This window comes from Athalia rosae, chromosome 3 (genome assembly GCF_917208135.1).
Source record: "Athalia rosae chromosome 3, iyAthRosa1.1, whole genome shotgun sequence".
Lineage (NCBI taxonomy): Eukaryota > Metazoa > Arthropoda > Insecta > Hymenoptera > Athaliidae > Athalia > Athalia rosae.
This window is the reverse complement of record NC_064028.1, coordinates 20,889,244-20,961,332: the sequence shown is the minus strand read 5'-3', so window position 1 is coordinate 20,961,332 and position 72,089 is coordinate 20,889,244. Positions and strand designations below refer to the sequence as shown.

At 45.1% G+C, this 72,089-nt stretch overlaps 1 protein-coding gene across 2 annotated transcripts; it reads left to right on the top strand.

The window, feature by feature from the left end:
- The first annotated feature begins 13,305 nt into the window (after positions 1 to 13,305).
- On the top strand, positions 13,306 to 62,243 carry LOC105689312 (hemicentin-2-like). Of its 2 annotated transcripts, none has more exons than XM_048651606.1 (12): positions 13,306 to 13,428; positions 46,399 to 46,531; positions 47,749 to 47,960; positions 48,326 to 48,643; positions 50,054 to 50,202; positions 51,896 to 52,171; positions 52,282 to 52,441; positions 54,278 to 54,612; positions 54,736 to 55,102; positions 59,526 to 59,774; positions 59,874 to 60,151; positions 60,656 to 62,243. In XM_048651606.1, the coding sequence occupies exons 2-12, from the start codon at positions 46,488 to 46,490 to the stop codon at positions 60,809 to 60,811; spliced, it is 2,544 nt and encodes an 847-aa protein (XP_048507563.1). In that variant the 5' UTR covers positions 13,306 to 13,428; positions 46,399 to 46,487; the 3' UTR covers positions 60,812 to 62,243. The 2 variants fall into 2 exon arrangements, with proteins under 2 accessions (XP_048507563.1, XP_012261653.2); XM_012406230.3 differs by lacking the exon at positions 13,306 to 13,428 and adding an exon at positions 15,031 to 16,378.
- Positions 62,244 to 72,089: the final 9,846 nt, after the last annotated feature.

The window sequence follows — 72,089 nt, the reverse complement described above, 5'->3', positions numbered from 1 at the left end:
CCGCCGTTGCAGGTGCGTAGAGCGACGATCTCGTGTACCGAAAAATAAAAAAGGGAGGGAAAAGAAAGAAAAAAAACAACCAAAACTGAAATAAATAAAAAGGGAACAGGCGCGCTTGTGCCGGGCAGTCTCGTTGCCGCTATTGAAATGAGATAAGACTTCATTTGTTACATGTACATTCGACTCCACGACCGGGTGGAAAAAAACGGAAGGGCGACGGGCGCGCACCCATAACACGGTAATTTATTCACCCTGACTGATCTGCTTGGGTACATATTACAAGTACCACGGATCAGATTTGTCCGATAAAAGGAAATTTAACGTCGCTAGCGTTGAGGTAAAACATACGCGGGCACCCCGGTTGTATAATTATACCAGGTGAGCGAAGCGAGGAGGGGTGAAAGAGGAAGGGAGAAGAGGAAAGCGTAGAAAAAAAATTACACGGAACGGAGAGAACCTTTGTAAGTTTTTCGGTTATCAGGTTTAGATTATATTACGTAATTTCAAATATTCAAGAAGCTCGGCTCTCTTTTATACGTACGTATACGCGAGCTGGAAGAATCTCCTCGATTCTTCAATAACATCTACCTCGGTCCCTTTTCGTTTGTCATGCAGAGTTTCCTCGGGAAGAGTCTGAATAAATTATTTACACGCCTCAAGATCAACCCGGCTAATTAGGATCCGAGAGTTCAACGGAGCCGTGTTTCGTTTCACTTTGGCGCTGGTTGTACGTTGCGTACGGAGCCCCTTGCGAAACATCGGCAATTTTCATCGGGATATTTTGAGGAGGTCTATTTGGAAAATTTTTTTTTTCTTACTCTCGTCTCGGTTAGTCCGTACTCCGCGGTATTATAATGTGATCACGATGTTTGTATCGATCCCGGTAATATCTTACTTACTTCTTTCCATAGGTGTACGAGGCGTGCGGTGCGCTCGGATATTATATACGAGCCGTGCGGCAGAAAATTCTTATCGAATTTTTCATCATAGGCTCCGCGGAAACTGCGGTGGATTATTATTAGACGTTTATAGCGCGAGAGCCGGGGCGGGGTGGGGTGTAGAGTACGTAAATCGCGTGACTCTATCGCTCTAGGTTAACGCGAAAAATAGTAAAACGGGGAGAACGGAGGAGGGAAAAAGTCGTGGAAAAATATAATACATCTTACCCTCAAAGGTAAATCTATGCGGTACGAGATTCTGCAATGAAATCGAATCGCTCGCCCGTATTTATAATGCAACGCGGGGTGACGGTGTTAGCAAACGGTAGCTGACCACCTCGCGACTCGGACAAAATTATTGACGAGACACCGTTCGTCTTTTCGCGTTTACCCATTTTCCGACATCACGAAACACTGAAGCGCGCGACGGTCAAATTATTTATTGAAAACGATCGGACGTGCGTATAGGTATAAAGTAGATACCGGTGCGTATAAATCGATTAGACTCGGGTTGAAAAAGAGAAAAATAAAAAAAAAAAAAAAAAACAACAGGTGAGTATATAGCGCGAAAAATAAAAGAGGGAAAAGGTCGCGGAGAATTAAGTCGCGGGGCGGCGGATCCGATCCACTATAAATCTGTCAGAATACAGGGAAAGAACGGATAAATACATTAGCTCCGAATCGGATAAGCTCAAGCCCTCTTCTCGATGTAAGAAGAAATAAATAAATAAATGAACGAAAATAAAATCAAGGAAAATCGCAAGAGGGAATAATAAATAATCGGCAACGTGATATTTCGAAATTGCGGAATAACGTTGAATTTTCAGCGTCCTTGCGCCTTGATATTTTTATTTTATTTTTTTTCACTCTTCCTTCAACGTGGAACTTGTAGCTCGAGGCTAACTTCGCACTTCTCCTTCTCCTTCTTTTTCTTTCCTCTTCTTCTTTTTTTGATTTTTTTTTTTTCTTCTTTCAGATCGCACCTGCATGACTTTGTCCGCTTCTGTAGCTTGCATTCTTGTACAGATATACGTTCTTCCCTTTCTCTTTCAAGCCTCCGAAGCGAATAAAAAGAAGACAGCTACAGAGCCCAGCAGAAACAGCAGCAGCCAGCAGCAGCAGTAACATCGGCAGCACAAACACCCCTGTATAGTCGGTACAAAGGGACGTCGCGTCGTCGCGTTGACAACGCACACGAATCTCGTCCTCCCCTTCTCTCTACTCTTCTGGCTTTCTACCTGCTGCACCTCGAGCTAAATTCGCACTTCCTTTATTTGTCCTTTTTTTCCCTTCAACTTTTTCTCCTCTTTTTATCACTACCTAGTGTTTCTACCATCAGCCTGCAGAGCTACAGAAACGGATTAACCCCCGAAGGCTCGTGAAAGAAAGAAGGAAAAATAGTAATAAAATGAAGGGGAAAAAAAAAAAACGATAAAAAATGAATATGAAAAAGGCGGCCATCTTACTCCTCATCCTCACCTCTGCAGTTTGTTCAAATTTTCTCCTCACTTTTTTTCTCTTGTTTACAGAGCAACGCTGTAACCTGTGATTCCTTTTCTCTTTTTCTTTCTTCTTCGCGAACAATTATTTTCAAGGGCGCTCTTTCTCCAAATTTTTTCTCATCTATTTCTCCTCTCAACAATGAAAAAACAAAAAGCCAAGGAGAATCACGTGTCCTTTTTTCCTATCGTATTTTTTCAGTTTTCAACGGCTAGGTGAGGTGAAAAAAAAAAAAAAAAAAAAACAACAGAAATACTGGAAGCGTGCGTCTCCGGGAAGAGGCACACAGTTTGCAAGCTCGCGGTGAGCATCCCTTGACTAAGTTGCGGAGAGGGTGGCGGTTAGACGTAAAGAAAGACAGACGTGCGGACAGACAGACAGACAGACGAGCAGACAGACAGACAGACGGAGGGAGGGAGACGGACGGAGGTTGGGTGTCTTCCCGTTTGGGGTAGGAGGTCTCGGAACGGAACCGCACAATTACCATTTTCCGATTCAGTAGCTAGCAGACTCCTCTCAGCTGCTGATCGCGGTTAAGGTGGGGATCGTATCATTCGATCAATTGAGATTTAATGGCTGAGAGAACGTAGCGAAAATCTGGCAGGCAGGCAGGCAGGCAGACAACCAACCAACCAACTCGCGTCTCAAGCTCCGCTCTCCGTTATAGGAGCAGCTCAGTTTTCCGATGCGCTCTCTTCTACTACCGAGCTTTTACTTATCTCAAGATGATCTTTTTCGGCTCAATGCGTTCAGATATAGGCGGGTTACCTAAGTCCCCCCGTCTTTCTCCTGTATATCGGCTCTAACCAAATCAGGGCACGCGAAAACGAACGTCTGGAAAACTTAAGATATTCCCTACCGCGAAATCTGCACCGCGGGGCGAAAAAGACAGGTGCGTTGATTTATGTCCAACCCTCGTGTATTTCGAAGGTTGAAAATAAAAAGAGAATAGCGGGGGCCGGAGGAGAGAAAGGATATAGGAAAAAAAAAAAAAAAAAAACAAGAAAAGAAAAAAATTAAGAGAAATGCAGAGGTTATTTTAAGGGTGAGCGAGGACGAGGTTTTTTTCCCGTTTTGGGTGATCCCACCGAGTGGAATTGTTCCCTGTGGTGTTATAGACCTTAAAACGGGGTAGGATTGAACTCGCCTTACGAGGCGCCTCTCAAGGTTTTCAGCTTTCGTTCTCATCTTCGTTAATTTCGCGTTGCTTTTAATAGCGTCACGCGTCAAGACGTCGCGAGATTAACTCAGTCAGTTTCGCATGTAAACTCACGTTAATTTTATTCGATTATATGTGAAATCGTTCTATATCATCGCAATGTGATTCGACGATGATTATCTGGAAGGGCGTGAGAAAATATTGTCGTTTTACAAGGACGCGCGAACGGCAGATGAGGTGATGTTTTTGGCCTTAATTCGAGCCGGAGAAACGATCGCGATGTCGGATCTCAATACTTTGATATCGAAAACAGCGTAAACGAAAACCTATCGATTACAATCGAACGACGTAAGTTACGCTATTCCTGCCTCGTTGGTAATTCATACCGAAAGGTTTTATTAAACCGGTTGGCATCCGATACCTTTCATTAATATAAAAGACGTGTGCGAGCCGAGAGCGGCGCACCGTGCGGCGCAACGTTTGAAAATAAAATAACAAAAAGAATAAATAAATAAATAAATAAATAAATAAATAAAAATCGAGAGGAAGAGGGACGCGGAGATTGAGTGGAGTGAAATGTAAAAGGATAAAAAAAAAAGATTTCGAAAAAAATTAAATTGTAACCCATATCCCACGTGCGAGGAGTCGTGTATATACGGGTGTGTACGTATAACTCTACCTGTAATATAAGCACGCTTCTGAGAAATATCATTTCCCAAAAGAGAAACTCGAGGAATTCAAGGCTACTAATAAATGATACCCGACATCTCGAGAACTCCTCTCTCCGAAGACCAGGTTTTAGATCGACGTTCTCGCCGCCGCCGCTCCGTTCGAGTTGTTTCATTTTTATCTCGATAATCTGAGATGATCCGTCGCAAAATTTTTATAACATTTATTCGGTTACGCTGCACCAAGATATTCATTTAATTAGCTTTTAGCGATTTCTATTAGCTCGAGAAGCCATCTTCGTTTTCCTAATTATTATTTCAACTCGATTATTATTCCATATTTTGACTTCCAGCCGAAACACCCGCTGTTTTACAGTGACGTGTCGGACTCGGAATACAAATTGGTAAGTCATAAATGGAATTATTCATATTCAGTTTTTTTTTTTCTCTTTTTTCCTCTCTTCTTTCCTTTTTACATGTAGGTGATGTATTACGAGACAAATGATCGTTTACCCAAATTTTCTAAAACCCTCATTGATTGATCATTCTCATCGGATCCGGGGTGAGGGAATCCGATCGATCATCCATCGGCGTCCCGAGTGAGCTGTCAAAACTATCCGATTGATTTTTACCAACGGAGTTGTAAATATGTAGCGTTTTAAAAATCATCTATCCATACCGTGTCTAAATTTCGGTACTGCTCATCACGTCAGTAATCCATCTCCGCTTCTTTGACGCATTTGTCAAAGACGAGGAAAGAAAAAAAAAAAACTGGCCAGCCTAAGGCGTTAAGTAATGTCTTGGTACCCAGCGGAAAGAAAATAGAAAAAAAAAAAAATAAAGAAATGACGAAGAGAAAAAAAACCACAGATGTGCGATCGATGGGGAGGTAACGTCGGGGGTTGAGTGAAGAAGAATGAAAAAAAGAAAAAAAAGAACAAAAAAAAAACGAAGAAAAGTCATAACGCGTAATATGTATAATTTAATTGGCTGAGAAGTAACAAATGATGATTATTATTACCAGCGAGCAGAATCCAATTTTCACTTCCCATAGAATATCACGAGCTAAACTCACAGGTCGGAGTAACCCTTTGTTGAAAGCTCATTTTCTTTATTTCTCTTCGTCCTCGTCTTATTATCATTAGTAGAGCGTACAGTCGTTTTATTACACGTTTGTATTCCTGTCAGAATTATTAACGACCCGCATCAAGATTTGAGATAATAAAGTATTATAATGTACGTACGTTACACGCTGTGGCAATTCACGTCTTCAACTCGTATGCCCACGAACGTGCGAGTGTTTGGCTTTTTTTCTCCGTTCCTCAACATTCCGCAAGGTATCGGGATTCCGTTCAACATTATTTCGTTGCATGATAATTTTCGTCGGAAGTTGTTTGATTTTTCATTCAACTTTTCAATCGGCACGTATTAACCCCCGGACATTATTTCCGTACACGCTGGAGACCGAGGTTTTTGAAAAGGGTTGTGAATCAAAGTGATGAAAAGCTAACGAACCGATTTGCATGAAAACCTCGATTTGAATGAGATTTAATTAGCGAAGCTTTCATCGCGATACCAAAAATCGAACACGCCCACCTTGTCGGAACACGTTGCCGCAATCGAAATCCTTAACCGGGCGCCGTCTGCAGGACCCGAAGCGCTGATCAACGCGCATTCTTCTTAAAATTCCCTCGCTCGCTGTCCCCCGACAAAAAAAAAAACAAAAAAAGGAATAAAATAAAAAAGTTACACCCAACAAAATCGAAAACCAAAGGAAATCCAACCCCCACCCCGCCCCGCCCAGCACCCGGGCTCACAGAATTTCGGATAATTCTTTTTACGATTTTACCGACAACCCGGGTACCCGGTTTACGGCTCTCGGTCTCCCAACGTCCATTCCGGTTCTCGAATCAAAAGAGATCAAACTCTCGATCTTTGCCTACGATCCGCCTCTTCCCCGCCGTACAATCTCGTCTAATTTCAGTGTTTTTCTCTCTTCTCGGTTCCCATGTTTATTTTACCGTTCGAGACAGACTGCGAAGGAAAAAGCAAATAAAATAAAGTGTCAAATTAGCGATACTTAAAATACAGCGGGAGGCGTGTAGCCGGGCAAAGGCCCCCATAAGTCCCGGTGGGACCGGACCGGACCGCCGCGGCGGTTACGGGGACTCGGAGGATCGTCATTACCCGCTCGATTATCACACGTTCGCGCTCGCCACCTTTTCTGCCTGAAAAAATGAAATTATATATTCTCGGATCCCGGCCGCGTACGGGGCCATGCGGTCTAAGCCTCGCGGCCACCCCCCAAGGCCACCAGTTTTCGTCCGGTGTAATCGCTCCTGCGTGTCCTGCATAACTACCTTGGCGTCAGCAGGTGGCTCGTAAGATGCACGATGAAATACGCCGGCCCGTGGAAACGGTTTACCGCGAAACGTAGCGGTTTTTTCATTAAAAGGAAAAAGAAAAATTTCCCGGCGTTCTTGTCTCCACAAAAAATGGAGTGTTATTCAGCGATCGATGGCGAGAATTTTATCGTCCGATTTGAAAATTGGGAGGCGGATAAGAGGTATTAATATCGTAATTAGATTTCTGGAAATAAATCATTTCGCGATGTCGGTGTACGTGAGTCGAAACGGTATGCGGCAGGTGCAGTTTATAATAAGGCAAAAAGCGAGTGTATGTATGTATATATATACGTATGCCGGAGAAGATGAGTAAAAAAGAAAGGGGAAAGGTGGCAGAGAAAACCAGTTTGGTACAGTTTGCGTTAAAGTCGCATAGGAAAGAAATTGGAGATATATAACCCGATGTATAGTACCACATTTATTCGAGTCCGCTAATTAAGGGAATTAAATTACGAAGAAGCTTGCACACCGGAATAATTATAAGACTCCACCGCGGAGACATATGAGACAAAGTCGGGAAAAAATTGGAAGAAAAAGAAGACGGAGTAACGAGTAGAAAAAAATATATATCTGAAAACCACGTCGCGACGTTACTACTTATATATATATATATATACATATATATATATGTATTTTATTTTCATTTTCCACTTCGGAATTTCTATAGCCGCGAGCCGGACACATGCGGTTAACGTTAATTTCAGGACGAGCTCATTAAGATCGGAGAATAATATGCCGCCAATTAATTGCATCGGCGAGAAACTTAAACGTTATTTGCGTTTCACGGATGATATATATCTCAGCATCCAGATATGCAACGATCAGGTTTGAAAAATTGATACTTTGCCATAAACGCCCGGGTGATCATAAATCCTATTCCGTATACGTAAATACCGCGCGCTATATATCCACTACGCTAACCTATTCGTAATATAATAAATTATCATACTATTATGGGCACTCGTTGCATAAATTGATGGAATTAAACACGCAGGTGATTAGTTTTGATAACGACGACTGGCGGCGTTTTTATTAAAATTATATTAACTTCGCGCCGTACGACGTTGGATATACTAATTATATTATCACCGTGTACCTTGTTCGCTCAAGGTTCTACCTCGTAGCGCGCAATTCCGCTTGAAAATTCCCAAATTCCTTCTCAGAACCGGCCGAAAGGATTCGCGGTGGACACCGGGCCGGAAAAAAAACAAAACCGAAAAAATGTCGCAAAAAAAAATAATTAATAGAAAAGCGATACAATCGGCCCGAAGGGGTTGAATTTCGGGCGACTGAAGCGCAAAACTTACGCAGTTCACACCAATGTCCGTATACGGTATAACGCGTGAAACGGGCGGTGCGGAATCTTCCATTAACTGGCGGCAGACGATCCGAGCGCGATAAACCGAGGAGGATAAAAAAGATGAAATGGATAAAAAAAAATGAGAAGAAGAAAAAACTAAAAAAAAAAAGACGGAGCGGTATAAGTGTTGCAGTGGGAGTAAAGGAGCATCTTCAAGTTGGTCGTAATAACAATCAGATAAAGGTTTAGTATGGAGAGAGGCAATAAGATTAGGAGGCATTAGCGTTTCTGGCCTGTCTAAACTTAACCCGTGTGCGATCCACGCGAGTGTTTCGGGTCGATCCCTGAAACGTACGTACCTACGTGTCTACTTACCTACCTACGTACGTGGGTAGGTGTATACAATATTATCCAAACATCGATTAATCCGTGCCTTTCAACCAAAAACGACATTACGCGCAGCATCCTCGACGTTGTATCAGCGTACGTAATATTTCAACTGCGATTGTACGTCGAAGAGGCAAACGGTGAACCGTGGTGAGATATTCAAACCGCGATTAGTTACGGGACTCTTTCGTACCGCGTCGTTTTCTGAAAAAAAACTATTCAACCGTTACAACTGCAGAAACTATTCAAGGTGTACAACGGGCGCCGAAGCAAACCGAATTTTAAACGACCCCGACACTTCTAGGCTCAATTTTTTTTCATTTACAATTTCTTAATCTCCACGATTTTCAGCTCCGTTTTATGAAGTTTCGTCCGATCGGGCGCGTGCCGCACGATTCGTTTTTAGGCTGTACGGTATAGAAATGTACGTACACGTGAACGGACGCGCGCGTGCAGATCGCGAAAGTCGATCGACCGGGGGATTAATTGAAAAAATAGAATCAATCGGAAAAAAAAAACGCCGAGCGAACGAATCGACGAAGAAAACGAATCCGCGGCGGTGATTTTAACGCGTGCATCGTTTCGTTTGTGTTTGTGTTTTTTTTTTTTCATTTTCATTTTTCTTTCGCTCCTCTTCTTTGTTCGACGCGACGTTCGCTCCGACGAGGGGGAGCCGGTGCATCTCCGCAGTTCGCTCATGATTGCGTTTAATGTACACCGTTTCTCACGTACGATACGAAGTTAGACTTACATTAGGTAAAGCTGCAGTTGGTCGGCGTGCGCTACCAGCTGCCGCTGATGCTGCCGAATAATTGATACATAAACATCCCATTCCCGTTCTCGTTAAGAGGTATATAACTACCCTCCCATTTACAAGTGGATATTCGAGGTATGTACGTACGTCGCGTACGTGTGGGAAACAATATAGGTACCTGCTTCCGTCGATTACTATCAACTCTACGGTAGGTTTTCGATCGAACGAATCGAAAGAGTTCGTAATGAAACGTAAAAACGGACGGATCGTGGATCGTCTCTTGTTTTATTTATTTATTTATTTTTTTTCTCTCCGTTCGAAGGGGCCGGTGTAAATCTTTGAAAATCGTATATAACGATCGCTGATTACGGGACATTAATTGCATAATGTCGGGTGATGCTATGGCGAGTCGGGAAATCGAATTCTGGTAGGAGAATAAGACGATGATGATGACGACGATGAAAAAGAGTCTTATGGGGCGTAACGATAAACTCAGTTCTTATTTACGATTGGGGATATTTTAACTACCGATCACGATCTTTTAGTGATCAGGAGGTATACGTTATATAGCCGCGGTTGTAACGTTACAGGGTACGTATACGAAAGTAAAGTTTTCTCCTTCTTTTTTTCCATTTACAATTTTCAAATACCGCCACGAGATAATACGCAATTTTATAGAAAACAGGAGTTTTAATCAGCGGGTTTATATTCGTAGCGTATAATAATATTTTAATTAACAGGGACGATCGGTGTGAAGCGATTGAAAATTTATTATTATTTAAGAATAATCGGTAGCCGGATCAAATCTGCTTTCCTAATAATCGTTGTGACCCGATATCGCGTGGCGAGGTACCGCCGGAGACTTTGAATTTTTCTACAACGGATTACCGTCGGTAATTCGCGATAATCGGGAAATCAGTTTACGCCGTCTGTAATAAAGTCGGTGAAAATTTCTACCCGTAAACGGGCGTCGCGAGATCTGAGATCCCGAGATTCTCGGGCGATACGCGGTTTTGCGGTTCACGTGACCCGCCGATTCGGACGAGATCGATCGCCGCGAATTGTACGATCGATCGATCCGATCCGATCGCTCGCGATGTAAAACCGGCGATACAACCGAGGGACAAAGAGAGTTACGTCACCCCAATTTACCTTCACCCATTTTCGCTCGACGATTATTTCTTTCCAACGATAGAAATTAAACAACGACACTTGCCACGGTTCGAACGACACGCGCCCCTTGATAATATCGACGTTGCGTATCTCTCCCTCCCGTCTCACCCGCGGTTCACGTTCAACGCTCTTCACACGTCATCCTCACCAGAGTTCCTCGACTCGAACGTAGCGCAGCAGTCGATGTTAATAATCACACAGAGGCCACTGATCCGTCTGCAAAAATATACAAATCTACCTTAAAAGAGACTGAGAATTAGAGACTTTCCGACGATGCATTCCTTCACAAATGTGTATATGTATACAAGAGAGAACTTCGAGCGCATAATGCGCGTCTATTTCAGGAACCGGTATTGATGCGTTTCAGCTCGTATAGTTTCCCTGATAATTCTTTCTTTCTTTTTTTTTTTTTCTTTTTTTTTATTTTTCTCCATCCCCTTCGAACGCCGCGATATAGAAATATCATCGGCGCTCTTCGAGGAGGACGTAAATTTCTCGGACACCTCGTAGTAGCTCATCGTCTTCTTCCCTCCCTCGCCGGAACATCGATCACCGAAATCAGAGAGCGTAATTTTTGTTTTTAATTAAAGCTTTTCCACCGCGCGCACGAACGATCGTCGTTATTTCCTTGCGCGTCGAAGAACGAGAGGGACGGGGGGTGGGGGGGGGGGGGGGTGGTTTAGGTGGATGTTTCGGGGGTGTCCGCGGGTGGTGGTAAATTGTAAAACGTGACGGAGATCACGCGGAAATAGCGCGTGCAGTGGAATAATAATAAATTATTATCGAGGGTATAGCGCGCGGCCGCCGGTCGGCAGGGAGTCGAACATTGACCGCCCCCTCAGGTGCCCCTCCGTATTCCTGGTGGTCGCGTTTTACGCGCTTCCATACGTATAAAATACACACGCGTACATCCAAAGCCCTCCTCGCCCCACAGCGCAACCAATTTCAACCCCTAAATACACGCGTGTGTCGGGGGCGCCGCGCCGTACGTAGCCGGCAACGAAATCACTGTGCAGCTGGTTCGCTATGTGTGTGTACGGGTGGAAAATTCAGTTTTCCTCCGTACGTGTCCCCGCGTACACGCGGCTTGCGCACGAGTGTGCGATCGCGCGGGTACAGGTATACGCTCCGGCGGCGCGCTATATGTCACAAAATTATGTATGCGCTATAAATTTCTATATATCGCGTAAAGCGTAGCGATAAAATTTTACCCTTTCACTCCGTCCTCATCCATATATCCCCGGTTTAAAATATAATATCGAAAGAGCGACGTTGCAGCGGGAGCGGGAGCGCTGCACCACCGGGGCAACGCTACCACCCATCATTTGTAGATTGAATTGTAGATATTTACTAAAAATTAATTAAGCTCCGCGATCGCGGATGTGCTTGTGTATATACAGAGATACCTGTGTGTATGCGTTGGATTTATAACATCACGTTTCGGTACGATGTAATAACTTTGCCTTCGCGTGTATAGCCGTGTACTTGCTGCAGCAATGTCCCGATAATATAGTGCTGACGCTGTGATTTAGATTCGACGCTGATTTTCAAAAATACGTTGACTAATTTTTTGTCGCCTTTTTTTTTTTTTTTTTTTTTTTTGTCATTCGTTGATCTTTTTTTTTTCGTACAATTTTTCGACGACGCGTCAAGTACGCGAGGGACGAGCCACGTTCGAAATTCGATGCCTACCGAGTTTGTTTTAACCATTCGAAATGAAATATTACGGCCGATAGCCGGGCGTCGTACGCCTCTGAAAACAGGCATCTTCGTCATTTTTTTTTTTTCTTTTGCCTCTTGCTTTCGGTCGGACCGAAAGAACGAAACGTCCGAACCGAATAATCTGCGATCCCGATGCTGCTGCCGTTCGTCTCGACCGAATAATTCACGGAACTTCGGATCAGATATAATCTACTTTTTTGAACTCGCGTTCTACAATGACCGCCGGATTTAACGAGCCGCGATCGCCGATCTGCAGTTCGTACGAACGGACGGAAATATTTAAATATACATATAAATAAATGAGTACGCGCACGAATTTCGTACGGACAGAGGTATACAAATATTCATACGGATGTTACGTACCTACAGCCGTTATTATATCCGCTCAAGCTACTTATGCTATACGTGAAATTTCTTTCATTTTTTTTCCCTTATCCCTCAACGGAATCTCTGGTAGAGCTGCTTCCGAACTTGCAGCGGAGGGCGTCGAGTTCCTTTGGGCGTTCCTTTTTCGCCGGGGTAGTTGAATGTAAATTTCGGCTCGTCCCCGTACCCCCGAATTTTCGTATGTTTGATCCCCCGGTTTCTCCGGGGTTCGAGTTCGCGACGGGTATAACGGCCGGAGAAACGATACGCGAACCTGTACATTTTATTTTCATTTCTCTCTCTCGGTTTTTTTTTTTTCTATTTCGGTTTTTCGGTTTTATTTTTCCACTTCTCCTCTCTCGCTCTCCGCGAGCTGAAAACGTTTCAAAACGTACGTAGTCGAGCGCCCCGTGCACGCCACCGTACCACATACCTACACACACTGTACGTATACATATACCCCACGGAATTGGATTTCCGTGGATGTGTATAAAAACGTTAAAAAGAACGCGGATCTATACGGGTATTTCTTTGTCAACGATTCGGAAACCTCCCCTTCCACCTCTCCTTATCTCCTCGTCATCCTCCGCCACATTTTATCGGCGATTCCCCGAATAAAGGTATGTCGGATTTTTATTCGATTCCAAGGATTACCGAATCAATTACAGGGGGCACGAGGAGAGGGTGAATTTGAAGAAAACAAAAAAAACACACACACACGCACCTATGATTCGAGGGAGAACATAGTTTTCGGTGATTTTTGCCCCGGTCACCTTTTAATTCGATCGAAATCTCGCGTTGATATACATCACCGCGAAGGTACGTAAGGTACGTAAAAATGCCTCGACCGAGGGAGGGAGGGAGAGAGGGAGGGAGGGAGGGGGTGGTCTTTGGAGATGCTTTATTGAAAATGAATCTGTTGGTTGGCTGCAGATGGAAGCCATTGAAGAATATTGAGAAACCTCCGCTGGGGCGGTGAAAAACCTGAGGGGGAAAAAGAATCTCATCGCAGACGCTGTCCGCGAGGACCTTCGCGAGAGAGAGAAAGCGCGACGCGTAAGTTCCCTCGTAAGAGGCTTATTTATATTAAAGTATGTACATATATTACATGTATAATAAAATCCGCGTACACTTAATGCGGGAAATGAGAGTGAACATTATTTATCGGCGGAGAGTAAAATAATGTGGAAAATTATCGCCGATCCCGGTCGCGAGAGAAGAAAAAAAAAAAAGGTAAGATAAAAACCGGCGAACGCTATTCGACCGATCGGTGTTGCCGATACAAGATCCCCCGTGCAAAAGGTGAAAAGGTAAAAGGTGAAAGGTTGAGGTACGAGTTGACTTCTTATACCTACCGACCGTCGAGTGCATCGGGTCCAACGGGCAAAAATTTATCAGAAACGGAACCCCAAAGTTCTCGGAGTCGCGAACCCCCGGGCGCTATCCTTTCCAAGGATCTCGCAGGATCGATGCACCCACTTTCAGCGGTAACGAGTATTCGCTCCTCTTCTCACTCACGTTTTTACTTCGCGTTTTTTTCTCGAATTTTTCATCCCCTCTCCGTCTTTGCCAAATTTTCGGTGTGACCGAAAAATTCTCGAATTTATCCTTTCCTTTGAAATTAATTATTTCGGTTTTCTTGCTTTTCTCTCTATTTATCTCGCAAACAAAATTTCAATCCCGCGCATTAACTGTATACGGTATACGTACTTGTATCGAAATGATAAAAAAAAAAAAGAAAAAAAAGAAAAAGCGAATCAAAAAGAAGCTGGATATCGCCTGAGATACTTCCTCTTCAAGATAATATATATGTTTCTGAACAGCAGCCCGTATAATATACAAGTGTCGCTCTTCGTATATTTTTTATCCCTCAAAGTCGTCGTTTTTTTTTGTCGGTCCTGATCTTTTTTTACTCGGGTTTTTTTTCCCCGACTTTTTTGTTTCGATTTATTTATGAATCGATCGATCACACGACGCAGCGGAGTCCGAAATACGACCGAACGAAATTTTCTTGCTTGGAAATCGATTAAAATTCTATTGTAATTTAAATATATATGTATGGAAATCGTGTACCTTTATTTATTGTAAAACGCGGGGTAGGTATTGTGAATCAATCGACTTCGAACCCCTCTTTGTGTTTGAAGTTTTTTTGTATTATTTTATTCTTTTTTTTTATTCTTTTTTTTTTTTTTTGTCTCGCGTCGATGTAAGAATTATGTCGTTTTCGAACGAGGTTTTTTTTCTCCTCCGTGTGTAGCACCCTCGGGATAATATGATAGCTGAAAAATGAGATCCGTAGAAAAAAAAAAAAAAAAAATGAGAGAAGACGGAGACGGAGATACGGGAATAATTGTCGGAATTCCTTTCTTCTTTTCCCCCTGGCTTCTTTTTCCAAGTAATTTCGGAGGGATGCGATTTGAGCTCAGGTGATTAGGGGCCCCTCATTAAGGTGAGCTAGTAAATCATAGGGATTTGTTTGACCTCTCGCCCCGTACGTCCGACGATCGCCGACTCCGGCCGAAACTGGACCATTACGAAAACGTACTATACACGCGTTCCATACAGCTATATCGTACGGGCGTCGTATCGTATCATCGCCGCGACGGTGCAGGCGTCGGAGGCGCACGCGAGCGTCGCGCGGTCGCTGCGGATTATCAATGGCTTCAGACTTCAGTACCGAGCCGCGCTGGGTCAGGACTCGACGTGGATATTCATTGCTCGTTCGAAGGCCGCGTTAAATGTATGGGAAATAAAACGGCCGCATGGAATTTCGCCGATAACGACGGAGGACGATTCGCTTGCGAAATCGATGCATAAAAATCAAAAAAAGAAAAGAAAAAAAAGACTAAAAAAAGAGGGAAAAACAATTATCCCAATCGAACGGGGTGACGATAGAAGAATGAAACGATCGTTGTTGTAAAAAAATAAAGAAAATTATTTCGTCGCATTTTTGATTAGATTTTTATTTTATTGTTTTTTTTGTCTTTTAATCGACCGAATCCGCAGTGCGATAATTGACAAGGTGCGAGAGCAATCGTTACTCGAAGTGCGGAATTTAACGAATTTGAAAACCGGTTCGGATTCACCTGTGAATTATCACGAGACAGCCGATGACCATGGATTTTGAAGAGTAAATTTTTTCGTCGCGATGGACCGATTGATTCCGTCCCGTGAAGATATGAGAATTTGAAATTCCCGGTCGATTTGTGCGGCGCGGGCATTTAAATCCTCCCGAGGTGAAATTTTGCGACGAAAATTTCTTTTTCTTTCCATCGAAATCCGGGTGTAAACTGACGTGAACGAAGTCGATCGTTTGCGGGGGTGTGTGAAAATTTGATCGAAGATAAAATCGAACGTTCGAATCTACGGTGAATCAACGTGCGGTGATGACCGAGGGTAAAGTTATCCGCAACGAGGCGAATCACGAGATGATTTCGAATCCAATTGTTTTACGTGCCTGCAGAATCGATAGCTGAGAGTCGTACCGTTTGACAAAGAGTACAACAGGTGTATCGAAACTACGGAAATGCAAATGGACGTAAAATTAACAGGGGAAATAAATGCGAGTCAACGATCGAGATGATTTTTATCGATAAATCAATAACGATCAGGATCATCGTCGGGGTTCGTTCGAATCAATCGCATCGGCGAACGCCACTGGCTGCGTGATGATAGCGCGACGGACAAATAAATGTTGATAAATTAACGGAGTGTGTTTTAACGAATCTACGTGCACGGTAATATTATGTGTAAATAACGACGAATCGGGTCATCGAAATAACAGAGCGTGTACGCTGCGAGGGATATGGGTAAAATTGTTCCCATCGTTCGCCGATGATTGAATATCAGTTATCATTCCGATTTGTGGTACGGTGCAGGTGCTGCGGTTAATTAAGGTTCGACAAAATGTGGTTGTGCATAATAACGACGATTATACTTTTTCTGAGATCGGCGGACCTCCAGGTTTACGAACAGGATGATATTATATCCGATCTGGATAAGCCGAGTGAGTACACACACGTATCCGAGCAATAAAATTTGAAATAAGCGGATGATGATAAAAAAAAATAAAACAAAATAAAAATAAAAAAAAAAAACCACGCAAACTATTGTGAAACGAAGAAAAGTTTCCAACGGCTCACAGTTCGCCGGCACCCGCGGGGTGGATTACGCCGGTTTTACTGCATCCCCCACGATATTATTATATCCTCGGCGTTCGACACTTTGGATATACATATAGGACGCGCGTCTCTCCGTGAGAAAAAAAAATTTACGATTACTACTCCTCAAGCCTTTGGAGTTTCCGCGCGTTATATCCGAACCCTCATCGATCACGGTTATATACACGTGTAGATATATCCTTACGCCGTCTACGTTCACCCCTAAAGATATGTAGAGTAGACGCGTCGACAGCGTTCGCTTCGTATGCAGGAAACCGACTATTAATTGCTCGTTAACGCGTCTTCGCTAGGTCGCGGGTTTCACCTCGGTACAAACGAAAATACCGTCGAAGAAATATTTGTGGGTAAGACTCGCTTTGCCCGGAAACGGGGGAAAAAAAATGCAATAAAATCACGCAACGATATGCGACCATTTCCATCTGGACCAGACGAACTTTCGGCAGGAATGAAAAGTGTGAAATAAAATTACCTTCACCTGCCCCGAAAACTTTACCGGTGTAAAAGCAAATGAGGGCAAAAAAAAGAAAAGAGAGAGCAAAAAACGAGGGGAGGGAAAAAAAAAATTCGAAAAACAAAAAGAACGCTACCGAGAAGATTCATCTCCGCGAATAAGCTTGCGAGAGCTTTCCAGCCGCGCACCAGAGTGGAGTTTGCGGATGAGTTTGGGTAAACATCGTAGTTGCGAAAGACTCACAATCACTGTCAGATTTTTATCGGTCTTTACCTTTCCCTTTTTTTTCTTTTTTTTTTTTTTTTCTTTTTTACTCTTATTCTCTTCATCCATTCTACTCCTCGCGGTATATGTATTCTTTTTTTACCTCTCTTCTTTCGCACGCTATACACTTTCTACCCGTTTTCTCTCCATTTTGGATCGAGGAGATCCGGAGATCCAGGATTTCGTCGATATCCGAGAAAACGGTGGAAGGTCGAGGGGGTTCGGGGCTGACCAGATTGTCGCGGTCGGTAGGGTTGGTGGTAAATTTCGATCAGTGACGCTTATATACGTGTACAGGGTGAAAATCGTTCCTTCTCATTTTTTTTTCGTTCCATTTTCCCCGTTTTTTTTTTTTTTTTAATTTTATTTTTGTGTTTTTTTTTATTTTCTCTTCTCTTTCTCCTCTCTATCTGCTCAGCTTTTTCAGGAAACCGAAACACGTTTCTAATAACGGTCCCGTCGCCAGTCGTCTTCTTCCGCGCTTCCAATTTTACTTATTTCCTTATTCTTCGCCCCCACCCCACCCCACCCTTCGCCTATTTCTCATTCTTCGGTACGCGCTCCTTTTCCACGGCCCTACCTACGCCCGATTTATCCCCGTAAAGAAATTGCCACGGCCATTAATGTATTCGCGGGCTGCAACGCCCGGGCGATTTCGAATCGCTTTGCGACTCGCGTATACACACACACACACACACGATATATCTAATTCTTCTTTTCTCTCTTAATTTTTCATAGGACGGCGACGCGGCCACATTCCTCGTCATTTTTCTTTCCCCCTTCGCGTATAACTCAATAAAGATTCGCACGCGAAAAGGTAATCGTCGGTCGCTTCGGTCCCGCTCGAACTCCCAACTCCGCGGATGCAGGAGGAGTTTCGGACTCGCACGCGTCGCGTGGCGTGAAATTCTCACAGGAAGAATTCACCCTCTGGGTGGGTGGGAGTATCGCGTCGACGTCGCCTGCACCTTTTTTCTCCGTTAGAAAGAACGCTCCGCGTTACGCCCCCTCCCGCCGCCCTTCTAATTCCGACAGGGTCCTTTGTCAGGATCTCAAGAAGTGCCCCGAAGAGTCGAAGCGAACCGGAAAATCGAACGGAATTCCTAACGACGGATCGGCATCGTTCGGTAGTCGATGTTTCTTATCCTTTCTTTTTTCCGTTCGCAGCGGTTTTTTTTTTTTTTTGTTTTTTTATTCGATCCGAAACGTCCGGGCGTCTCTTATGCAGGTCGGATATAATTAACGATCTGCTGTACGGTGTATTATACAGGTCGAAAGCTGGAGGACCGACTGCGGGGTGCGTGCAGGAACTCCTGGGAGGAGATAATAAATAAGCAATAATCGTTAAAACGGGATTAAGAGGCTCGACGGTCGCACAGGTTTCCTCCCTCCGATGAATACGGGATAATTCCTATTCCGAATAATAATTTTGAGGAGCTCCGACGATTGTTATTACCCGATGTTATAGCGTTAATTAGATCGACTTCTGGTGGAATCAACGCAGGTCCCTCGATGTCTCCCGGTCGTTGAAATGTCTTTTGAAAGAAAAAAAGAAAAAAAGGTGAAAAAGTAATTTAATTAGGTACGTGTGTTTTTTTCGAAAATTCTTCGACCTTATCCTACACGGGACGATAACAATGATCGATCGCCTATTACGGACCATGATAATCTTCTTTTTTTTTTTTTTTTTTTTTATTCCGTCCCGTATCGTCTGGGTAGGTGCAGCGGTAGCTAAAGTATGTAGCGTTATATACCATATAGCTAAGTGGAGTTCCTGAAATATGGTCTCCTTTTGAACGGGGATGCTTGGACCGCGGCGGCGTAAGCCGGTGTGTGGAAGAAGAAGAAGAAGCTAGAAAAGAGAGTATTGCCAGTAAATTTAAGTCGGAATAAAAGAAGGAGGTTGTTTCGTATCCCGTCGCGTTTCTGGCAGCTGGCCGATGGTACCTACGCTGTATGGGAAATGGAATATACGCGACGCATTGCCGCTGTTGGTTTCTTCTATTTTTTTTTTTTTTTTGCTTTTCCCGCTCTTTCTCTTCATCCAATACCCTACGTTCCTTGTTTCGTTTCACGTTTAAGGCTACCAAATCCAGATAAATGCTTCTTTTCACAGACCTTATACCGAGGCATTATGCAACATGAATATCATTCACAAGTTCGCTTCATTTCTCACAGATAACTAGTTCTCCAAATTCCATTTCTAAAGGAGAGAAAAAAAGCAGAAAAAAAGCAGAAAAAAAAAGAACAAACCTCCAGACGTTCAATTAATCGGAACAAGTAGAAAACTTGTTACTTATTATACACCCATCAGGCTGATTAGCGATGCGTACGAGCGACCTTCGAAAACTTCATCAATAACAATTATGAATCGCCTCGGGGCGTGATGAATGTGAAAAAAAAAAGAAAAGAAAACGACTTATAATCCCAGATTATTCTCCAATCGGTTCCACAACAAATTTGTTTACTAATTACCATATTATGCAACCCGAAAATCACCATCTACACGCATAATTCTCACGTGAAAACCGGAAGCAGGACGGCTTATGTTTATGCATGACTCTCGGGTCCCTCCCTCCCGATATGCCGCCCTTTCTTTTTTTTTCCTTTTTTTTTTTTCTTTCAAATTTTCGTTTTTTTCCCCCGTCGCGTTTCACGGGGAGATGTATCAATTTACGATTCTCGCCCGGAGAACAGCACGTGATAACGTCTCTATCTCTACGATCTCTCGTCTGTTACACGTTCCTCTATATGTTAATATGCGTATACGCACCTAATACGCACAATTAATACGCTCTCGTGTACGTACGTACGTACGTACGTACAACTATATTTACCATATGTATGTATAACAACCACGAGGTATACCCGATGTGGCAATTTTATCGCTTGTTTGTCGCTTCGTGGATAGTTTGCCTTAACATTTATACACCGGTACATAATGCCCGTCGTCTTACACGTTCGAAGAAGAACGCGCCTCTTCGCCTCTTCGCCTCTCGAAAGACCACGACATTTATAATAATGATAACAAACCACGCGTTAAGAGCCGGCTAACAACTCGCAGATGCTGGACCGAAACGCTGTTTGTCGAAAAAAACCAGAAAAAAAAGAAAACGAGGGATTAAAGAAAAAGAAAATCCGAGAAGCAGCTAAGTAAACCTGTGTACAGAAGCTGTATATACTTGAGTTTTACGTAGGTATATAGATGGGTATATACGTACACTAGACGAACTGGTATAATTTTCTTTGGGAAAATATTATCGTTCGGTTATCCTTTTTCTTTTATTTTCCGTGTGTTTTTCGGGGAGGATGTGTCTTGTTTCGTTTGCTCTCTCTCTCTCTCTCTACACGAACAACATCGTCCTAGAGATGTACGATGTTTTCATACACGTCGAGAGGAGGATTATCGGAGGTTGTAATATCTGGAAGATCGCGCGGATCGTATCCGAGAAAAGTTGCCGAGATAAAAGCCGCGATCGTTTCGTGAAATTTTCACCAGGAGAAACATCGTCACTCGTACTCCGATGACGGCAACACACGCGATCGAGACGATCGAGCGAGGTATTTAAAAAAAAAAAAAACGAAAAAAAAATCACCTCGTCCGATCGAAATGGAAGTTCGAAGAACCTGCGATCGATTGAACGAACGCTGGACGGCGAGAAAATATGAATACCTTTAACTATTTCCAACTTCATCCGAAAATTTCAACGATATACCTTCCAAGTTTACCCGGTAAACCTGATTAACAATTATTAATGGGCTCGCGCGCATTCGTAATGCGCGAAAGTTGAGGTATGTGTGTAACGATTAAGTTTCCTTGACACAAAATCGGCGGAGGAATTTTTTTTTCCCCGAGACACTCGAACGAAGGTATAACAGCGTCGTTCCGTACTCCGTACCGTCGAATTACTCGGTACAATACGTTGACGCGACTTCGAATCCGATGTGAAAATAATACAATGGAATAAACCCGAGGTAACGCAGTCAAAAGTAGATTACACGCTCGGCTCCGTGACTCAATGGGCCCCTCACGGATACCGTTCACTATTCTCAATTCGCTGGATCACCGAATCGACTTTGTACCTACCTAGCAAAATTGAACGATTTTAGACGCACCGTGGCCACATACATTACCATATTACGATATCGCTACGCGTACGCCACGTGCAACCGTTCCACCGATCAATTTGAGCGAAGAATTTGCGTACCAAATTTCTGAATCCTCTACGGATCATTACGGTATAACGCGACGGTGTCAACCGAGAAATGGCTACGAGAATTTGTGCAACCTCACGCGGTTATTAGAAACATGTGTACTGTAACCGATCTCTCGAGGAGCGATCGTTGTCGTTGTATTATCATTATACGTCTACCTGTGGAACGATAAAAGGACACGACTAAGAAAGACGGAATGAAAAAGGAAGAAAAGGAAATTATGCCAGTCACTTCGGATGTGACCGCGCGCGTTGCGCGGCTATACGGCGGCGTAATGAGAACGATGATTGTTCTTCGGTATAGAAACGCGCGCTACCCGGTCCGCTTGACTCTGAAACCTTCATTGTTTCCTTTTATTTATTTTTTAATACCTTTTTTCTTCCACCTTCCATCAACTTTTTGCTCCTTACGTTTGTATTGCTCTTTTTTTAATTCCATTCTTCAGACTGACGAAAATCGCGCGATTGGTCAATCCGATTTATACAGCGTCGAACAACGAACGATTTTTTTTTCCAACTCGATCGTTTCCTGCCATTACGCTTATTACGCTTGTTCGAATTCCCGTCAAATTGGTGGAATTATAAAATCATACCGGTAATTTCTCGATGATTCTTTTTCGTTGGAATGAAATTTTCTGCCGCAGCTTTCTCCCCTGGAATTTCCTACTCGGCTTCACCGATACCAGATATGATGTATAAGATGGAGGATGCAAAGAAGATAACAGGACTGTAGGGGGAAGAAGGAAATCAATGGTCGATGCATTAAATTTCCAAATTGGTATCTTTTGGGTTATTAAATCGCAAATAAGGAGCGTTCGTCTCCTTACGGTGCAGCGGACGTACGTTCCTCTTATTTTCTTCCGTTTGGATTTATATTTGAGTTTTTTTTTCCCATTTTTTATTCTTTCAATTTACGACCAAACTGCAGTGTTTATGGTGTCGTATATCAACGTGAGTCATTACTATTTCCTATAGGTGTAATCTACCGTATTATAATATCAGTAGGTACAGGCCCACTCGTTTTTTGGATAAATAATTAATCGAGTGGGGTACTTCCAGCGAAAAAATTTTTTCCACCGAATGATTACTCGACCGATTGCATGAGTAGATGATTTTGGCTTTCAGATTTGAATTCCTGAGCTGATCATACGTGAGATTACTCTTGAAGAACCAAAATACAATTCGATTTTTGAGCAAAAAACAAATCATTGTTTTAATGGAGTTTAATATGCTTTTCTTATGTATTTTGATCTCAGGAATCCGAATCTGTAAGAAAAATTGATCTATCTATAAAATTGACCGAGTTATCGCCAATTTTCAGCTTTTTGGGGTCAAAAATAAAAAATTTATTTTTCAGTCTATCTTGATGTAATTCGCGCTCAGGAATCCGAATCCGATCGACAAATTGATCTATCTTCAAAAATGATCGAGTTATACCCATTTTTTCGCATTTTTTGGTACAAATTCGCGGATATCTCGAAGGGAAAAAATCGTAGCTCAATTTGGACGACGGATTCGTGTTCCTGAGGTCAAAATACATAAGAAAAGTGCCATACGATCAATTTTTAAAAATAAAAATTTTTGGTCAAAATTTGAGATTTTTCCAAGGGGTACCCCTTACGATTTTTTCAAATTTTGACCAAAAATTTTTATTTTTTAAAATTGATCGTATGGCACTTTTCCTATGTATTTTGACCTCAGGAACACGAATCCGTTGTCCAAATTGAGCTACGATTTTTTCCCTTCGAGATATCCTCAAATTTATGCCAAAAATCGTGAAAAAATGGGGATAACTCGATCATTTTTGCAGATAGATCAATTTTTCTTCCAGATTCGGATTTCTGAGCTCAAATTACGTTAAAATAGACTAGAAAATCAATTTTTAATTTTCGACCCCGAAAAGCTGAAAATTGGCGATAACTTGGTCAATTTTAGAGATAGAATAATTTTCCTTTCAGATTCGGATTCCTGAGGTCAAAATACGTAAGAATAGTGTAATACAATCATTTTTCAAAGTATTTTAATGTAGGCCCAAAAATCGATTTTTTTTTTGGCTTTCCAAGGGTAATCTCACGTATAATCAGCTCCGAAATCCAAATCTGAAAGCTAAAATCATCCACTTATGCAATCGATCGAGTAATCATCAATTATTCGCTGTTGGGAGCAGAAAAATTATAAGACATATCGTTCGGTTTTAGTCGTAGACCCACTTTGATTCGTCGCAATCCGTGCATGGGTCGAAATATTCGAATTTCTTGGTCTACGAGGGAGTCCGAGCTTAGCTGGAGTCAGGTAGCTACGGGTGCGCGGTTTGTTTTGGGGCGTCACCTCTGCTCAACCCCCAAGGTGACGTCTCACAACAAAGCGCTACCCTGCTAGCTGCGCTGATTCCAGCAAAGCTCGAGCTCCCTCGTAGACCGAGAAATTCGAATAGTACTCCACTTGATTAATTATTCATTCAAAAATCGAGTGGGCTACCTCAAAATATCAAGTACAACATTTTTTCCACATTCGAAAAATTTTCTTTTCTTATGAGGTAAAAATTCTGCCCCCATGCTGAGAAAATAAAAAAAAAAAAATTTTCCAACCCACTCTAGTAAACGTATGTACGGTGAAAATTTTTCCGACAAAAAATTGTCCCCGCCGATAAAGAAGGCAAGAAAGAATCGGAGACAATAACGAACGTTGAACTAAATAAATAAAAGTGGAAATCATTTCGTTTGATGTATCCGATTTACTGGGGATCGTTAAAACGAACGAAAAGTAAAGGAGAGAATACAGACATCTGCGCGCAGAGAAGAAATAAACGAAGCAAATGCACTGCAAGAGAAATAAAAATGAAGACGAACGAGCCGAATGACCGAAATCGTTCACGTTATCCTAAAATGTCTTACTTCTGAAATAAATAAACGCAAGAAAGTTCCCTCTACTTTTCTTCGATCGTACGTATGTACGTACACAAGAGCGATATCGTGGCTATCTACGAGCTACACGGAATCAGCGAGAATTGTAAGGACTATGGTACGTTTTATCAAGAGTAGAAAGTTCATTTCGATTTGATTCGATTCGATCCATCGCTGCGACGAGGGAAAAACTTGATAAAGGGAAAGGTATACCTCGACACGAGCCATTGTCGAAGTACGTACGTTGTGTCGATACGCCCGCCGACCGATACAGTTATATGAAATACATGTAACGTACAGTACATACATCGGCAAGTCGAAGCTGAGGCTGATGTTGAAGTTGAAGTCGTAGCGGGGAGTATCCGCGCAATTTCTGAATCGCCACAGAGCGTTACAGGTACACATACAGGTATATAGCTTTGACTCTGCGGTCTTTTGGAAAACGAGTAAACCCCCCTATTACTATATATTACATAACGTGTACTCTTATGTACAGAACAACTCGGCTGCATTGTCGGATTAAACGGTATCCCTCTGCGAGGTATATCCGTATGAGGAAATATATTTTTCCTTAACTCTTCTTTTTTTTTTTCTCTCCGAACGTTACGTGTACCCGATGCACCTGTGTACGTGTACCCGAATCGTACGGGAACGATGAAAGTTTGAATTATTTAGCGCCGAGGAAGCGGAGATGTAAAAAATAAACTTCTTAAAATTCGTAATACTACGGGTCGAAGAAGAGGCGACAAAAACGTAAGAAATATACAAAAATTGAGAAATAAATAAACGAATCGTCGAACGGAATTTCCTTTGGTCCCGCGGCGCGTCCGACGCATACTAATTGGAGGACTGAGAACTTTAACGGAGGTACGTGAGCCGCGAAAAATCGGGGATGCGGCCCGGGAAAAAATTTCTTTCTCCAGAAGAGTGGAAAAAAAATTGCTGGAGAACATCCCGATTGAAAAACTAAAACGATCAACCGGACGATTCGACGGAGTAAACGTCGCGGCGCGCGGAAATCGGGATTTCAGAATATTTGAGTGGAAATTTGCGACGCGCAATGGTATGAATTTTCGCGATACTCAAGTCCGCGTGGAAATAATTGTAATGCGCACAGCCGGCGTACGGTCGTTGCATCCGTACAAATAGGCGCACGAGCGAAAAACAATTGAAATCAGAGACGGCGTATATAAAATTGAAGTACCCCAGCCGATACCGATGAAATAACAGGCCAGCGGTATCAAACTAACGGAATAACGACCGAGGTCCTCAAAAATTCAATTTATTTTATCCATTCCTCTAGCGGTCGCGTTGAAGTGGCACGCGTATGAATATGTCCGTTACTCGGCAAACGCGGACCCGCGGATGAACGAAAATTTCGAAAAAAGTGTGCGGAAGAGGAGAAAAAACAAAAAAACAGATTAAAATTGTTAACGCCAACAATGGGGCGAGATATGTATCGCGCGGTATCGACGCACGTTACGTGCAACGCAGAAATATAAAAATCGAAAATCTCGAGTCTCGAGTTACCCAAAATACATTTTCGATATATTCCATTCCCATCATTAGCTCCGAACGCACGTTTTAGCGGGACTATCTCCTCCCCCCCCCGTAACGAAAAAAAGGGAAAAAAAAAGGAAAATTGAAAACCACGATAGCCGAGAAGCTCAGGGGGCGAGTTTAGCTCCATTGGTGCCCCCGTGTTACGAAGTTGCAGGGTATCAATCGCCCCGATACTTCTACTTTATCGGATCAGTATTCCCTGTGTTTATTTACCCGAGTAGTTACATGGATGTACATTATACGCCCTGTATGTAACGCACAATAGATCCGTACGAATACCGTATAGATCTCGTTTTCATACGATTCTTACAACGCATCGATCGACGTACCGATGACCGAGCTACGCGACCCATAGGGACGCGGATGAGGAATAATTTCGTCGATACAACGCGCACATTTATCGTATAGTAGGAAATAAAATACGCGAAGCTTTGCCCGGAGGGTGAGGCGGTGGAAAAATTGATGCAGCGCGAAGGCTGGTGGGTAGGAAGCGTTGTACAGGTCGGTGTATAGCTACACAGCATCTTCGCATTAGAATTATTTGCTCGCCTGATTCGCACCCTACGAGCAGAGAATACAAATAAAGAAAATAATACGTTTGCTGATTTTCTGCGGCAAACCCCTGCCAACACCGTTCGCAGAAAAAGCAGCAGAAGCGCGAGGTGTGCCGCGCAGCGTCCCGAAGAACGGCAAAAATGAGTAGGAGAGAAAGAGGAAAAACGAGAAAAGAAATCGGAAAAAAAAGAGAAAAATAAGAGACAGGAGCTACGTGTTCTATACTCTCTCAACGAGGCGGCAAACTGCCAGGAAGAAAAGATGACAAATAAAGGACTCGAATGAAAAAAAAACAAAAAAAAGAAAAGAAAAAAGAAAGGACGAACGTATCCTCGAAATTATCCATGAATTTTACGCTGCGGAGTGTATTTTGGATTTTTTTTTTTGTTGCTTTTCCTTCACCGTTTAGCTACTTGCGATTGTTTCTCTTTTTCCCTCTCTCGCCCCTCTCCTACACAGAGAACATAATACGAACGACATGACGCGTGACGGAAATTCTATCCCCGAAAAAAAGAAATCCTCCCGCAACCGCGTTTCCGATAAAATCGATTCTACGCGGGCGCGCGCGTTGATTTAGCAGCGAGGCATCTCGCCACCCTGTTTACCATGTGATTTTGTTAACCGAAACAAAAATGGTGGGGCAATCTTTATTTTTTTTCTCTCCTCGACAAACGCGTAGCGTGCAATCGAGCACGCGTAACACTTGGAATGACAACAAAAAAATCGTTTTTCATTGATTCTTCTACTGCAATCGCCGCGCGAGCGACGTGATTTTTTATCGCGTGATTTACGGAGTTATACGAAGTGACGAAATAGCGTATAATCATACGCAGACTGCGACTCGCGTAATTTCTGATTCGGCTAAAGCGATTATCCGAGGGATAAAGGCGTTCGGATCCATAAACATATTATTGTAGTTTAGGTGTACGGAGTTCAGGGGTTACAGTTATAACAGCGAACGACGAAGAGATACGGGGAGTGAAAAGGTTCGCGTCTACGTTACGTACGTACGTACGTACGTACGCGTATGCTATACGTATTACGGTATCCGTACGGACACATACGCGTAGCCAATTAATGATCGTAATGAGTATAAATTATAATTAAAGTTTGTAATCTCGTTACCGCCGCATTTGTATATATATACATATATATACCCAAAACGGTTAACGTCATGTGCACGTATACGCGTAACGTTCGCCCGCGTATATACGGATATCGTCCACATACACGCAACTGTTAAAACCGGCTATATGTAATCCCACGTACTACGTATACCTACACATCTAATTACCAACGTTACATTCTACGCGTACAGATAACACACACCCGGACACACACACACACACACACACACACACGCGTAAAACTCTGCTACACGGCGTTGTATCTATCCGCGTATCGCGGTACAATTTTCAACGGAATTATTTTCTAAAAACTGAGAAAACTACCGCGACCCGCGCCGTATACGATACGAGGTAAGGTGGTGCACGTGCGCGCTCCCCGACACATATTCATCGCGTTGAATGTGGGCGGAAAAAGGTTGAAAAAATTGCGCGGAAAAATCGGAACCATATGAGCTGGAAAGAGGCGCAACGAGTTACAGGAAACGCGGTGAAATTTATACAGCCAGAAGAGAGAAACCTACCGCGATGCGCGGAGGGGATGAAAAAAAGGGGAAACGAGCGTCTCTACCGACCCTGCACCGCATCCGCGAAACGAGGACGTCTGCCGTTGCTCCGATACGCCTCTGGGTCGAACATCCCCGTCGTACCGTGAACCACATGCACTATACGAATGACGTACCCAACGATAATTATGCGTTTTCCAACCGACGTATTATGCGAAATGCGAAACAATGTGTCGCCCGTCTACGCGTATTCGCTATCTCGTTACATTTTACCGTATAATATTTACTACACACGACATCGCGTTGGATGATTTACGTCCCCCCGGCCTTCGCAGGGGTGGGGGGGTGTGAAAGAGTGCGAGACTTTGGAAATATTCGCCATTTTTTTCGACAATTATCGCGATTGATTCGGTCGGAAATTATTACGGACGAGGTATCGTTACGCGATGGAATAGGACGGGGGGGGGGGTTGGGTAGGGGGTGCCGCGGAGCTCGTGAAAGACGGTGGGGTTAGTTCATAACTAACTACCCTGTAAACTTTATACGAACTCCTCACGTAGGTTTTCCACGGTGGAAAATGCAACCCTACATATTATACCGGGGTAGGTGGTAGTTAGCTAACGCGTTTAATTAACCATCAACCTTTATTACGCACTGAAACACGCTACTCCCTCGTCCTACGGAGTACGCGTCGTCTGTGTAGTCTGAATCTGAACTGCGATTCACCGAACCAAATGAATGACTGGCCGATCCGACGATCGATCAAATATATCGCGATAAGAACCGGCTGAAAAAAAAAAACCACGAGCTTTGAAAACGAAAATGATTATTGAAATACACATGATTTTCTCTACCGTCGAACGATCGATCGGTCGTCACTTTTTGGGGTATTTTGAATCTGCCGACTCGACCGATAAATCTATAATTATCGAGCCGCGGTTGTTTGGAAATAATTCGTAGCGAACGAAGAAATTTATCACGCGAATCCGAGCGAATATCTCCTTTTCGAGCGAAGCGGCTACGCAAAAAAATACCGAATAAATACATAAGAAAATTGCGCTCGAATAATTACGATGAAAAAAAGTCCATCTGATATTCCTTCTGGTTCCTCCCCTCTCTCTCCCAGCGCGAATCCGCGCCGCTGCTGTTAACCAACAACTTTTACTGCGTTAACTTAAGAAGATAAGCAAAGAAAAAGAAAGAGAGAGAGAAAAAGAAAAAGCGAATTTCAAGCTCGGAAGGCACGATCTGAAAAAGGGAAAAGGGCGCTACGAAGCTGGCTATTTTACCCTCATTTTCCCCCGCCTTCTTTCTCTTTTTTGCATGCAAAAAGAAGGACAAGATAATTGCGTCGAGATCGATATGTACGTAGTTATGTACGCGTACACAGGTATGCGCCTCGTGTACATATACGTTACACACCTACGTCGCGGGGGGGATATATAACGCGATGCGCGACGTAAACGTAAAGAGGAAGAGGAAGGTGCACAGCGATCGGGGAGACGAGTGGCCGGGGATTCGGAATTATTCGAAGATTCGAGACTTTATAAACTCTCGAAAGTCGTTGGAGAAAGGAACGCAAGGGAATAACGACAACCCTCGGCCCCCTCCGCTCCTCGAGATTCTTCCCTCCCCCCCCCCCCTGCCCCCCTACTCGGGATCCGCATGTTTTTTGCGCCCCACCGCCCCTCTCTTCGTAAACCGGAAAGATATCGAGTCGAGAATAAAACGGACGTGTTCAACGATAACGATTCGATTGCTTTGCTTCACTCCGAGGAGATAACGCTTTAAGGATCATATTTACCGTTCGTTCGCCTTCCGCGCGCTCCGTTCCGAGAGGAAAAACCTCCGCCGCATCCCGCGATCCACACCGCCCCGTTTTCTTCTTTCTTCACGGGTAAATGCGGACGTGTAATTGGCCTCCTATTCCATCGGAAATCATGACGCGACTACTCGCAAATATCGTACGAATAACTTTATTTTATACCGAGGGGAGAGAACGCGGAAATATATTCGACGGACGGGGGTTGGGGGGGTGGGGGGTGTGCGGGGTTTTCATCCCCCGATAATCGCTCGGCAAAACGAACGGGTCGCGCAATATTTCGTTTGGAAAAAACCCGCACCGCCGGGATATACGATAAATGTGAACTTATGTAAAATATTTTTATACCCGCGATTCGAACCCCCGCGCGTACGTATATAGGTGCGTATACGTGTACACGGGTAGTCGATGAGACCGAGAAAGGGATAACTCGGACTTTCGGCGAATATCTGCGAGTGCGAGGCCGTTTTATTCTCTCCGCGATCGGCCGGAGGTCGCTTTTCTGATTCGAAATTGCTCCCACTTTTTCCACGGTAATCGCGGCGGGCTTTACGTCTCCGATAGAGTCGCGTCTTTCCTCGTTGAATCTCTTCCCGAAATAGAGGGGTGAAAAAAAAAAATCCGGAGCGCCGAGGCTCCCGGACACGGGTAACCTACCCAATTCCCGAATCGACCGTAGTTTTGCCGGAATTCTCGTAAAAATAAATGGGAAGAAAGAAAATGAAAAAAAAAAAGTGAACCCTCCCGATACATGACACTGCGCGCTGCCACACCGCCGTATCGCTACACCCGCACAACTACTCATGCTTCTGCATTTCTCGACGCTAATTGTGCAGGCAATTAAATTTTGCGATTTATACAGTAATTACCGGTTTTACTACCCTCTGCACCCATTTTTTTTTCCTCTCACTCTTTGTTGTTTTTTGTTTTTTGTTTTTTTCATCCCTATTACTTTCAGTTCGTTAATGTACAATATCTTCCGTACACACGACGTCGTTGTACGTGTCCTATGGCACTGATCGTGTGTACGCCGGCTGTAATACGACGAGCGTAACATTCGACTGGAATTTTATTACCCCGATAGTGCTTTAACTGCGGGAACAACGACGTGTGCGCCGGGGCTGGAGACGTTCAAAAAATTTATAGAATTCTAGATTTTGTTGCTCATAGAGATTTAAGTACCTAATTGTTTCGGCGAAACGTACGACCCCGATACAATTTTAACCGTTCTATTTTCGTATGATCAATTAAACGCCTTGTAGACGGAGCGAAAATAAAAGCGAACCGGCGATAAAAATTTTTGTAAAAATAAAAATGTCGCGGGAACCGACGGTGGGTGGAAAATAAATGAGAGCGAATGGATGAAAGAAAAAAAAAAAAAGGCCGAAAGATCGCCGTTAAACGTTGGTTTTATCCGAACAAAAACTTTTACTTCCTCCTTTTTTTTTTTTTTTTTTTTTTTTTATTCCGGACAAAATACCCCAGCGACACCTAAGCTGTGGCTCTTCCCTTTCCTCGGACATCAAAGCTCCAGATTCGTATCGTTGAAGCGAAATTGTGGTGGTTTTGCAAAAGTAGTAGTGGCAGTCGGCGTAGGTGTAGCCCGCCACAAGGTGGGATCCGGTGGTCACAGCGGGCCAAGTAAAACAGTATACATATACAGGGATTATACGTATAGCGATACTATCGAGTATTTGGGGTGCTGGCCCGACAGCTGGTCGCATTTGGTCCCTATATTCAGCTACCTTTACTCTCCCCCGACCTTTCCATTCCTTTGGTCGTTTTACGTCTGCCAAATTTCACCCTTTGATCGGATTACATTCGTATTTTTTTTATATATTGTATATTCTTTTTTTTTTTTTTTTCTCTACAAATTCCTCCTTGTTTCGTTCGACGAAAATTCGACAACGCGTAAATCGACGAAGGGAGGACCCACGTGGCTTTTGGATCAAAGATTTCTCGTTCGAAAATTATTATCATTTCTCCTCCCACCCCCGTAGTCGGCGAAGTCAAGTCCAACAACTTCGAAATGTTATTCGCACGCGAAACGTTTCGCCGAATCTTGCGAGCGAAGACCACGGGGACCGCCCTCGGTACGAAGACGGGAATGTAAGGGAAGGTTGAAAAGGAGAACGAAAGGGAGAAAGAATCTCCGAAATCAAGAGGGTCGCGTAAGAGAGAAAAAACTGTCGGCCTCGTCCGACGCGCTGCTGGTACGGTCGCGTCCGCGTCGCTGGGAAAGAAAAGAAGAGCCCTTCACATTTAGAGGTATGTCATCGTGACGTGAAAGAAGTGCCTTATATACCTCACGTTATACCGACTGTTTCGTTACCTGCAGCTTTCCTCAAAATGTTATGACGTTATATTCATAAATTTCATTCGGATAGAAAAACCCGGATGACGAATACATACACGACTCGTCGCCTCGAGTAATTCGTTCCGCCCCCCTCAGAAAAAAAAGAAAAGACGAAAAAAAAAATCGTACACATTCACGGAGCGCGCCTCTTTCGAAATACCTTGCACAATGCAAACTGCCGAATAAATCCACCGTCATTTTTTCTCAATTATCATCTCTCATTTTTCACAACGATCCCTCTCAACTGCCCCCCCCTCTGTATTTTACTTGCAGAAATTTTTCTTCACCTGTTTACATACACACACATTTTGTATATCCCTTCTTCATTACGTACGTTCGCACATAATTATACCGCTGGCATCCAATTAAAGTTCGTACAATTTGGTGTAAGGATTGAAATTATACGAACCTCCTCACCGGCGCGGCATCGAGCTCCCCGTGTCCGGCTCGGCGCAAAAAATGTTCTCCTCCCACGCGACGTGCCTGAAATAATTTTTCTCACATCAGGATGTAATGTGTATAAATTTACGAACGACGTCTATTAATTTCCCACGCATCTAGGCGTTTTGACGGGTGATCGGAGACGAACAAACATCGGGCAGCCACGTACGTTCGGAGTGACGGTCGAGACGCTTCCGCGGCACTCGACGGTCAGGTGTACCGAGGCCTTTTCAAACACTTGTTTGTTTGTGATAAATAATTTCCGAATTGTGAAGTGTTTATTGTAAATATGCGTAAGTTCGTCGTGGGACGTTCGTGTTTGCGGTATAATGTGTGCGTGGAATATTTGTCGGGTGAACATCGTGGGGCGTTGGATCGCAGCGAAAATTGATACCGTTGATGAGATACATAGCGGGGGGGACGTAGACGCGTGTCACGTTTACGGTTGTGCGCGTGTGCACCACCACCCCTAACGCGGGCACATCGTACGCCGGAAAGTGCTAAACTGACAACCGACATCTACGGTGGACGAATTTCATTTCGCACATCATCGTAACCGTGTCACGTTGTTACGCTGTACAGCACGCATATCAATTCCTCTACATATTCATAACGTCGGAGAAAAATTTCGAAAATCTTTTCAACGTGTCCCTTTCCGGTGCGAATATTTGGGTCAAGTTCAAAGCGAAGATTCGACCGGGAGAAAGTTGAAAATCGAAAGAGGTGAATGTCCAGATATCGAGATCGAGAAATGATCGTTTTCAGTTATGTGGGAATGCGAATATAGGTAAGCGATAAACGTCGGTGGCATTCGTCGATTTTTCCATTAACGCGGATAAGAGAGGGGGGGCGGTGGGAGCAAGAAAAAAAAAAATGAAAAAGAAAAAATGAAAAAAATTGATCAGGCTCTTCGTAAAATTGGATAATCAAAGTTGGAAAGTGGGGTTCAGGTGGTCGGCGGAGACAGCTCCTCTCCTTTTTTCATTCCAGGATCGAAATCTTGCTCCTCCCGAATCCCTCGCCTACCTATACGTGCGAGCGTTATATAGCTGTTCGTTTCGAACCGAATACCTCCGAACGAGATGAAGTTTGTCGTCGTCCCGTCATCGTTTGAAATCGGAAATATACATTCCCCACCTTTGGGATTAATCGGTGCCACCGACGCGGAAAATTTGCGGGCACCATATGGCCCCTTCGCGAAAAAGAGAAAAAAAAAGAGAAGAAGGAAAAAAAGGAAAAATTCAAATCGCGGAGGGTTCGGATACCACCCCCTTCCCCCCCCCCCCCCCCCCCCCTATCCCCGTTCGCGAATCTCGCGAAAAACTTGTCCCGAACGCGTGTAATAAAGAAAATTCACCCCGAGAGAAGAAAAAGGGAGAAAAATCAATCTTCTTACCACAGCTGACTGACTACACGTACACGTACGCGCACTCCGAGTACACGCCTCTTTCGATTGGGTATCAAAATTTTAATTCGTACGTACGTTCGTACCCGCGTACTCACGTGAAATCTACGGAGCGATAAATTTGCGGTACTGATTGGTCGTATGTAATATTAAGGGGTAAAAAAGTGATGTTACAGTTATACGATGGTCGTATACACACGGGGCGATTTCAGATGGAATTGCAGTTTTGTACGTGCAGCAATCTTTTCTCAATCTTTCTTATACTGGCTGTTGGCGTATGTACCGGGGGGGTGTGCGTTATATACATCGCATACATATATACGATGTATATGTATTACATACACGGCACGTGGTTAGATCTAAGAGTAATGCCGCAATATATGGAGGCTGCACGAACTAGACGGAGGGGTACGCCCGTCTATTTTCTACCACCGCGAACTAAAACTTTAGCCATTCTTTAGGACGACGCGTGTCTCGCATACCCCTCAAGCTCACATCGTGTGTACGCCCCCTCCCCCCCTGCCCCCTCCCCCATCTGGCCCCGTTGGTTCCCTTTCCTTTACCCAAACTTACCCCCTCGCTTACTTATACTTTCCTTTATACGCCCCCCGCTTTTCTCCTCTCTTTTCCCTGTAAAGTGGTTACAACCCTTAAATAAAAATTTTCCTCCACAATCGATATCAGACGGTGGAATTCCGTTTTGTTGCGAAGTTGTTTCGCTTTTTTTTTCGGTCTCTCTTTTTTCTTTTCTTTTTTTTCGGTCTCTCTTTTTTCCTTTCTTTATTTTCCTCTTCGCTCGCTTACGTTACGTGGGAGGCAAGAATCTCGGATAATTTTTCGTCCGCTTTCGTAGCACGGAATGTATATATACAAATTATCGTTGGTTTTCCGAAGGAAATTATACATGCGGCGTTTAACCTTTTCGTAAGTACTTAATAATTATTCTGTCTTCGAGTGTGTTTACTCCGTGCCGAGGAGTCGAGAGCGAGAACAAGAGTCGTTAGAGTCTCGGGCTCGAGTCTCTGCACCTTGGCATTTGTCCAGTCGTAGGAGTTCCCGGTTGAATATCAGGTAACCCGACACGCTATAATACGTACCGCGCTATTTCAATTATTCGGATGTTCATTCGCGGAATTATCATATTCCAACCGATACGAACGGTTTGATACCGGCGAGTACAACATTCCTCGGCGATATCGAATCGCCCCCTTTTTTTATTTCGAGTCAAGCGCGCGCACCTGTTCAACGACCGGAAAAGTTGCCATTTTTCACGTTTACCGTGAGCCCAAAGTTATGCGGAAATTCTATTATTTTTTTTTTTTTCCAACGTTCCAATCGCGAAAAAGAGGGGTTGAAACCGCCGATTCTTCACCTGTCGCCTTTGGACGGTAGCTAGATTTTTCGGCTCTCCATTTTTTCGTCGGCGAATTTTCCAACGTCTTTGATTTTATCCGTCGCTACTTTTGACCCGCCCTGTACATAATTTATCGCTCGTTCGAGGGCAGTGCGCACAGGTAGGAACGAACGAAGCGGGGGCCGAGCCGTCCGTCAAGATGATGAATCACCCCGGAGGTACCTAACGCGGTGATAATTCGCGATTACAGCTTTCGTGTCCTTCGTCTTGCTCCTGACGCGGTCCAGGGTAAACGACGACGACGCCGCCGCCACCGCCGCCGCTCCCTTTTCCGAAGCGTCGTGCTATCTTGTTTATTGTACCGGGGTCGGGATACCCCGCGGGCTGCAGCCGTGGAAGCAGGAAACACATCCGCCGCTGCGCGAACCGCGGGAACGGCGAGCGAAAACCCTCGGACAAGTTATATCTGATATCCGCCGTTTGTGAGGACGAAATTTTCGCGATTATCGTTACCGTTGTTATCGCGATTACAGAGGGGAAAATTTCTCCGTCGAACTGCGCGCGATCCTACGCCACCCTCGGTACTCCTCCTTCGAGATCGTACCCAGGGAGCGTTGAGATTCGGATATGGATAGATATTTCTAAATATTCTCTTTCCGTCTCCCGTTTTCCTCCATATAATGTCTCATTTGACGGAGAGGGATAAACGCAGCTGACGGGGGAGGTGGTGTAAGGTGGATGGCGAAAATGAGGCGAATTTCCAGAGTCGGGAAGGGGCGAGCGGGCTACGGTTATCCCCTGGAAGTAGTCGGATGGCATAAAGACCGACCAGGGAGTGCTTCGTCATCTCTGATAACTCCCGACCCCTGGACTTTCGTCCCCTTTCTCCCCCCCCTCCCCCCCTCCCCCCCTTCCCCCACCCCCCAATCCCCGCGTCGTCCGCGGGGGTTGGCAGCGAAGTGAGCGGCGGATTCGCGCCACCTTTTCATTCCTCGAACTCGAAAAGTAAGGGATGAGTATATGGTCTCGACGCGCGCCAGTCGCAAACCGCACAAGTTATTATCTCGTGGCAAGAAAACTCTCCCTCTCCCTCTCCCTCTCCCTCCTCCTCGTCATTATCATCATCATCACCATCGCCATCATCATCTGTGCGCAACGTGCGACGTCAACCCCTAACGTCCCGCTTCTTTGAGCCGTCTGTCGTATTCGGCGTTAAAAATTTTTCCTCATCAACTTTGTTTCTTTTTTTCTTTTTTTTTTGTCTCTCCGCATTTCGCGATATTGCTCTGGGGTGAGTCGTGTGCACTCGCGAAAACCATCTGATTCGATTAAGTTTGATGCGGGGTATTTCGAAAACGCGTTTCGCTTTGTCCGCTCTCCTTCGTTTTTTTTTTCCGTTCTCTCCATTTTTTTTGGCGTTATTAAACGCGTGCGCGGCAGTCTTTTGATGTTCGCGGAAGACGAGCGACCGCGGGCCATTTTGTAACGGCCCAGAAATTCCGGGTTACCCCGCGGATCGTTCCTGCAAGTTTCATTTCCTGTTACGGGAAATTTGGGAACGAAACGCGGTACCATTTGAAATTGGTTTTCCTCGGCAGCGGTGGTTCCACTGCAGCTGATACTGCGGGATCATGGTAGCGTTGCACAGGACACCCTGCGGGATTTACGTTTAAGCTTTCCACGCGCGGCGCGTGATGCGCTTTGGATTAGCCGCCGCGAAGGCACACCGTACGCGATGCCTGCACGATCTGGATACCGTCCTCCCTCCTCCGACCCTAACTAACAAAATGTGACGAGATAAAAGATAAAAAACAAAATAAAAAAAAAAAAAGGGAAAGAAAAAGGGAAAATTGCGCATCGCGTCGAATTCCCCAAACGAATCAATCCGACTGCAACGGGATTTTTCGCTGCGGTACGGAATTACTATAAAACAAAAACAAGAAAAAGTCCGGATACCGAGGCTACTGGCTACAGCTATGATGAAATGACAAAAAAAAATCGCGATTTTACACGGTGAATTTAACGGCGGTATCGCGTTGGTCCTCTTTAAAAAATAACGGTCGGGAGTCCCAAAGGAAATTTGTAAGGTGACGAAAATTAGGATGCAAATACAGTTGGGAATGAGATGAAAAAGAGACAAAAAAAAAAATGAGAAAAACCGAGCTTTCCGAGATCTTCGGCTACTCGTTCATTTCTTTTTTTTTTTTTTTTCTTCTGCAGCGACTCTGAGAGATGGCGACGTTACATCGCGGTACCAGCGGCAGCAACAGCCAGCGAGCACAAACGGGGGCGGGGGTTGTTGTTGCTGGTAGGGTATTTTTTTTTTTTTTTTGTTTTATTTTAGGTTTTAATTTTTTTCCGAAGTTTTTTTTTTTTTCTAATTCTCTTTTTTCTCCCTCCGTGAAAACCGTTCGCTTAATGTGTTCTTTAAGAACGTTCAGCAAACCGTAAACTTTCCCTTAATAAACAGGGAGCGCTAGAGAGTCGCGGTAAAGAGTCGAGGAGAAGTGAAGTTGTTCTCCAGGTGAACCGTCGTCCTTGATGAAAATGTTAAGAAATGAATATATAAAAAAATTAAGAAACAAATGGGGAAAAATAACTAAAGAATAAATAATGCGAAATAAAATAACGCGGAATTGAGGGTGATTATTTCATTCATTCCATAATTGTCTCTAGCCGCCACCCCAGCCGGGTAAAATGCCGAGTCGATTATTATTACTACCGTTAAAGTCTATAGCTTTGGTAAAACTTTGTTTTCCTAATTGCCGGGACTGCGGCGGTTCGTATACCTTATACTTTGGGGAGGGATGATTTTCCCGTGGGTTTGATTGCCTCGGAAATAAATCGGGTGGAATTGAGGCTGCTGCCGCCGCCGCTACCGCTGCTCCTACCACCGCCGCTTCTGCTTCTGCTTCTGCTGCTGCCGCTGCTGCTGCTGCTGCTGCACGGTATACAGTTGTGCTCGGTTATATCGCGTAACGGGAATGTAGACTCAGGGTACACAAACTATTCTACTTCAGCAGTTCAGTAAACCGTAAACGCGGCTAGAATAAATTGGTAACTTGCAGCGGTGTATATATATACGCCGGCACAGTGGAAAAATCCAAAGAATATCGAAAAGTTCGTTGCACCAGAAACAAAAGCAACCCCCCTCCCCCCACCCCCAACCCCTCTATCGTACGCTACGTACCGACATACCGGGTACAGTTCATCTCCATTCGACGAAATGAAAATATTTATCATCCCTCGCAGCCTCGATCTCGTGAATCTTGTACTCGGACGTATATCATTGCCACCGGAACTTCCGCGACGAGCGAAATAAAATAAAAGATAAGAATTGTTTCCCAATCTCAAAGATCATTAGAGAGACACCGTGTATCGTTACGTACATAAATATGTGGATTGTACGTGTCGAGCGAAACAACGGAATCGATATCTTCTAAATCGGGCCATTAAGCCTTACGTTTAAAGGAAGATATAACGGCGCGAACAAAAGTATCACGTAGCTTTTTCTCTACCACCCACCACCACCCTCCCGCCGTTTACTGTGTATACTATAAAAAAGCCCTTCACATCCGTTTCCCCGATTCATCGCTCCATTGTGTATACCTCCGCATTATGTACACAGTCCGAAAATCTCTCCTCAAATATTTTTCCTCGACTTTTTTTTTCGCTACCCTCCACCCTCTCGTAATTAGACGTTCGTATTATATTGAGAAAAATTTTTTTTTCTTTTTCTGAGACAAAAGCAGACGATTTTAAAAGAGGAAAAAAATCCTCACCCACCCCTTTCGCCGGATTTTTTTCTGATCAATTCGCGCGAAAAAAAAACTTTCTATTATTCCTTCGTTACGAGCATTTTCTATAATCCTGTTTCGGCTCCCGGTATTGGGGGATTTCCTAGGCAATTTTTTTCAGCCGACTATTTTGCGAGAGCAGCGTTTTACACGCACGCAGGTTCGAGCGTATAGGGTAAGCGAGGGTGTTGGGTAGTCCGTAGGGAAAGGGGGGTGGCGACCACGCGATTCCGGACCCCGTAGGGATTAAGTCCTGCGTAGAGGTATACCTAAATCAATTCCTGGCCGACAAATCCTCGAGGATGCCGCCCGACGGGGGATATTTCATCCCGAGTATCCACCGGCCGACCTGCACCCGACCACCCGATTCCCCATTTTCCCGATCCCCCTCGACCCCCCGACCCCCCGGCCCCTCGAGCGAAAACGGACCGGCCGATGCAAGCAGCTCCGCGCGATTCCACGCCCTCCACACTTATATTTTCCCTTCGCACTCGAATCACCTGCCCAACTGTCTGCCTAACCTTTACATCGCTCATGCTCGACCCGCGTTATTATTTTTTCTCTTATTTTATTCCCTCTCTTTTTCACCCACTGAACTCCGCCCTGCCCAACTCCGCCTGCAACCTAACGGGGATCGAATAAGTGCTCTCGATTTTTTTTGTTTTCTCGCTCCGCGTCGGAAAGAATAAATAACAACGAGAGACAAACGAGAACATTGATGACGACGATTATGATTGCGATCCTCGACAATTATTCCTGTTTACTCGCTCGTACCGCTCGTAGCGTAGATATAGCCTGCAGCCTCGTAGGGAAGGAAACGGAAGAAAAAAGACGAATACCGCGCTAAATGTCTTCGGGGAATATTTCTTTTCGCGTACGTACGTATATATGTATATGTGTAAGCAAGAAAATACGCGGCTACAACATCTGTAATATTCAATGACATTCCGTGCCTCCGTTAGCGCGGTGTAGTTGGATAATTATTGTAATCACTTCTAGGCGACGTATATCCTGAGATAGAATTTTATAGAGCGGAGGTGAATAAGGCTAAGAGCGGTTTGACCTATCGGCTTGAACCCGACCGACGACATCGGGGATATCGATTTTTCGCATGAACGGTTTCGACGTGGTAAATCAGGATTTATTTTTCAAAATGCACGCCCGTCTATATACACATCTCTCTTTTTTATTATTCATATCTGACGGAATAAAGCTAGCGGAAAAAAGAAATACCCGAATACCGAAAAAAATATCAGAGACTGTATAAAATGAAAACGGAGGAACGAAATAAAAGAAACGAAAAAAAAAAAAAAAACTCCAATTGATTTTTCCTCATCTCTCTCTCTCTCTCTCTCGCTCTCACTCTCTCCCTCTCTTTTTTTTCTCTCGCTCTCCAAGCACTATATTTCTTCGCGGGTATCGATAACACCGCGAAAGCACAGCAGCAAATATTTGTACGAAAAGGATATCGACGTATGTTCCTCGCTATTAAAAACTCCTTGGGAAGGATCCCTCGTCTCCTCATTCCGCTGTGCAAGGATGAATCGTTGTTATATAGCTGTGTTTCCTCGTTTCCCGCGGTGCTCGTGCGGGAGAGGAGAGCGTTTTGTGCTCCTCCCGTTTCCGAGAACTAATACGTCTCGCGATATTTGCTCTGCACCCCTTTTCTCCGTTTTTTTTCTTTTTTTTTTTTGTTTTTTGTCCCTTTCTCCTTCTTCTTCTTCTCCTCCGTCCGCTTCTCGGTACCGCTTCCCTCGCCTAACAATGTAACCTCGTCTCTTCGTCTTTTCATATCACTTTTCCCCCGCTGCTCGCCGTTCTCCCCATATTCCTCTCATCTTCCTTTCCCGAATCGCTGCTGCCGCTGCCGCCGCTGCTGCTGCTTCTACTTTTCGTGCGCGCTGCACCCCCTTCGCGGAATTCCACTATTTCCGCATTATTTTCACCCATAAATTTACCCCGACTCGCTACCACTCGGGTGAAATTGCTGCGAGAATCTTCGGCGATCTTACGCTAAGCGGAAACGTACGCTTGATAAAATAATCCATAACGTTGCATAATACTATATTATATTTTATTAATCATTTTACATCGGTAAATATATATATATATATAGACGTAGCGCGTACTCCTCCTTTTATGTACTACAAGGTATTGAATTGAAAGGGTCTTCTCTCGGCGGAGTGTATAGTTGGTTTAGAAATTTCTACGGGTTTCCGATTTCCATTTCCATCGACGCGAAGCTGATTACAGTTTCCCTAATTAATTCCTTCCCCCCTTTATTCGCGATACTTGGGATCGAGAATAGCTATACGGCTTGGGACTCGGCTGGCGAGGGGGTTTCGGGGATCCCGGGGACGGGGAAGGTTACTCTATATTTTGCGCCGTAGTAATTAGCCGCTCGAATAATCAGACTGAAAGGCGGCATGCACGCTTGCCATCAAACTTTTACTGCTCCTATACGTACCCACCTACCCGCGGGTATGTAAAATCTCTACCTACATCCGCATACCTCTCTATATGCACGTTACGGAACCACCTCGGACCCGCAACGATACCGACTTACCCCCGCGTAAAGGGTGGGACGCTAATTCTTTTCCCCCCCCCTCCCCGAAAATCATATTCGAAACCCGTTCGCAAAATATCTATTTCGAACGACGGTCTGTCGTCGACGAACGAGAAATTTTTTGGAAAATTTTCAAAGCCGAAATAAACGTTGAGTTCTGATGTGAAACGAAATCAAAAAAAAAAAAGATCGCCCGAAGCGTTCGGTTTTCATCGAGGCTTCGAATTCGTCCGGTCGATTTCGGGATCACCCGGTACATTTTACCGCGTTACACACACAACGAGTTCAGCAAGTTGGAATAGCTACATCGCCCCGATCCCGATAAACGCCCTAATAACCGTTTATAGTTTCGCACGAAATCCCGTCCGTCAATTTTTGGTTTTAAAGATACAGGTGTTTATTTTCTGATAAAATCAAGGCGATCTCCGGCGATCGCGCGGGTTCGCGAATTTTTCCGATTGAAATATAAGGGCGAATTCGATCGTCGACTCGGAGTCGGATCCGCAGCGGTATCGCCCGTATTAAAACCAAGTTTCCTTTGGGTGGTGGGGGGGTGATGGGGGAGGGGGACGTTGGCGGTTCGTCGAAACGCGATGAGGGGCGGCAGGGCCGGGGATGAAGAAACGGAGAAGAGGAGCGCTCCGGTCATGGAGTTGGAGTGAGGCATAATGGAGAAGTCAGTCAAGCTTCGTAACTTACGACTTCATATAAACCAACGTTACAGGCAATTCGGCTCACCCCGAGACACCGTCGTCGTCGCTCTCCTACGCCACGGTGCCACGCTACGCCTCTACCACCTTTACCCCCAAACTTCACCTTTTCTCGCCTCGCGGAAATCACCGGAGCACGCTTGCAGCGGCAGCTCCGTACACGTTCGCGCGCGCAAACCCACCAACTCGCGCATACTTCTCGGTACTCGTCTACTTTGCCTTGCAAAGCGGAATTAGCTGAAATTTAATCTGGTTTTGCAGAACCGAACCCGCACCACCACCACCACCAACCCCCCTACCTCCCTCCCCAACGGCCCCTCGCCATTCTCTTTATCCACCTACTCTCCCGGCTCCTTTCCGACATCACGTCTTTCCGTCTGTTAACACATAGGATATAGTTGAGTGTAACCAGCTGCCAAGAGATTAAGCGATCAAAACACACGACGTTCATAATAGATACCACCCTGCCCGTATTCTGTATAGTTTCGCGGGTACGCGGTACGGATGAAATTGTTTCAAGGGAATAGCGTTACCCCCTCCCCTTACGATCGTCCTGCGTGAAGGGGAACAAAACTCACCGAAAAGAGGGGGGTGGGGGAGAGTCAGCCCGTTTTCCGATAAGGGTGACAAATTAACGCGCGGATAATATAACAACTGTACAAACCGCTGCTGCGGCAAAGCTGAATTCCGACGATACATCATCCCTTATGTACGTACGTACGTACGCTGCTATCCCCGTGGTACCTATGTATGTACCCGCCACGCGTTATACGTACATAATATATTTTCAAGGGTGAGAATTGGGGAGCCGGCGAGTTCATGTTTTAAGGAGACCCCGGAGACCCCTGGTCCGGAGACCCTCTTCAAACTTCATTGAATCCTCAGCACCCTCCTCTACCCCCTTCCTTTTTCCTCTCGTATATCGGTATAATTATCGTGGTGCAGATGACCGTCTACCGTGCGTACGGAACGAGGTGTTCCTCGATTCGAATCGATCGAATATTCGGGGGGGAAACGAGGATCCGGTTTTTCCCCGGTTCTTTTTGATAACGCGATTCCGCGTACGGAGAGGATAATTTCGTCGTTCTAGCCGGTCGTCGTCGACGGTGGCGTTGTTGGCGCTGCAGCGTCGATGCGATATTCCCCTGTAATCAGTCGACCAATTAACTCCGACACGCGATGCACCGGCGTCGGTAACGCGGCCAACGTCTTGAAATACCGTACTTTGTGAAACCGTAGGTCGGCGGGTCAAAATCATCTGCTTCTGACTGCCGCTTCTGCTTCAAAAGCGCCCCCGCAAACTTTACACTCCGCACGAACCTCCGACGAGGCGAGGTGAGGTGAGGTGAGGGGGGGGGGGGGGGAGGGGATGAAGAATAAGCGCTCGGAGCTTTCATCGCTGGGCGTAACTCGAACTAGAAAATTTTCATCCTTCTTTTATCCGCGTTCCGTTAATGAATAAAGCATCGAAAACTTCGAGCGTGTAACCGAACGTGTATTTACACGAGCGAGCGACAGGAGGTGGTGGGGGTGGGGTGGGGGGGAGGAGAAAAAAGAAGCCAAAGAAATTACCCCCTCGTACGTAGGTACGAGTCGGGGATGGCAACACCCCCTCGGATCCTTGGCGAAAGTTTTCTAGTACACTCGCTCGCTGAGTTTAACTGCTATTTTTCTCCTGATAAATGAAATTGTTCGGAACGTTGATGTCGGGTCGGGGGTTAGCCTGGGTACTGCGACTGAAATATTCCTCACACCGAAAAGTTTCCGCTAACTTATAATCCACCGCGACGCGCCGGTTACACGAGAAAGGAGAAACCGAGCGATGCGCGAGGGGCGATTCTCCTCTCCTCGATTTTTTTTTTTTTTTCCCCCCCCGCACCGCTCAAAGCATTATCCGATAAATTACCACCCTCCCCCGCCTCGCTGCGTTCCTGCGGAAAACGCTTCGCTCATTTCCATCGGACGTTTACACACCCGTACGTGTCGGGGGGGAGGGGGGGAGGGAAAAGGGGTTTGCGTTACCTACGATATCTTCCGGGCGATGTTGCGGTCGCTGAAATAATTTATACGATAGGGGTGGAGGGGGGGTTATTGGGACCCACCGTCCAGAAATGTTCCCCGTCCGGAGAAATTAATAGACGGGTGTTTCGGTGTTTTTTTTTTTCTTTTATCGCGGACCGGAAAGAATCCGGAAAAAATGTAGTTTTCGCCCTCACCTTTCACGGTACGCGTATACGCGCCAGTCGAGTCGACGTCGGCGTGGTAAAGTTTGTTAAATTGCGATAACTTCGTCTACATGTAAATCTAATCGCCGTGAGATAAGGCACTGCGGGATCCAACGGTGTGACACTTTACCCACAGTTTTAACAAGGGATAACTCAACTCTCCGGTTCGCAACGGGGTCGCGGGGTTCGCATTCTCAAGGTCTACCGGGTTTCGTCTTTTTCACCTCTCGACTGCGGCAGCTCTATACGACGAAGGAGCGATTCGCCTGAAATTCGTCTCCTTCTCAGGTCTGTTTGAAACGGCGACACGAGAAGAAGACGACCCTTCGAAAGGGTTACCCTCCGCCTCTGTGCGTGTCTCTCCCCGTACCCCCCGGAATAACGGAAACTCGAACGATAAACAATTTGTCAAATGAATTCGCATCGGCAGCGGTAGGCTCGCTCTTACATTTAATTAAAAACCTTTCAATATACTTCGAGTGCGTCTACCTCTCGTCGCAATTTTGTCTCTTTGTCCCGTGGATCGCTTTTCCCGCCGACTGATGATTTCCCCGCTACCGTATTCTCGTTAATTCATTATTCCGCTCGCTCTCGCATCTCGTTTCTCTGTGTACAAAATTTTTTGTCGAAAACGCGGCGAGTTTCCACCCACAGTACGAAAGTAGCGAACACATGGGCGAACGAGTAGATAAATAACGGATAAAGGAAAACAGGAAAAATCGGGAGAAACGGGGGGGTTCGTTGGAACTGGGGTGGCCAATTTCGTCTGTAATCGTCCCTCGAACTCTGATGGGAGCGTGGCGTGTTACGTGCCAATCACGGTAGGCTTCCATTATTACAACGATTATTACTATTTGTATCGGCGTTCGTAACCCCCCGCACTTCGGGTACACCGTCGCCGCGTCGGGTTTTAGCCCCCTTTCGACTAAAAATCGTGAAAATGAAAGCAAAATATTCTGGCTAAACTTTTGCGAAATTAGACGAAGCGACGTCCGTAACGGTCGTTCGTCCGCTCAGTCGTGTACTACTATTTTTCGTCCCCCATTCTCATTCTTACGGTATCATCTCCAGACGAATTTCTGCGAAAGAACCGATCGAACTCTTGAAATTTTTATGGACTTTTTCCGAACTTCTGACCGCGAATTCCCCCCCCCCCCCCCCCCCCCCCCCGCAACTTGGGAAAAAAAAGATAAGAAATAAACGCATTCCCGGGAGACCGGCGAGGCCGCTCACGGAAATATTTTTCGCCCGCTGAGAAAATGGAAGACAACGAGAATGCGAAAAATCAGAACGGCCGCTTGAAATGACACGATCATGCGCAACGTACGAAATTTTATTCGATTTCCTATTATCATGACTTCGCTGCAGGGGCGCGGGAAGGGGGCGAATCTATCCCACCCTCTGCCCGTAGATCGAGATACCGGCTGTCAATTCTCGTGTCAATTTGAATGGCGTTTATATACGGCAATAGGCCGTTGATGATGGTGTTTTTTATCTGATTCGATTCCTTTTTTCTTTTTTCTTTTTTTTTTCTTTTTTTTTCTCTCTCTATATATCCCTCTATGACTCGAATGTTTGTCATATTTCAGTTCCTGTGATCGACGTCGTTGGGGTCGCGGGAAACAAGGTACAGCTACCTTGCGACGTGCAGCCCACCGATCCGGATGACGCTATTTTCATGGTATTATGGTTCAAAGAAGACGGCGGAGAGCCGATATACAGGTAGGCCACCAAGGGAAGAAATAATACCCACGAAAAACGCACATACGTATAGCCGCCCACGTACACCTCACATCTGTGTATACACATAAATAAAATAAATAACGGTAGAGAGAGAGAGAGAGGCGAGGGGTGGGGTGGGGTGGCCCAAAATGGGAGAAAGAAAGAGACGGATTTACGGCGAGGATCTTACTTCCTCGGAGATTTGATTCCGAAAAGCTAAGGGATGCGTGGGAGAAAAAGGGGTAGTGGGTAGAGGGGGGGGGGAGGGTAAAAAATTATGGTTCCAAGCACCCCGATGTGCACAACTTCGTATATAGGATATATGTATGTATATATACATATATTTACGAATCCCGTACCTTCCGCAAGGGTGAGAGCAGCTACTCGAAACCCTCTCATAAAATATGTCCCAATTCGGGGTATCTTTTTTTCGTTTTTCGTTTTTCGTTTTTTTTCTTCTTCATTTCCTAGCCCCAAAAAAGAAGCCTCGGCCGCTCAGAGATCCCGAACTCCTTCCATTCACCTTGGGGAACGTTTCTTATTTTTACCGCTATATCGGCGGTCATTTTTTTTTTATACCCTCGGATTATTATTACACAGCTGAAAAATTCGATCTCGTCGGGGATGCGAACGTAGCGCACAGGTAAGCGGCGTCGAGTTCCGTACATCCCGAAATGAGAAATCGTGTATCGGGGATCGTCTAGTTTTTAGAGTTTTATTTTATTCTTCCGGGTAGTAATACTCACAGTCAGAAGCAGAGATTTGCAAACATGGGAAGCTTCCCTCCCTCTCTTTCTCCCTTCCTCTCTCTTCCACTCTCTCTCTCTTTCTCTCTCTTCCACTCTCTCTCTCTTTCTCTCTTTGCACTTCAGTTTGGAAACGCAATTTAACTTTTAGTCGTTGTAGAGTGAACCGACCAGCTGATGCTGGCAGAGTTCACTCGTCTGGTATGTCGACTAATATGCAATCACACACGCGCGTGGGGATGACTCCCCCCGGTAAAACTCACCTCATACTTTTCACCACCGCTCTCGTTGTATAAACGTGTGCACGACGAGTGTCTTTCTTACCTCTTCCCCGCATTTTGTCAGCGAATTCCCGCAAGCTCGGGGACACCGTGTGCGACGATTGGATGGGAGTAGAGAAAAAAAAAAAAAAAAAAAAAAACCACAGGAGCTGACCACCAGACATTTTTCTCGTTGCATTTATTTTTACAGTTTTGACGTACGAAATCGGCTGCAGTTCTCGGAGGCCAGACTGTGGTCGTCCCCGGTGGCTCTCGGTCCGCGAGCTTTTTTTGTCACGGCGACTAAACCAGCACACCTGAGTATCGATAAGCTGGAAACGAGGGACGAAGGGGTGTACAGATGCAGAGTAGACTTCAAAAATTCACCGACGAGGAACCATAAGATGAACCTTACCGTAATCGGTTGGTAATTGATATTTTCTAATTTTTCTTACGATTCGATTTTCATCGCGCCGGCGATGAAAATCGACGGAAAGTAGTTGCCCCCGGTACCCCGCGTCGATTTTTCAATTTCTCCCCGTGCGACGTACGCACGATCAACTTTAATTAATTAGAAATCTAATTGAATTATCAGTTCGGAACGATATTACCTTCTCAAGATTACCCGTGCCACCTCTCTTCTACGCTCCTCCCGTGTTTCCCTAGAGGGTGTATCGAAATTTTGGCAACGGTAGGGCGCCGTAGGTCGAAACCGCGCCACCCTCGCAGAAGATATTTAAGCCTCCTCCAGATATTATCCGGTTTATTTGAACATTCTCCACACACAGTCGCTCCGGAGAGGCCAATTATACTCGATGGAACTACGAGGGATATATCGCGCATAGAAGAACCCTATAACGAGGGAGACGACGTGAATTTAATCTGCGAGACAAGAGGTGGAAAACCTCCGCCGAAATTAACCTGGTTCCTCGAAAATACGGTCATTGACGAATCGTATCATTACAACGCCGACACCGGTCTCACCGTCAACCATTTGTCCTATCCGAAAGTCGGTAGGCAACACCTGAAGGCGAGACTCATCTGCCAGGCGAGCAACACGAACTTGGTACAGCCCCAATCCAAGCTGCTGATACTCAACGTGAATCGTAAGTATTAATTATCCACTCGTATTTTCACCCCTGGAATCGATAGCGCGTTATCGTTCGTCGTTGTTGTACGGCGATAGTTTGTCCCGAGTAATTCGATTGTACCGGGAAAATTCGTCCAATTAACCGCGCCACGCCCAATTAATCCGTAGAGAGAAGATATCCTCGGAGATTTTACGAAAAGGAGGTCGTTCGTCGTGCGACACGCGGCGAGATATTCTCACCTCCGTCTCGCGGTGTGCTTTTCGCGCCGTCTCTGACGCGAGTAATTACATTTGCAAATTATTTATTCCTCCCGAACTTTTTGAAAGAGGCGCGTTTCTCTTTCAGGCTGAGGAAATAAGATGCAGGGGGGGGGGGGGAGAGCGCCCCTCGTTTTTTCGTATTCTTTCGCTTCGTTCGATTTTATTTTTCCTTCCCCCCCCCTTTTTTCATTACGTGAATATCTCGCGAAATCTACAACTCTTGAATAATACGGTGAACCAGTCGGGCTGTAATGGTTTTACTCGTGTTTGCATTAGTCTTATCGTCGATTTAAATAGTTTCTCCCTCTCTCTCTCTCTCTCTCTCCAACATTCCCTCAAACTTTCTCCCCTTCGCAGCCTGCGCGACCCCCGCCCTCTTTACCCTTTTTGATCCGAGTTGATCCCCTTTGAAAATAGGGGTGGGAAAAGCACGGAATTGAACGCTCGCCTTACTTACCCCTCTAGAGACACGCGATCCACGCGATCCACTGATCCGTCTTGCCCGAGAGGCGTTGCTCATATCTGCCACTCGGAATCTAACACCCCTCCACCGACTATGACTGACCACCGCACGTAAGGGCGAGCCGGTCAAGAATCGCGTGAAGGAAAAAAACCAAGAACAAACCAACGAACACACGTACGACATGATCGTCTCGCGGATCGAGGGTTGAAAATTACCGGCGCCACGTATGCTTGAAAAATGTGAGAAATTCCCGTTCCTTATCCTTTTTTCGCTTCGCTCAATTTCGCGAAAATATCCTCGGGGCAGCGGCCTCGAGACGAGACACATTTTTCTCTTGCGATTACATTTTCTCCCCTCATAATCCCGATAGTTTAACTGCTGTTAATTATTTCGTTTGTAGTGCGATTCCACGTCGGTTGAGGAGAACAATTATTCGACTCTCAACGTCCCTCCGCTTCTTAAACATGCTTTTAGTTACAGACGGCTGTTTTCGAGAGTCTTACACTAATGACAATTAAACCCTTTGGCGATCGCGTGGTAATAATTCCTAGACTCGTGTATACCGGCTGCGGTAATTGAATGGCGTGTTTTAACGCCGCGAAGTTAATGATTACGAGTATTTTAAAACTTGGCGTTTACAATTATCGCCCGCTCCGCGGTCGAATGAAGATCTTCCCCGAAACTTGTCGAAATCTGTTACAGTCAAGCCACTGGTCGTCCAGATTTTGACGAAGGAGCCCAGGTTATCGGCCGACAAAAAATATGACGTTGAATGCATGAGTTCCGGATCGAGACCGAAAGCTGTTATTTCATGGTGGATCGCCAACAGACAGATGAAAAAAGCGAAAAACGTGAGTAAAAAATTTTTCACCCCTATTCGTTTTCATCGAAACTGACATTGCGTATCAGCGATAACTCGATCAATTTTATAGATAGATCGATTTAGCTTGTGAATTCGGATTCCTGGGATCAAAATATAGAAGAAAAGCATAGGAAATCCTGAGAAAAAAAATATCGATTTTTTACCCCAAAATTGAAAAAACGTCAAGGGGTACCCCTTGGAAAATTTTCAAATTTTGGGCAAAAATTTTTATTTTTTAAAATTGATCGTATGGCACTTTTCTCGTGTATTTCGACCTCAGAAACACGAATCCGTTGTCAAAATTGAGCTACGATTTTTTTTTTTTCGAAATATCTGGATTTTTCTGCCCCAAAAAGCGAAAAATTCGCGATAACTCGGATAATTTTAAAGATAGATCAATTTTACTTCCAGATTCGGATTCCTGAGGTCAAAATTCTTCAGAAAAGCATGTAAAATAAAATATTTTTTTTTGAGCCAAAATCGACAAAAATCCAAGGGGTACCCCTTACGATTTTTTTAAATTTTGGGCAAAAATTTTAATTTTTCAAAATTGATCGTATGGCACTTTTCTTATGTATTTTGACCTCAGGAACACGAATCCGTCGGTCAAATTGAGCTACGAATTTTTCCCATCGAGATATCTCCATTTTTTTGCTCCAAAAAGTGAAAAACTGGCTATCACTCAATCAATTTCAAAGATACATCAATTTAGCTTGCGAATTGAGATTTCTGGGATCAAAATCGATAAGAATAGGATATAAGAAAAATATTTTATTTTCGACCCCAAAATTCCCTTTATTTAATCACCTTCGTTCAACAGCCAAATATAATGTAAGTTCAATAATTCACTGTTTCGAACTCATCTCGCAAACTGGACGATCGCTGCCGCATCCATACGTTTTCTGTTCAAAACCGAATTCGTATTTGTTCAGAAATTTGTTTTTCCCATGTCCTTATCACGCCGAGGTAGGTGAATACACACACCGTAGAAGTTTATCTATTTAATTTCACCTCTTTTGAGAAGATGGTAGAAAACGATAACAGTTCAGTTTCATGGTAGCCGATGTTCCCGGGAGCTTGAATCTTTTACAAAATTGCGTTCAGGCCTTCCCACTCATCGGAACGGGACAATTCTGACCATTGAGAAGGAATCCCCGTGCCCGGAACGTTGCTACGCCGGCGATGCCGTTGCGAAATAGACTCCCGATAAAATCGAACGCTATTCGCGAAGCTTTTCTTCGAATAACTGCAAGGTAGGAAATAAAGAAAAAGGAAAATATTTGTAGAACCAGGGAGCGAAGAGCAGGAAAAAAAGAAAACGTCAACCGAGGCAACGGCGGCAGCAGTGAGGAAAAACAGTCGGAGGTGAATTATTAACGGAGAGATAACAACGGCGCGGGTTACAGAAGAAATTCTAATCAAAGAAAAAGCTGGTGTGCTCCGGGGCACTGAATTCTTAATATCGAAGGATTATTAATCCCCGCCAACCTCCCCCCCCCCCCCGCGATCTTTTCGTTGGTTTTGTTGGGGGTTAATTTCAGACAGATTTGCAAGTATGGAAAACGCGAGATACAGATTACAGAGGACGGAGGGAGTCTGCGACAGCTTTGCGAATCGGGAAGAGTAAAATGAACAGTTATCGTTGCACTTCTTTATTTTTTTTTATTTCTCGTTCGTTTCAGTATTCGCCCGAAAACAATCAAAGCCTGAGTATTCTGAGTTACGTGCCGACGATAGACGACGATGGTAAATATCTCACGTGCAGAGCGGAGAATCCAGCTATCGCAGAAAGTATAAAGGAGGACAAGTGGCGTCTCGACGTTCAATATCAACCCGTTGTTACGCTGCGTATGGGATCGACTTTGAATCCCGACGACATAAAGGAGGGCGACGACGTTTACTTCGAATGCAAAGTCAGAGCTAATCCAAAGGAGTACAAGCTCTCCTGGTTCAAGGACGTGAGTAACGGGGAACCCCGGTCATCGACAAAGTTCCCATTACCCTCGGTATACCTCGCCACCCCCCCCCGCCCCTAATCTCCTCATGCTTCTTCTCTCTCGATCCCCAGGGCAAGGAAATGAAGAACAACGCGACGGGTGGAATCGTCCTCAGCGACTACTCCCTCGTCCTTCAAGGACTGACGAGGAGCTCGGCCGGCGAGTACACCTGCCTCGCGGCCAACAGCGAGGGGAAAACCGCCAGCAATTCGGTACCGCTTCAGATAATGTGTGAGTGTAATAAAATTGCAGTTATGATAATAATTTTATTCAGTACGTCGCCGCGCCCGGTAACTTAGCGGCGATACATACATACACGTACACGTATACGTATACGGTGTACACGTCAGAGACGCGCACTTTAGGGGTTTCGGTTTGCAACTGAGGGATTTTGTCGCGTTTCGCTTCGCGTGGGTCTCGCGATGTGGCAGGAGCAGCCACTGCATACCTATCCCCCCGGGTGTATCTGCATCTTGTAAATGACCTAAGAGGGAAGGAAGGTCCGCGACTGCATATTCAGCGTATGTAAAGCGTGCGCCACTTCTCTGAATATTCATTATACCCTCTCCAGGGTCGGTCAGCGCGACCGCGAGCGAACGAAGAAGACCCGTGACGCGGGTTTACGGCGGTTGGAAATTTCATCGAATCAAAACTTTTCCCACTTTTTATATCGAGCTTTCCGTTTATTCCTTCGTTTTTTCGCTCTCCGCTCTCTCGTTTTTTCTTGGTTTTTTTTTCTTTTTTTTTTTTCATTATCTTCCAGAGATTATTTCACGTTCCGCTGCTTCTTTTTTTTGTCTTTTTGTTTCGTTCTTTTTTTCGTGCGGCTTCGGAACGCGCGGCGATACACGGGGCGCGAGTCGCTGCGGTACGGAGCCGGAGTACAAATAAATTTTATGTAAAGTGGAGACCAACAGTCAGCCTGCAGGCAGCGAAAGCTTTCTACCTAATGGAATTCCGCTAACGATTTGCTATTCGCTATTCGCACCCGGAAATTAGCTATTCCAAAATTAGTATTTGTGCGTACACATGTTTCTGGATTATACACGCTCACCGGATTTTCAAAGTTGGCTGCCTCTTTATTAGCTGATCGAATGTGCAAACGGTAATTGAAATATTCCCATTAACTTGCATCGAGCAGTTGCCCCCTCCCCCTCCCCGCTGCGTATACCGTAGATTTCCGCATTCACGTCGTTGCGTTTGATAACCAAGCCCCACGCAATTTAATGCCCTGAGAAAAGCCTCCGCTCTCCGTTAGTCAACGTAAAACGCTTCGTTACGAAAATGAAAGAAAAAAAATGGAAAAAAATAAGCAGCAAAAAGACAAACGGAACGGAAAAAGCTCTTCTACCAATGCGCGGATATCACTTCGATGCACTTCGCATTACTGACTGAATTTATGTAACAGCTGCCGAGCTCCGGATGAAAAAAAAAGGGAAAAAGGGTAGAGAAAGAAAAAAAAAAAAAAAAGTAAGCCTCTTTCTCGTCACCGGTTAGGTACTCGGTGACCCTTTTTGTTCCATAGATTTTGCATCGGGGTAATAAAGAGGAGAGGAGATAGTAAATACGTGTGCGGTGTACGGTACGGGTGCGCCGTACCTCGTATCCCGAGAGACGTCACTGCCATAATCGCATCTCACTTTTCTTGGAAAGGAAAATGTATTCATACATTTTCCTTTTTACTTTACGTTCGACTACCTATTCCCCTTTCGCGTTTATTGTTCCTCTCTTATTTGTACGGTTAGGGGTACCACCGCGCCTTCGAACTCGCTCCCGCTGCAGCGCGGATCGAGAGGATACGCGGAAATAGACGGGGGCGCGTTTTCGAGGCAAAGATCACCGGGCACATTTCATAGCGTACATCAGGCGCGCCTAGGCAAGGGGTGTCGGGAATTTGAATAATTCGAGAAACGCGCGTGTAAAATTTAACGTTGCGCATCCCTCGATTTTTTTCCTACCCTTTGCCAACGTCGCCGCCGAAGGAGAGAGAAAAAGGACTGATCGGATATTGTTATTTTTTTTTTTTCCTTTTTCTTTTCGGAAAAAAAATTTTTTTTCCTCTCCCAGTCACACCGGTATGCAAAGAGGGCAAATCGGAGGTGGTCGTGGGTGCTTTAAAACAGGAAACGGTGTCCCTGGTATGCGCCGTCGAGAGCCGTCCACCCCCTCTTACATTTCATTGGACGTTCAACAACTCCGGCGAACTGGTGGAAGTCGCTCAGTCGCGTTATCCGAACGTACAATCACCGGGTACGCCTTCCATAGCTGAAAGTTTGAGGGAATATCAAAGATTCCACGGTTCGCGTCTGAACTACACGCCGGCGACCGAGATGGACTACGGAACCGTGGCCTGCTGGGCCAGCAACCAAGTGGGAAGACAGCGGACTCCCTGCCTCTTCCAGGTATGCAAAGTGGAAACCTCTCACGCGTTGACAAAATTCCCTTAAAAAAAAAAAAAACGTTGTTTCTCTTTTCTGTTTTTTCTGTTTTTTTTTTTTTTTTTTTTTTCTTATTCGTCGCCGAAGGTCATAGCAGCCGGACGTCCTTACCCGCTTCACAATTGCACGGCTACGGAATTGTCAGCACCGCTCGAGTTCGAGGACCTCAGTTCCAAGTCCGCCTCCGGACTGGCGGTGAAATGCTCGGAGGGTTACGACGGAGGTCTGCCGATCCAGAGCTATCATCTGGACATCGTTGGCGACGAGGACGACGGGTTAATTTTGAACAACAAAACCGTTGCCGCGGGATCAAATGGACCGGAATTCGAGGTGGCCGGTCTGACGCCCGGACGCAGTTACAGACTTTTTTTATACGCAATTAACGGAAAGGGTAGAAGCGAACCGACGATACTGGAACCCGTTACTCTGAAGGGAGTAGCGATGTACACGACCGGTGAGTTTTATCACCTGACGCGGTACGCGTTATTTATTTTTATTCGATTCCTCCTCTCCTTTCAAACGGAGTAAAAGTAAATTTGACGAGCCAAACGAATTAGAGTTTGACGTGGGCAGTGGGCGGCGGCGGTGGTGCAGGCGGCAGTGGTGGTGGTGGTGATTTCCAGCGTAGAGCGTGCGCGCGTCACGTGACTCTCGGAAAATCGAGGGTAAACTGAATTAACTTGACACGGTGTTGACCCCCCGCAGCCGTATGTTACCAATGACTTTCCATTATACAGTTTCGAGTTAGGGGTGACCCGGCTCTACCGCTTCCGCCGCTGCGGAGTCCATTACGCAGACTCGCAGTCAACACTATTAATTATTACCGCGCGTAGTTCTTCCGCGGTCGGCTCTGATTGTATATGGTAAATTATATCCATCCGGTTTTCCGATTCGTATCAGTACGCGGCAATTAACCAATTAATCTACGAACCGACCGGAGGTGCGTGGAGATCGGCGGGGGATGGGGGGCCTTTTCGTGGCTTTATTTCACCGAGGAAAGAGCTTCGCTTTTATTTTCTCGCGAAACCTGGTAGCCGAAGCCCGGACGAACAACAAAACTCGCGAAATTCGATAAATCGCTGGCTCACGGATACGTGCGGCGAGTAACGTTACGTAGCAAAAAAAAGGGGAAATAGAGAAAAGTCCACCGCTGATTGACGGTGGTAATTTGTTTCGGTAGGTAATCGTGCCGCTGATGCTGCAGGATCGGGTGATGTGCAACGGTATTGTAGAATCGATGCGCCGAGTTCGCGGGTCCTTTATGCCATCGACCCGCGGACCCGAGAACTTCGCCCTTCCCTATCCTCGTAACGGTAAACTCCTAGTCAGCTTCGACTCGCGGTTAACCGACTAATTGCAATATTGACACATTCGCAAGTTCGAACTATTTGCCCAACTGCTGAAATCATCTGTACGACGATAACGTCTGTCGTAACCGGATGTAGCAGCTGACTAAGTTGCTCTCCGTTGAGAGGGTAACGACCAAAAATACATCCATCCCCCCACTGAATCGCGATACGCGACGTCGATTCCCTCTCTCATTATTCCTCTCTCCTCTGTCTTTCCGATTCAAAAATATATCGAATATAATGAGACGAACAAACGAACGAACGAACGCGCGCGCTACAATTAATTGTCAAACTCCGAGAGCCGGTTAATTAAATATCACTTTCACGCGGAAGTAATGTGTCGGAAATTAATATTTCTCCGATATCTATGGCGCCCTCGTTTTCCCGCCCTTGATACGCCAGCGTCTCGACTTTATAAAATCTCTGCTTCGACGATCCTTTACGTTACACGTCCTAGATGACGCACACTCCTACGTACCGTTTATTTCTTTCAATTATCATACGCTGCAACGAGGAAACCAATGGCGCGAAGTATCGTCGCTGTGACGAGCGAGTTTTCAAGGAGAGCGAACCGAGTGTAAAGGAACAGAGAGAGGGGGAAAAATGAAAAAAATAAAAAAAAATAGAAAAAAAACTGAATAAAAAATAACCGTTAAATCGTCGCACGAAATCGTCGCCGTGTGAAATTATATGCACAACGAAGCCGAATCTTGGCACTCAGGTTAATTGCCTCGGCAAGGTTCTTTTTTTCGATCACATTTTACGTACAGTAGAAACATCCCCCTCGCGCCACCCCGCTGTGTACATATTTTAGTTTAATTGAAGTGGGGTATACGTGTACAATGCAGGTATTCCGCGGAATGTTTATACAAACGCGTGCGAAGACAGGTAGAAATAGAAATAAAATAAACGAGCGGGTCACATATGTGGGGTAAAAATTACACGTTCGCGATATATATATATGTTTCGTTTCTTTCAAAAGCGGGGTGATTAACGAGTTATTAATAACATAGCTGTTCGTTTAGAGAGAAGAAGAAGAAAAAAAAAAAAGGTAGTAACGCGTTCGTGTAATCCACTCAGTTAGTGAATACATGGGAGTCAAATCACGCGTAGAATTATATTAGAATATTGTGAGGTCATCAGGCGGAGAATGGCAGCGTTGAGTACTTTTCCTTTCGTTCTCTTTCTTCGTATACATATATATACATATATATACGGATGAATTTTCAACGCCGCGGTAAATTACGTAATAAAAAAGTCCGAGGGCGGGTGGTTGGGTTGGGTGTTCTCCGTTCTGCGTTTTGTTAAAACTTACACGACGCGCTTGCGTGTGCGGCTCCCTTTTACTTTCGTTCAAATCTCATGATATGGAGTTCCAACAACGCGCACCGCCTAATTACCGTGCCAATTAAACGTAATTGTATCCATCTCTACTCTCCCCCTCATTTCTCACCACCGCCGCCACTACCACCCCCCTACCCCCTCGCCCCCCCCCTCCCGACACTCACCGCTACGCAATCCCCGTTCGTGTACAATAAAAGGGAATATAAGCGAGACCAAAAATTGCCCTTCATCGTTCATCATGTACAGCCGGATTAAATTCGTCGGAGAAATATATGTATATATATATATATATATATATACGCACAGTTTTCGCGTACGTTTACGGTGTATACTTATATCTCTCCTCCTTCTACTTTTCTTACCTTCTTTTCTCTTATTTTCTTCTTCGCTCGCTTTCCCTTTGCAGCAGCCGGGGCAAAAGTTCGAGGAGAAAAAGAGTTTTATCTCTCGATGCTTTTGTCCCAGCGTTTGCCAGTTGTGCCAGCTAGCGCACCAGCTTTCGCGGGATATCCTCTACGTTGTACAAGTGTGTACGTACCTACGTACGTATCCTCGGTATGTACCCATGCGCGATGGTGTTTAAATGAAATTCCTTTGGGAACAATAAAACATCAAAGCATCTTGCAACAGCTTTATACATATATATATTCGTATTACAACGCGTGAGTAAGACGGAAAAATTTCATCCCTACCCCACCGTCCTTCTCGCTCTCATTTTTTCCCTACGTTATTATTCTTTTTCTTCTCCCTCTCCTCCGTACTCCTTATCTCGAAACCCACCACGGCGTCTCCGACGGTTCGACGAGGGCTAAAAAGACGAGACGTGCCGGCGGATTTTCGGGGGTGTGGGGGTGGGACGGAGGGGGCGGAGGGGATGGAGGGGAGGGGGCGAGGTTGAAAGCGCCTTGATTTCCGCGACATCAGGCCTACCGTAGAGCACGATAATAGCTCGTTACATTTTTATGCGGCGCAAATAATGGGCGAGAGCTGAGTATTTCGTTCCGACCAGGTTTTTCCCCCCACCCCCCGTAAAACTTTCGGTATGGTACACAAAGAAACAGAGACAAGGTAAGAGACAAGCCGCCGTAGAGCTATCTTTCCCCCTGCAAAGCAACTCTGCCGTGAACAAGTAAGAGAGAGGGAAGAAAAATGGCGAGGGCGGCGGGGGAACGGGCCCGCGTTTTAAATTTATTCTGTTAAATTCGAGGCGGGAATTAACTCGTAACTTTCGCACGCGCCGCCTCGGGTAATGGTATTCCTCATTTTAATGTGAGGAGGGTAACCGGGCGCGTCTCGAGCTCGCTATACTCCCCCCTCCCGACGACGACGTCCTACGGGATTCGGGATTTCGCAGGGTTCCTACTTCTCCACCTCCGCCTACCTCCGCCAACGTTTGAAATGTGTCATTACAAAGGAAGGAAAGCACCGCACCAATTGTGACCTGTGTCCTTACCCATTCAATTACCCGGACTGGGGTTCTTTCCTTGAATAAATCTCGCGAGAACCCGCGCCAGGATTTCCACACTCCCCCGGTTTGATAATGTGCTTTCGATAGTACTCACCTTGGTACCGTGTGCAATATCATTTCACACGGCACCGCGTAGGAGCGTTGCGAATTTTTTCTTTCGTTTGTTGAATATTTCCTTCTTTTTTTTGGGAGTACCGAAAACCACGGTAATAAAAAAACTAGGGATGAAATGATGATGAAATTGAAAAAAAAAAAAACAACTTTGCGGTAGGAAGCCGTAGATCTATGTTGTTATTTTTATAACGTCCGTCAAACAGCTAGTTGCAGCGTACCTATAGCCCGGTAGGCTATAGCAACCCCTAAATCCATGGGTAGAAATTTTCGCTCAGTTTGTTCTCGTCCGGTATTAAATTTAATTATTCAGAGTTACCTGTACGTGGTCCGGATAACCGATGACCGCGGTCAAAATCACTGGCTTCAAATACCACTAAATTCTCCAATTTACAACGCTGCACCGGACTCGGACGTGAAACTGCACCAGCCCCCGCGTTATTATTCACGTCAAAAATGTCAACAAGAAAGGCACAAAAAAATAAAAAGAGAAAGAGAGAAAAATGTGCTCCGCGCGAAATCAAAACTCATTCATTCGTACCTACAACTGTTCTTTTTTTCTTTTCTTTTTTTTTTTTTTTTCTCCCGTCCTTTCGTACGCACAGGAAACGCCGACGCCTCGATTCTGAGCCCCGTACTTTTGGGACTCGCGGCTACGGCCACGCTCTTGGCTCTCGCTGTCGCCGGAATTTTGGCGGCACTTTACAAAAAACATTCGAACGGCAGAGGTCAGAGTCCGAAGCACGCGCCGATCGCCAGAGAACCACCTCATCCCGGAGTGACCACACCGATCCACTCGCAGACCAAACAGGCGGTGGACGACATGGACCCGGACATAATCCCCAACGAATACGGTGAGCATTGCTCTTGGTCGATTTTATTGCATTCCGTTTGTTTGTTTGTTTATTTATTTATTTTTTTTTTTTCTCGTGGTTTTTCGTCATTTCGTTCAGAGAGGAGACCGCTGACCTACACGCCGATATACAAAACCCCGCCGCAACGGAGAAGAAAGGATCTTAGGCTCGGCGAACTATCGATAACGCCGAATTCGGAGGTGAAGCCGATCGTCCAACAGAAACTCGATCTCCAACCCGATCTGAGGCTCCAGGATGTCGAGACGAACTTCATTCAAAATCACACACTTCATCAGAACACCTACTCGCAAGCTCCGACCATGGCGGACTTCAAACAGATGGCCATGGACGCCTACAATCAGCGGAACAATCAGAATGTGAGTGTGTAATCCAGTTTTATCTCATCTCCTTACATTTTCGTTCCTCGTCTCCTCGCTGTATCGCGATCGCTCCGCGTCGGTGATAAAAAAAAAAAACAAAAAAAAAAAAAAATGATCGATATCACTAATAGTTGAGAAAAAATTCGAGAGCTACGCCGGCTCCTCGGGCTTCTCTGTACGCGATTATCGAGGATTTGGAAGTGGGTTTCGGGGTGTCCGTAGTCCGTGGATATGGAATTAAAGCTCGTCGAGGAGTTGCCAAGTTTATATGGTCAGTGAATTCAAAGCGCGTGAACTTTACAAGTGCAGCACCACTGCAGAGAAGTTGGCGAAGCATTGTAGAGATCGAAGGGGTTGGGGTGCAGGGTAGTTTGTACAAAGTTATCGGGGCATAGTTTCTCTTACCACCCCCTATTTCCCCGCTCCCTCTTTTCCCGGGGCTTGCGTATACCGGAAGTGTTTATAAGGAGGGGGATGGTCGTTGGATTTGTCTTGCCTCAGGTATACTACAGTCTGCAGAGAGCGAACAAGGGCATGAGCTCGGCTGCAGTCATGTCCCCTCAGCGGCCGGTATCCTCCTCTATATCCGCCCACGCCAAGTTTCATCAACCGGAAGTGGTAACCCGATCGAATAGGATACAGGAAAGCTGTATATAAACTTTTCAAAATAGATTATACAAGGCAACCTCCTGGTACATACGTACACACGTACGTACATATGTTTTTATCGGTAAACACACACAAAAGTATCGCTTACTCGTTAAATACGTTCGTATCTATGAATTATCATGCATAAACTGCACGTACTACGTTTCCACCGACAGAGATCAGAACTAACGATATACCTGTACGTACGGGCATACGTTGTGTATTTTATAACGGTGGCGTAGACTTAATTTTCTCGTTTGATGTTTGGATTTTTTTTTCCTCTTCTTCATTTGCGTAATATTGCGTAATTTTCGTCACGTGAGCAGAAATATAAAACGAAAATGAAGATGATTAAAGACGAAAAAAAAAAGGAAGAAACAACAAAACGAGAGACTTGTTAGATAAGTAAGATTTTAATTGATATACACTGTGTTAAAGTTTGAAAAGTATGAGGAAATGGGAGGAAAAAAACAGAAGGAAAGAGAATATCACTATGTACGATGTATGTGTTAAAAATATTACGGATAATTTTTCAAATTCATTCACGATATCATCGTTATATATTCATAACGCGTTAATCGCATAATCGATGAACTAATTTTTTTTTTTTTTGCTCTCTTTTTTCATCGTTTTTCATCGATACTATATTATACTGTACAGAACTTTGTCACACTATATGAATATTACACGATTACAAAAATCGAATGAAAAATAAAATAATTAAATTATAATAATAACGTAAATGGATAAATAAAATGACAAGTGAAGAGGGAGAAGATAAGCGAATGTTGTTTGATTAATTAAAGAAACGCGATAGTTTTTAGAGAAGGGCGATGAAAAAATTTTCAGGAACGGGAACAGATAAATAAACAACTCCAGTCAATTTTTCGATTGATGAATAGCGTTGATTATATTGAAAGAAAAAGAGAAAACAATTGGGTGGTGTCGTTTTTTTTTTCTTTCTTTCGATCAAAATTAATTCATATTAGTGTAACGCGAAACGCAGAAGAGGGGAAAAAATTGCCTTTATCGATCGTACTGCCAGAATCAAATTTTCATTCGTATAGATTAGAAATTTTTCATCACGATTTTAGAATTCTGTTGAAAGAGAAAGCAAATAGAAAGAAAAAAATATATATATATAGATCCAATGTAATAATTGAAAAAGACTTTTAATCCCGTTCCTCGAAGTCTGAAAACCTTGTTCACCGTTTATGTACCAACACATATGTTGTGAATTATACATACCTATAATATAATATAAGATAAGTTTATGTATATAATATCAAACTAAAATAACACACGATACAGAAATTTTTGTACAAAAAAAAAAAAATAAGATTGATAAATAAATAAATAAATAAATGAATAATTAAATAAATGAGGTGAAATATTATATATTGTAAATAAATAAAATGACGCGTATAGACATAGATTATTATTATTATTATTATTATTATTATACAATCACGTATTATTATATATAAATACATAAATAACGAATTTTGAGTCGTACGTATATATATATATATATATATATATATTATATATTGTATAAATTGATTAATTATTTTGCGCACCCTCCAAATCATGTTCTTGGTCAGGCTATTATAGTCCTCGGAGAACGTACGGAGAAGAGAAAATCGAAGGGGAAAAAAGTTCCAGACAGTTTTCCGTGTAACTATTGTTACAGTTAATTAATTCCATCAGCAGGTATCACTTAGAGTGCAGTCCACAGGCGACCTAGATACTGGCCTACATAAGTATAGAAAACGATTAGGGGATTAGGCACGTTCGTTCTTATAAAGCACGCGAACGTGCTACTGAATATTGACCGCAAATACACGTCCGCGTGTATATCACATATATACACGTTGAGCTCTGATCATCGTTTCGCGAGATCGCGATTACGATTATTGGCCCAATCTCCATCATCGCATGCGATCGTCGAAGGCGTGGGCACGAATAAAACTGAAACTGCGAGCTTTTAGACGCGCGTACGTATCCCGGATATTATTCTTTTTCTCATTGGCGCGAGCCCACCGCTACGTAGCGTATTGCGAATCCTTGTTTTTCATTTTTCTCCTCGATGCACAGGAGAACAATCAAAGAAAACTGACGTCCTGGTCGCGCGGTTCGCTTACGCGATACGGTTATACGTTGCGCGATATTATTACAGCGTTTGCATGAAATTTTACTACATTATTTTGCGGGAGATTATCGTACGACCCCCGCGAACCTGTGCGGAGTGCTCCTTACGTACGTACCTCGTACCACGGCCGTGTAATTTCTGTTATTCGATTCGAGTTGTTCCACGAGCTTTTTGAGGGAGACAGCGTCTCGTATCCGAGCAATTTGTACCCCCCGACTCAGACGCGGCGCTATCTTTAAAATCAGCTCGCGAACGCCGGAGTCGGAGTAATAATACAGAGCGGCGTATATCGCGGCTACGTGGAAGGAAAACGTCAACTTTTATAACGGCAGATTTTGCAATTACGTTCGGTCATATACCCCGCCAGACGTTTATATTATCCTACGGCTCCTAGCGTTATTTCGCGTTAAAACCCACCGTGAGGAAATCTGCATTCGTCACGTTTTCAGCAAAGTGCTTTTCGAGCTGAAAATGATCGGGCAAATGGCGCCCTAAACGGCCGCTACTCTCCCCGAACACCACCACCCTTTTCGTCCTCATAGTCGTCCTCCTTGTCGTCGCTTTATCCCGACCTTCCACCTTCCTATCTCCGTCCCTCCGAAATCCCCGCGAGGACCCACCCCCTTTCCCCTCTAGACTCTACAAAAATCACACGAATATACGTCTACCGTATCATCGGCATATACGTCGCGTGGATAAAATTTTGGAAAAAATTTATTTAACAGATTCTCGCGATTGCCTATTCTCAACGAAATTTGCTTTTCCCGAACGGTGTGACGAGAACGTGTTACGAGTTTGAATTTTTTCCTTGCTTTTTTTCTTTTTTCCACAAGTCCGAGGCGGTGAATTAAAAATATATTTTCAGTCATATGCACATCGAGAGTTTCGAGTGTACGACATTGTGGATAAAGAGAGAAAGAGAGAGGGAGAGAGAGAGAGTGCTTCGAATTCATTCGTGCGAACGTACGTACGCCGTGTAGAAAAGAATTTTTCTTTTTTTTACTTTTTCACTTGGGAAGTGGTGAAGTAGGTTCCACACTCCCTTGAAAAGTTGAAGTTTCGTCGTCGGTTTTACTCCACGTGTGAAACTCGAAACTTTGTTACGAGAAGAAAAACTCGATTTCTGTACACGGGTATGCAAAGCCACGCTCCCCCACACACGTGTCTGCGATATTTAACACCCTGTTCGGTTGTACGTAACCGCTATTTCAAACTCTCCGGTTCGAACGAATTCAAAAATTACAACCGACCAACGATTATTACGAACGACCGACGACGACGACGTGCGCGTCGCCTTCGTTTAGACGCTCCGGTCGAGGTCAACGATGTAAACAACGACTCTGTTGTCGCAAGACGTTGTTGTCGGACGGGAATTAGAAATCAGTCTACCGCTGTGAGCCGCTGCGGAAACAAGTTCCTCTCCCCGAATCGGTCTACTACAGGTACGTACGTAAAGTGTTAAAAATTTTTCCTGGCCTGCGGTGCGGCTAATTTACACGTGGAGGCGAACCACCGCCGCCGTGCATCCGGAAGATCGAAGTGCCGGAGGTAGAGAGGAGAAGGATGACGAAGAGGACAGCGGCGAATGAAGGACCGACGCAATTACACGAGGAAGTTACTACACCGGCGCGCTCTCCTCCACCCACCGTTACCCACTACGACTTACAACATTTGTTGCACGGGGTGAGTCTATTACGTTATACGGCTTGTTACGCTCGGTTTACATATGTGCCCGTACACCCGAGCGCATACATGTTTTATGTGTCCCGTACATCTACCGAACTATACCGGCGGATGCCGCCCCCTCCCCCGCGAACACCGCCCAGCCGCCATATTCTATTCTGCGATTTCGCCTATATGTTTTAGTTAATTCGAACATCCGGCAGAACTGCAATGTGTACATACCGTAGAAAATAGCTATCTAGGTACACGCGACCGTATATATATATATATATATACACGTATACCGCGGTTAGGATTTAGGGGATGATGGGTCATTATGAGCGGAAGTAACGAGCGTAAACTGCCGCTTGTTATAGCACGACTTAATACGTGTTCGGCCGTTGTTATCTACCTGTACACGAAACTACCTCTAATAGTTCCGAACGGCCGTGGGTTCCGATCTTCGGAAATTCCGATCTCAAAAAAAAAAACCGGAGCAAAAAAAAAAACAACAATGACCGACCCCCGAAATTTCAACTTCGAAAAATCGCGTCGTCAAACCGAATTCCGAATCTGGAGTACCGGGCCGATTAAAACTTACGAAGCCCAGGAGTAATTAAAGCGCGAGTATAGCTGTAAATATCAGCTCTAGATATAATGCACGTATGCTCGTTTGTTCTACGGGGCCATTATGTGTATTTCAAAGATAAATCACCCACCCCCCCCCCCTCCGAGCAGCACTTAATCTGCAGGAACGAACGCCACGTAATTAGCCGTAGCTCCGGGTACGTTACACCCCCCACCTTCCAAACGTACAACTCTATTACGGGGGGTGGAATAATATAATTTTTTTTTCACCAAAGACAAACGAACGAACACGTGAATAAATAAACGTACACACAGCGTCGCATCTCGCAACGCGATAAAAAATCCTACCATTTTTTTTGTTTCTTATCCTCCCCGCTCGTTATTCCGTTACGAAACAACGCGCACCTACTTTTCGAAAATACGTAAGCGTACCTGTACGCGCCCGCGTTACGACGATAATCATCACCCCCCCCCCTTCCCCCCTTCGTCTGCCGGAGGCGTATATTAGGTATAATTATATACGGCGTAAATTAGGTTGCAGAAGTTGTGCTCCTGTGTTTTGAGGTGCAACGTATATTATGAGCGTAACGCGTCGCTTTGTTGCAGACAGTTTCTAGATTATAACTGCACACACACACACACTGCCAGCCGCGAAGGGCACGAGTGCTGTACATAGACTATAGTACACGGGGGGTGAGTTACGTACTCGTACGTATCCCCCTATCTGTTGTGGGAACGATAAATATATCTAACGCGCGTCTTCTTCCACTAGGCGTTACTCACCCCCCCCCCCCCCCCCCCCCCCCCGAAAGAATTGCCGACGACTTTCTCTTCCTCTATTTTGCCCCACCGTGTTCATCCTGAGGGATACATCTGCACACGTATTACGAGGTTAAAGTCACGTTGGTTATACACCTCTTCGGGGCTAGTCGCGTCGTAATACTCGTAAACAGTTCACGTTGTTCTCAACTCCCTCGAAGGTTTATACGACGCGACGGAAGGATGAGAAGAAGACCGCGACTACCGCGCTCCTCGTGTAATTTACGTTACCGCGCCTTTTACAATCTAAACGTAAAATAAATACACGTAATCATTGTATAATTGCAGCCAAAGCAAGACCCGTGTTTATTTTTTCTTCTCGTCTTCCCCCTTCCCCCCACCCCCCATTCGTCTCTCACACGTGGTAAATTACCGTATCAGCTGCGCCGCACATGTCGTTGTCCACTTAAAGGGTTAAAGATAGAATAATTACGGCGGTGCGCCGGTGGGGCGAGAAAGGGTCGTGTCAAGTGGCGGGTGTACGTGGCGAGTTTCTTTCCCTTTTTTTCTCTCTCTTCCCATTCTTCGACGGGGTGATAAGAAGCAGAGCGTCGTTAGACCGACGTCGGACTCTACGCGGTGAAAACGCTTATTGCACCTGCATCGATTGAACGCGCGCAAGGGTGTCCGGCTGTAACTTATACGCCACGTAGTAATGTATTTTTAACCCTTAAACACGCGGCGGAATCAATCGACTCGGTTTAGTACGGTAAGGGGAGGGTTGTTACGCCGTAATATAATGTGACGGGGGTAAGAACGGTCTTATTGAGTTTCTGGGTCGCGGCGTCTCATTACCTCGTACACCTGGCGATAAATAAAGGTCTGTAAGTGACGAACGACGAGTCGTAGGTGCCGGCCCAGCTGACGACAATTTTCCAATCCATCGCGATTCCCTTCTGACACGTACCGCAGGTCTCGTAATTTTTTTTCTATCGCCGTTTCACGTCGCTCCGATTCGCCGCGCGTCGCCCGACTTCAATTTCATCAACATGATTCTCACCGTTTTTTTTTTTTTTTTGTTGTCCACATTTCGCAAACGAAGATCAAAAATACGAACATCGCGGGGACACCGGGCGATCCGGGGGACGCGGGGGATGAATAAAAAATGAGCAAAATTTCGCAACGCCGTGTATAAATATTTTTACACGCAGGTGTACGGTACCGCACGCCCCCGGTATTCTCGGGGTGGGGTGGTCCGCTGTCGCGTTTTATGGGCAGCGGTAGCGGAGTTACCTTCTCATTCGGGGCTGTCGGATCCAATTTTAGTTGAACCGTGGAGAGACCTCATGTTTGTCGCGTCATTCTCTCTTTGCCTCCGTGAGCACAGTACCTACCTCCATTTGCGACTCTTTGACCGCGATACTTCATTTAATTTTTCTTCTCTTCTTCTTTTTTTTTTTTCGCCCCCCCCCCCCCCGTTTTCCTTTTTTCGCACTCGTCGTTCCCAAATTCTTTCGATACTCGCCTATTTATTTTGGAAATTGGGTCAACGATATGTGTTTTTTTTTTTTTTTTTTTTTCTTCAATCAAACATACCGCGATATTTTGGAAACGCGCGAGGATTTTTTTCGCCAACGAAGGGCGAAACGGTTCCCGTTCGTTTTCGAAATGAAAAATGGTTACACGGCGATGTAGCTACGATCTACCGCGGTCGTGGGATATTTACAGGATATCGCGATACCCTACGTAGATTATCCTAACGTGAAAAATTAATCCGTAAACGGCGAGGTGTGCATCAAATTATATTGACGGATTACGGTGGAGCGGCACCGAAGTTTTATGGATTTTTATTCGGACGATATCGATTATAAAAAATGCAGATTTCCCAAGTCACAGACGGATGAAGGTTGCGACGAACGAGCGATTCGAATTGCATAATTGATATACTTGGGGATGAAAAATTCTCCACCCTTGAATCGATGAAAATCGGAGGCTGTAGTTTTTCCCTGTAATTATTCCTGCGATTTTTTTTTGGGGGGGGGGGGGGGGGGGGGGGGGCGAAAAACCGAATACAGTCGGCATCGTTCGCAGGGTGTACAGTGTAACGTAACGCGGTGTGACGTAGGACCGAGGGGATATCGTACGTCGTCGGAGCACTCGTGTTGAATTTCGTGCTGCAGGTGACAGGATTAATCTCAGGGGGTAGGTGTCTGTCTGCCGCCTGTCCGTCTCTTGTGTCTGTAGGTGCTCAAAATATTAAGGTCTGCACCTCTCGTCACCTTCCCTTTAAATGTTCACCCAACCCCCCGTCGTTATACCTTCAACGCTATAGCTTACGGTTTTAACGCTGAAACACTCGCAAAACTTGGTTAAGAACGACGTCGCGCGGCGTTTCTCCTCTGCCCCCCACCGCCCCCCCCCCCCCCCCCCCCGGTTGTACCGTTGTAGGTCGGAGAGTTGAGCGGCGGCAACGTGTGCCAAGGGAATTGATGCTAAACAGCTTTCGTTCCTCAACACCCGTTACACACCCCTCTACTCTACCTTCTCCGCCTCCGCCTCCTCTACTTTACCCAACTCCGCTTCGAGTGAAACGTATACACCCCCCTCCCCCTCCCCCCAAATGCAGCGAGTGGCGGTATCCTCTTTATTTCGCTCCGGATCAAAAGCAATCAGCTTTTTTCGTTTTTTTTTTCACGTTTGTAAATAGGCAATCACTGGTTCGACCAGTCCTAAACGATAAGTAGGTGTATCGACGAAGTTTTTCAAGAGCCCCGTAAAAAATGACGAAGAAAAAAAAAACTCGTTTCCGGGGAGCACGGATTTCGGTATTCCGAGACCGGAGCTCTTCGCCTAGGAGAAGGTAGAGTGAGTTATGCAGTATTTGAAAAGCAACGCTCGGGAAGCACGTCATAGAGAAACATGTCGGTCGCAGGGGTACGGGGGACGGACATTCCATAACTGAATCAACCCTCGTGTCCTAAACGTGACAATGGAACTATCGTTGCCTATCAGTCTGTTAATCCGTTTTCGTGGATCAAAGCGGTCCGGCATGGGGTTTCCCGGTATCCCGGTATCCCGGTTTCCCAGTTTCCGGTTCCTTGGCTGGTTTTCCCCTCGGTGGGGAGCGAGCTTTTCTCGCGGCGTTTCGCTCTCCCTCCCTCCCCCCTCCCTCCCACGGGCGGGAGGGGTGTGTCTCTCAAGGCGTCGGTACGAAGCCCTGGGCAAACCGCGACGAGGAAGAGACAGGGGGGGGGGGGGGGGGGATCCTCGGTCTCGCGGTCTCTCTTAGCCGGCGAAAACCATCCATCCATCCCTCTTCTCGACGTAGAGTCGAAGTCTCTTCGGTCCAAAGATGTGTATACGTTCAGCGGGTATACGTGACTGTATATCAACGCTATAACTACCGGAGGATAGGCGGATTTCTGGATCCATCTGGATGCCTATGCGACGTGCAGCACATTCGTGCGGTATACTGAATATTCATCGGATTCGCTACCAGATACCCGCTACGGTTCTCTCTATGTACGGTATCTACACCAGATTAGATAGGAAACTCAACTCCTGTGCCACTCGCTTTATCCAATTTACCCAATATATTATACAGTCCTCGTTAAATTATTTGCCACGTTCAATCGTCGCGTATACGTTTCGCGTCCTCAAATTTTATTTATTCAATTCTATTCAATCGCGCCGTACACACGGTGCAGTTCGTCCCTCTCCTCGAAACTTGTGATCGCGTGTGCGGGCACGTTTATCGTATATTTTTTGATTTTTTCCAAAGTACGTTCAACGGTGTCTCCTTTTCGATACTTCGAAAAGATGATGAGCCGAATTCGAGTCGAATGGTAGATGGGTCGCTGGAATACGTCGGGAGTAAACGTTGCCCGTTTTCGGTCGGATAGCGAATAACTTTGTACGAAATGCGCGTGCAACGGAGGATAGGAGGAATTCGTGCGAAAGGTAATTAAATGTAAAGTTGCAGCGGCGGCATCAGAAACAGAAGTTGAGGTAACGCGGTAACGGCTTTATACACACGGTGCGAAAACACCGAAATATATATATATGTATATATTCACCTCACCCTTTACCTGAATACGGTGATATCCGTGTGAATATACGTGAAAACGTATCCTGATGATGTTCAGCGGTTGAGTCGGGTATACGCGTGCATCCAGGGCGCTTTATGAGAGGAAGCTGGAGCATTAAAATGGAAAGAGGTGAGATAGTTTGGCTCACGAGTTAACGCGGTTACCCGACTCGGAAACATTGACCCGTCCCAATGTAAACGGATACGCGAAATACAAGATTTGAGAAAAACAACAAAAAAAAGAAATACCTCACACCCGCCAAAACCCGTTAGAAAAACAAAAAAAAACAAAACAAAATTCTCCAGTTCTCCAATTTCCCCTCGTCATTTCGCTTGTAACTTTTATCGGGATGCGCGTTATACGTACGTACATTATAATATTATACACCCTGAGTTTTTCGCTGCCGTGCGAAAGCAGCTCTGCCATTACCTGCTCGGGTACAATAGCTACGGCTACTTTTATCTCTTGGGACATACGAAGAGAAAAAAGGAGGCGAAGAACCAAAAAAAAAAAAAGAAAAAAATGTGCAACAACGATCGCACACGTCCCCGGCTTTCTTGCGAATACGATATTCTCGTCCGCGTCGCGGGAGAAAAGACTCGGCGTATCTCCGTGTATGTGGGACATTTTTTTTTGTTTTTTTTTTTCTCTTATTTCTATATCTTTTCGAGTTTGTTTCATTTTTGCTTCTTGACGCGTGTCGCACGCTAGCGATGTGGGTGACGGAGCAGACTCGTTCAATGGATTTGCCACGCCATTACCGCGTACGTACCACTCGAAAAAAGCACACCCCCCATCCCCCAGCCGCCCCGGAGCCCCCCTACCTTTTCATCCCCCTCTTTTCACACCCCGCCAAGGTGAATTTCTATCCGGACGACGCGACTGCTACCGAAGATAACAAAATTTCGGCAAATAACGTTCGATCAACATCCAAGAGAACGATGACCAGAACCTGCCTACCGCCTGATAAATGGATCGAGGCGATCCCCGTGCCCGCCGCGTTAGGCGAAATGTACAACGCGTAGAACTTTAAGAATCGCTAATTTTCATCCGATTTGAATGGAAATTAGGCAGAGCTGAAGTTTCACCGCGTGCGCGATATCGTCACGAAATTACGTTTATTTTATTTTCTTTTTTTTTCTCCATCAATTATCACGTTCCCCGATCAGATTGATCGGATCAGTTGACATTACACGTGGCTGTGGTATACGAACGTCGCGGCGTATCGATATCAGGGCGTTAAATAACGCGTGTGATTCGGGTGTTATAACCTGGGCGAACAACGTTTTCAAAAGTGAAAATGTACACATAACGACGGGAGAATTTTGTACACACACTGCAGTTAGGTGGTTTTACCGGGGCGGCGTGGGATGGGGTGGGGGTGGGGGTGGATTATTTGAAGGGGCGAAAAACGGGGGTGAATAAGGGGGAAACTTGGAGCGTCGAGCACACAGTTTACACAAGTGTAAACACTGATTCATATTTCACTAGAAAACAGCCCTTCGGCAGAACCGAAAGCTCGGCGAGGTGCAAGTTTCCGCTTTAATGTCTACATACGCATACATGTGAACCAACCCACGCCGCGCGTATATCGTTCGGGTATTACAGGCGCACGCGAACGCAAACGGTTGTACATCTGGTTAAATTCGAGCCACTCGGACAACGGCGTGAACCCCGATTACGAGACCCCTCCTTCAGGCCGGGAAAGATGAAAACCGACGAAAAGAAAGCAAACTTCATCCGGTCGCCGATTATATTTACAACGGGGCATTTTCGCGTTTCCGATCCCCCCCCACCCCCTCCGTCCATCGCCGCGGGTAAATGCAGCGCGTAATTATGAATTTTCCTTCCTTCTTTCCCTTTTCTTTTCGTAACGTTGAAAATTTCGCGGGGGGCATTAATCCCGGAACGTGCGACATTACATAATTGCTTGTTCAATTGGTTGAATAAAGTCGGTTCGTCGGTGGTGGGGGCGAGGGGGGTGTTTCTCCGGGGTCGGGGGAGACGCTAAGTTTTTGGGGTAAAAGTGGGAGGCCGG

Coding starts and splice junctions, on each gene's coding strand:
- LOC105689312 (XM_012406230.3), top strand. CDS start 16,279: ATGTGGTTGTGCATAATAACGACGATTATACTTTTTCTGAGATCGGCG. Junction 16,379..46,398: donor ATCCGATCTGGATAAGCCGA/GTGAGTACACAC, acceptor GTCATATTTCAG/TTCCTGTGATCGACGTCGTT. Junction 46,532..47,748: donor GGCGGAGAGCCGATATACAG/GTAGGCCACCAA, acceptor TTATTTTTACAG/TTTTGACGTACGAAATCGGC.